A 72,089-nucleotide genomic window follows, 5' to 3' on the forward strand; every position below is an offset into this window, starting at 1 on the left:
ATCGCAAAATTTATATCGCAGGTGCGGAAAAACTATAGAAGGTATTGACATATTTTTCCACATTTGTATTCCCTATTATGTTGTCAATAAATCCCCATGTGATGATGAGAAACTTCTAAAATTTGTTTAACAAAATTTTTAAAAATTTGAAGTTGGAGTTTTGAAACTGCCGTTAAAAAATATTTTTTTTTTGGTTATACCTGCGAATAGAATAACTGTATCCTATGAAGATAAAAACTCATATAGAAGTAAATATGGATATAATTTAAGTAAGAATAAACTTTTGTTTTAATATTTCTCAAAATATGTTCATTTTGTTCCTACATTTCTTGTTCTAATGGCCTGGCGATTTTTTAATAACTTTAAAATTTTTTAACCAATTTTTGTCTTTTATATCTTATTAGAACGACAATTTCGATTCTTTTAAATTAAGTTGTAAAAGTCATTATTTAATGGCAAAATTTTTTAAAAAACTGAAAAAATGCATTTTTCCCCTTGTTGGGTTGTCCTTCTTAGAATCAGTTAAACATTTTTTGGTGGAATTTTAGGTCATTACGAAAGTTTTCAGCGGGTACCGTTTCAACATTTTAAACATTTAATTCTAAGGAAAACTCTAATGACCATGTAACGGCAGATTGTTGCCAATTTTAATAAATATTAGTAATTCCATGATCAAAAACGCGACATTCGTATGTTTTAAAAGCTAACAAAATTAATGAAATCTTAAGTTTTTTTCTTGTAACCAATTTTTGATACCATTTTTATAGAACTCCGTTTAGTGAAAAAGTTTTGTTGTACAGTAAACATGGGTTCAAAAACACCCCAAAATAGATCTAGTTTTCAAATTCACCATGAAAAATAACATAATTTCTTCACGGAAGAACATTACAACTATGGTGCCAAAGAAAGGCAACATCTCTGATATTTCCTGCCAGGAACAATGGGAAAAAATATGGTGGTTGTTATCCATTATGACATGTAATGTCCAAGTTTGGGAGAAAATATTGTTGGTTATTTGATGTTAATATATAATTTGAGGAGCCCAAGAACAAAAGGTAGATTTTTGAAAATTTAAAAATTTTGGGAAATTAATTTTTTCTAAAAGATTTCAACCCAAATATTTTTTATAACCAAAAAATCAATTTGTAAAAAATTCGAAAAAGTACCTTTTGTTCTGTGGCTCCTCATTTAGTATTTTGTTAGGGGCCAGTTATTGTAACCACCAGTTTCTACCAAAACAATGGCAATTATAGCTTAATATGACCTAGTGTTTTGATTAATGGCAGTGCTTTGTGAAAAAGCCAAAATAAAATTAAATGTTGTTTGTACATATATTTTTAGCTCAACATCATTCATTAGCAATAGAAAGCCTTAACGTAACAACTGTCTATTAAACTATTAAAAAATCCATAATAATAACAATGAAAATTATCAAAGTAATTACATAGATAACTGGCATTTATTAGAGAGCCAGTCATACAAACGGACAGACAGAGGAAATATTAATAATTTAGAAGGAAGTTATTTTATAATGCAATAATGGGGTTTATTAGACTCTAATATAACTTAGTATGAGTAGAATTAAATCGAAAATTAATTAAAACTAAAAAAATAGAATGTTCTTTAATAACACTCCTAGGCCTAGGCGAGGACATACTAACATACTACGTTTTCAAAAATTTTGAAACACCCTCAAAATTTCGAATTATTTTGCAAAAACTATTTTAGGGTAGGTCGTAGTACTTTAGTAGCTCTAACTTACACATTTTTAGACCGATTTCAAAATTTATCTTTCCTTTTATGTGGGCATACATTGTATATTCCAAAAAACTGTTTAAGTTTTATAAAAAGTAAAAATTTTTTTTTTTTATTTTCTTCGTAATTTTTCAAATTCTATAATAGTTATTTTAATTTTTTTCTATGAAAACCAAATTTGTTTTGCACAGTGTTTTAAAGGCAATTTTATATAGAGAAAAACGTGACATTACTTATTATTATCGGTTTATATTTGCAAAAGTTTTTAAACTTTTTCGAAAAAAGTTTAAAAAAAATTTACCTTGTAAATTAAAAATTTTACAAATATTCTTTTTTGCATAGTTTTTTTTTATTTATATACGCTGGGGGAGAAAGTACTAAAAAGGTATTAATGAAAAGTTGAATAACTTTTACAGTTTTCATTCGATTTGAAAAATTAAAACCATGTCTTGTTAAGAACAAACATTTTTTATACGTTGATATAGATTTTTATAAGCTTTCATATCAAAATAATCAATGAAAAGCGACTAAAATCAAAAACAGTTGATAAATTTTGTTTTGTTTTTAGATGTTCTTAATAAAAACATTACTTATAAGTTACAAATGTATCAATAAATGCATTTAGTTTTAAAGCGTAATCAGTTTTCTTTCCAAACACGTTAAAAAATTTAAAATCGGACAAAAATTTACTGAGTTACAGGTCGATAAATTGACGAACATCACTGAAAACGGTTTTTTAGAATAACTTCTGAATTTGAGGGTGTTTCTGAAATTTTTTGACACAATTTGTAATGTACTCAGCAAAACCTATAACCCACGCTAGGTTGTTTTCCAAGTTTCGTAGATCCGTGTAATTAAAATGCTTCTGAGAGCCTTTTAGTTCTATTTCATATAACTTTTATAGTTTTGAATATTGAATAAATACATAGAAGGGAAGGAGAAAGAAATCTCAATGAACAAAATTAAACAATATTACACTCCTTTCACACATATGGGTGATACAATAACAAAATATGTGGCTATACATTCTCATGAATTCTCAGCAGTTAAACAATTCTTATAGACAGTAATTGTCACTAGTGTCTGATCACTTGGCTGATTCCAATTTATATATACAACTGTCACTTAAGTGTCTCTAAGTAATCTGGCTTGTAATCACTTGAAACTTTTATTTTGTACTGCTCTCTTTTGTGAGTAATTACAAATTGGTTGTATACAAATTGTGTTGATATAATTCTCATACAGTTTATTTTCTTTTTGCTTAAGTATACAGACATTCCACGTAACCTACGGTGAATTCATGTGTAGTATTGAGTGTATGACTTAAAAATGCGGTATTTACAACAGATGTCGTATCTTCTGAACGCGGGTTTTGTTTTCAATAAATTATATGTCATTTTGAAGGGTACATATCAGTCATTTATTCATAGTTTAAACGTGCTAGAGATAGTTCATTGGGAGGTACTCCAGCAGCAATTTCAAAACGTTTGCGAGCAGCAAAACTCATCCAAAAGCAAAATTGCCGATTGTAAGAACTCCCGAATTTTTCTTACATTCCTATTAACCGTATTGCAGAATTACCTTAGCCGATAGTAAGAACTCCCGAATTTTTCTTACATTCGTATTTTAGTAGTCGTAATCAAATTCAAGAACTACCGAATTCTTCTTGACTTCGTTGTAGCTTAGCCGATTGTAAGAACTACCGAAATTTTCGTGCATTCGTAGTTTGCATTCTTAGTCGAATTCAAGAACTCTCGAATTATTCCTGAGTTCGTTGTAGTTTAGCCGACTGTAAGAACTTCCGAAATTTTCTTACATTCGTAGTCTGAATTCGTAGCCGAGAACTCCCGAATTCTTCTTGGCTTCGTTGTAGTTAAGCCGATTGGAGATATTAGACTGCTAAATAACCCGAACTATTTTTAATATTCCACTGCATACTCTTGTTTGTTTTCTCTTTGCGGAGCGCCGAGGTTCAACCGTTTTTCACCGTCCGGTAACTATCACCCCAACGCTTCACCAGCCACCGACTCTGCCATTCAATCATCGTATAAGTTTCAAAGCATTTGAATTGCTGAATAACTTCGTAGATTTAATTAGCTATTAAGTAGATTAAGATCCCGTTAATAAAAAATAAAAAATATTCGTATTTTTATTTCAAATGAAGCAGGCCTCTGAATCGAACCTGAACAGATTGAGTCATTTCTCAGCTGGAGAATTAAACTGCATTACAAGGACGATTTTTCATGTCCGAAATGATGATTAAACGCTATTAAAGAAAATCATTTTTGCACCGAACCATTACTTGAGATGAAAAATGGGTATATTATGATCGCGTTATCATAATAAGAGATCGAATCTACACTAAAGTCAAATATCCACGTTGCTTAGGTAATTATCTGTATTTGGTAGGAGCGAAAGGGTTTTATATATTATGAGCTGCTGAAATCTGGAAAGACCATCAAGCGGCCAGACATGAACCATGCCCCGTCCGACTACTATTTGCAACGATCGATGCAGAAAGCTCTCTCTTCATTTGAGAACGGAGTATCCGATATTGGTCTGATTCGTTCTTGGCCTCAAAAGATGTGCAGTTCTTTTGGCTCCGAATCCATATGTTTCTAGAAAGATGGGAAAAAGACATAACTAACAATGGCCAATACTTTGAATAAATTTATATTGTACAAATGTTTAAAAATATAAGCTAAAATCCCGCATTTTTAGGTCATACACCTAATAGTTATTTTACCCACCAGCAAGGTAACTGACTCTATATAACCGGTATGTGAATCCAATACGTTGGACCATGCACGTGTTTATATAACTAGTGACGTAGTTAGTCTAAATTATATGTAAAATGACTAGTTCCGGACCGAACTGCTGGGTAGGAGATTTAAGCTTTTGGCTCTCATTTACCTATCTAGTTGTCATCTACGGTTTTAACCTTTTATAAAATAAAATTATCTTTACTTTTTACACTTTATACACATTTGACATTTTATTTCTCCAATTAAATAATTAAAATTCATTATTGTACAATATTTGATTTTAACATTAAATTTTCCAGTTACTTTTCTTGATTAAAACTACACATGTTTCTTACTCATAATCTGCTCTATCGGGGGCTCTATTACATCCACATTAATTTAGAAATGTATGTGAAAATGTAAATCCAAATGATGATCCAAGTGGTCATCGACATCAACGTCTGGCAATTCCAAAAATTTAACATAAGCTAAAAATGTGGTCCAACACATGCTGAAGAATGATGTGAAAATGACTTGATTCTGGACTGGCACAAATGCAAAATTGATCGTTTGCACACACGGCCAATAAATTATACCAATTCTGTATGCATCTAAGAATTTACTGCTGACCTGGATTTGGTAAAATGAGAGAAGAAAAAAAAGAAAATTAATTAATATAAGAAACAATAAACTTTAATAAGGTAAAGAAAATATAAAAAATATAAAAAATATATTTATTATATGAAATTTATAATCTATGTATGTCTGATGTAGATAAAACAAAAGAAACATTAATTATTATAATTATCATTAATTCATGTTACAAAATTATACTTTGGGGAAACATTTATTTTGTACTTGATGGTTTTTTTTGCATTTTGTTTTAATTTATGGTTGTCATGTCAAAATGAATATACTGTGTTCGAAAGAGTGTATGTACATTGTTTCAATTATAATAACGTCGTTATAAATTTTAATTCATTTACGTAGGCTGTTTGATAATTGCTGGTATAACTAATGAAATGAGAAAGTCAAAACTCAAGTTCAAGGCGAATTAGAGTGGAGCGTTTAGTGTTTCATAAAAATATGGGAACACATTTAAACAAAGATTTAAAAGTTGAAAATCTATATTCCAAAGATTAAAATTTAGGAACCACAGTTCGAGTAAAATCATCGTCAGCGATGAAGCTGATTTTCACCTTGATGACTTTATTAATCAAATTTGCTTCATTTTGGATTTTGAAACACCATGAGTGGTTCGCAAAAGAATTCATACACAACGAGTCGTAGCTTGGTGCGTATTTTTGGTTGGAGGCATCATGTTGGATATCGCGACATAATAAAAGAGTTCTTTCTGCCTAAGTTTAATGATATTGATGTGGAGAGCATAAGGATTCAACAAGATGACAGTGTCTGTTTCAATATACAGACCATGAAACTGTTTAGATACTGTATAAGACATTTCCTTGCGGTGTATTCACTGATCTTGGTGATCAGAAGTGGCCTTTTAGATCGTGTAATTTAACAATAAATTATTGTGGGGTTATTTAAAGTAAAAATCTATGCCAAAAAGCCGAAATTAATCAGTCAGATCGACAAAATTCAACTACTTTATGCGTCCTTTGCAATAAGAGATCCGAATTTCAAGAACTTTCCATTCCCCGAAAAAAATTAATAATTTCGAGGAATTTGTTAATACTAAATTTTGTTTTTACTAACTAAATCAAATTCCTCTAAAATTTTGCAAATAATCGGTCAAACTTCAATAATAAAGGATTAAAGATCGAAATTCGTTTCGAAAAACAACCTTTTCCAAGTCAGAATACATAAATGGGGGATTTCATGTCAAGTGGTAAATTCTCAGCGAGTTGTTAGGTTTTTCCTAATTAATTTGCCACGTAAAAAACATAATGTAGACATGTTATATATCAATGGATAGAAAATTGTATCTACTTTCCAATAATGTATATAACTTTTGACAGTGAACAAATTCATGGAATACTTTTTTGAAAAATATGACAAAAAATGCTTTTTAATGAGTTTTGATATAGATACAATATTTCAAATATTGAAATAAAATTTTTATTTATGAATATTTTGTAATAAAATTTTACACTTACATACATATATAGATATTTTATTGAAAATGGAAACAAATTTTTAAATTTGTAATCAGGAATCCCGCAATTCCCAAAAAAGTATTGAAAATTTCCAAAAATGGGTTTTTTCGTTTTTTGGCTATAACATCCATACTAGGAGTGTGGTTATCGGAATCCTTTACAAGACTATTAAGAACATATTGGGCCATCTAAAATAGATTATTATAATTTGATATCGACTATGCGATTTGAGAATTTTTAGCTCTAAAGTTGAAATTTACATAAAAAATAGGCATTTTTTAATGCACCTGGTCCCCTCGGTACAAAAAATTATAATTTTATTTTTCATCTAAAGTATTTGATGTAAAGTTAGCTTTCTAAAAAGTACAAATTCATTATACATCCTCTTACAATTTTTTTAGATAACTTAAAAAAAATAAAAGTACTTTGTTCCCAAAAAAATAGCGAAAAATCGCCTTTTTTTATTTTTTTAAATTCAAATGCATGTAATTTTGGACTCAGTCATGATTTTTAACTAATCCTATAAAAAAAAGTGGAGAAAATCGGGAATTACTTGGAACTGCGGTCATTAAAAAACTGGTGGGTAAAAATGTTGAAAATTTAATTTTCAAATGCGAATATCTCATAAATCGGAACACAAACGAAGAAACATGATCATTTTTAAAATTGAACATACCCGAGGTGTCCTAATTTAGGGACCCCTGGTCCCGCTCGTGGTGGCGTCATGTGGTCCAAATTCAAAACTTAAACTCGACAACACTTCCTCTTAGAAGTTACAGCTTTATTTCCATATTTTTTTTCTCATACCACTGTGCGATGTCCGTCCGTCTGGCTGGTTGGTTGGTTGGCTGGCTGTCCATGTAAACCTTGTGCGCAGAGTACAGGTCGCAATTTTGAAGATATTTCGATCAAATTTGGTACATATTATATTTTCGGCCCAAGGACCAAGCCTATTGAAACTGGCTGAAATCGGTACATTATTTCACCTAGCCTCCATACAAATGTCCTTCCGGAATTGGACTTTATCGGTCATAAATGATTAATTTATATATGTATCTCCACAAATTCCGCTACAAATTAGTTTTATATATACAAAATTCATGTCAGCAAATTGTGTTACGATCGGTCCATAATTAGTCAGAGCTCCCATATAGACCCACTTCCGAAAATCAGTTTAACGTACATAAATCGCTTAAAAATGTTGTTATACACACAAAATTCAACATAGTTAACTTCAATATAGACATAAATCACACGACCTAATTTCACTGTGAGTGGTCCATAATTGGCCATAGCTCCCATATAAGGCCCACTTCCGAGAATCACACAAATATATAAATTATTGAAATTTAAAAAAAAAGTTTTTGCTCTTTTACTTAGTGTAGGGTATTATATGACCAACCATACTTTCTTACTTGTTTTAGTACTTAGGTAGCCATAATGCATCAAATATACATATATAGTGGTTATTCAAGCCTTCTTTTGTTGTTGACCTGCGTAATATAATTCTTTTAAATCGTTCTCTCTAGATCTCCTGCAAAATTTCTCACGCTACCTATTAATTTACATGAAGGCAACACATGTAAAAATTTTGAATTTGTTATTGTATTTAATTTTATTTAAATTTTCGTTAATACCCATGTTTATAAAAACTATACATAGTATATTGCAATATTTTTGCATAACAATTTACGTGTGTGATTAAAAATGTTAATGACATGTAATTTTTAATGAAAATAAATTGGACATAATGAGCCAGTTATATGGTAAGCCAATCAATATTTGATATAATAAGACAACAACAGGTACAATATTTTTACAAAATAACAAAAAAGAATGGAAATAAGCCATATTTTGCCACACATCAAGGTATTTCGAAGAAAAGAACAATGTGTAGATCATAAGATAAGGGACTAAGTGAACAAGTTACCGAAAAGTTTCGTATGTAAATCAATGGTCTGCACTCTTAGCCATCAGGGACTGAATATGATAGTTTATTTAGCTGTAATCTACACTGTTGTCAACGAATTTCAAAAAAACTAGCAAATATGAAATAAAAATCACAATAAATAGCTGTCTATTGCAACAGAGAAAGAAAGTGTATTTTCTCTTTATGCCCATCACTGATGTTAAAACATATTTGAAATGATTGGGCATGATATGGACATGTTGAAACTGTACTTATCACGCTTTACACGTATCTACTAGTTTTATATCTTTGTGAACTTTTATTCATATCCTCTTTAAATCTAAAATATTTCTTACAATTCGATATTCGAATTATTTGTAATTAATGTCAGCAAGATATTTAAAATATAACTACAACGTTCCATAAATTTAAAAACAAAATATCTACCCACTTCAATGGATCACAATTACAGTATAAGACTAAATATTTCGTAAAAACATTCATCAATGTCATTTTCCCTTACCTCCAACAACTGTCGCTCCTGCACTCACTCCTCTTGACTGTCATAATTAAAATTTTATATTCTCATTAATTGCATACGAAAAATGTGAAAAAACATCAAATCAACTTTTCATTTTGTTTTTATCAGTTTGGCAATTAAAATCATTCACAAAGTCATCATTATTATATTTTTTCTTAATGTTTGTGCTACGGATATTTAAAAAAAATTTACTTAAACACATACAACATACACACTCTCGAACTTACGTTAATGACAGCAGAATTTCACATCAATTTTCCGAACAAACAAAAAAAAAAAACTCATTGAAAAGTGATAATTGAAACCTGTTGTGAGAATTCTCAATTTTAAGCAAAATAATAATAAGATGAAGAAAAAAACACTTTAAATAACATCAACAAGACAAGTTACAACAACAACATCTACATCAGGGAAAGAAAGATATGGCTACAGGGAATCAGTGATGGGAGGGTACATTTTTACATTTTTTTAAGGGTACTGAATGTTGCCAGGAAATACTTAGAAAATGTCAAAGTTGTATACAACTTGTAGAACTTGTAAAAAGCCAAGTCGTAATCCGGGCTTTTCATTTAATTCATTTATCTTCCTAGCTTCCTCAAAATTGAAAGATAATATCAAAACAATAGTACAATTTAAACTAAATCCGGAAAAGAATAGAGAGAATTAAATCCGAACAATACATCCGACTCAACTGCATCGCTATTCCTTTCTGATTTATAACTTCTTTTTAACCGGACACTGTTTATTTGGCCACCATGCTAGGAGACATGTCCTACCCTATAACGACTTCTGTGGACGTTGTCAAAATAAAGAGGAGGATGAAACCATTTTTCATCTTCTTTGACACTGTCCGGCATTAGGACATCTACGCATCAGGTTTCTGGGACATCGTTCCTTAAATAGTCTTTCTAAGCTCTCGGAAGTTCATGAAGTTAGAGTGCATCAATGCCTTTATTTGGAATATCAATTGGTTAATCAATGCAGGAATTGCCACGTAGTGACCTAATACCCGTCAATTGACTGGTGTATAATATTTTCTTCACCTACTTGCACTTTACTTATTCTACTCCTTTATTCTATCTGACTTTCCCCTTCTCTTTTCATTTGGACCCAAGTGAGCTGCTCTCTTTACTGTCTCTACAATGCGGCTGCCTTTTAACCTAACCTAAAACTTCTTCCTGAATAAAATAGTCATCACTAACTGTCAAAAATAGTAAACAAATAATTGACTTAAGACCTCGAAATATATGTATAACCAATCGTAAAAAGCGGATTGAAAATTTCAATTCAACACCCGAAACAATCCAAATTGATACCATAGACAGATGTTAGTATCAAACTGTTCGAAAAAATACTTCAATTAGTTGCGAAAGTTTAAAAGCAAAAGTTCAAGTAGCACCGACCATTGCCACGCCCTGTTTTTGTGAAAGAATCATGCCTCAAGAATGTTACAGGAAGTTCATTAAGTGAAGTATTCTCTTCATTTGGCAGTATTCAAACATCTTTCAAGAAGCCAAATATCCATGCAATTTAAATCCATGAAATCTTTTGAAATCAGTTTATATGTTGAGACCAATGGACATGATTAAATTAAATAAATTATGCTCTAAATGGTATTTTATCTTCAACAGTAAAATAAATTGTGTCACCATAGGTTACTGAGTTAATTTGAGTTGAAGAATGTAGGAAAGATATAAGTAGTTTTAAATGAAATCGGTGGTTTATTTCGGAGAGGTTGAAAATTTTTAATTTTTCATAGATATCGAAATATTATTTATCCTTAGAAAAAAGTTCATCTGAATGCAAATAAAGATATTTAGAAGATTATATTGGAGAATAACGAATTTATAACAGGTCCCTATTTATTTTGAAGTATTTTGTATGATATTTATATATTGATTGAGTTGTACTTTGAAAAACAGTTCAGAGGAGTCCTAAGATATTAGTAAATGGTTCTTTTTTAAAGGTATCCAAATTTTACTTTTGAAGCAGAGCATTAGTATTCACGGAAATTGAGTTCCACTTTATACATTTTAAATGCAAAAACTTGCTTTTGTTTTTCCAGATACTTTAGTCAATAAGTAAATGAAATTCAATGTTCACTACTAGATCTTTAAATAAATTAATCATGTTTAATAAACTGTTTGAAATTATTTCTTGGACTGACTGAACCTCTTCATGAAGGAGCTGAAAAGTCAATTTACTTATTTAATTTTTGAGATCTAAGTGCGAATATACGGATATTTGCCGATAGTAAATCTACGAAAAAAAGTCTTGCTTTGGTATTTACAAGGCATCTGGATTGGTTCAGGAATACTGTGTGTTAATGAGTTGACGAGACATTCTAACAGCAGATATTCTGGATATAGGTCATGCTTGTGTAAATGTGATTATCAGCTGCAAGACGAGGAAATCGTCTGGTTGCACAGAAAAAACTATTTCTTAAACAGTTTCAATTCAAATATATATCACATATACTGGTTTCAATTATTTTATAATTGAATCAAGTATTCATGTGCTCAAAAACAAAATTTTCTGATATTTTCTATTGAATTTTGAGTTTTGAATTTGATTATTTTGACAATTGAATATACAATTTTCGTTATTGGTTGAATTTCAAATACAAAAATTATTGAATAGATAATTTTCGTAATTGAAAACACAGTTTTGATATTTTTTCTGTTTCAATTACGAAAATTATCTATTCAATAATTTTTGTATTTGAAATTCAACCAATAACGAAAATTGTATATTCAATTGTCAAAATAATCAAAATTCAATAGAAAATATCAAGAAATTTTGTTTTTGAGCAAATGAATACTTGATTTAATTATGAAATAATAGAAACCAGTTCAATATGGGATAAATGTTTGAATTGAAATATAATTTTTTCTGTGTGGTTGATTTTCTGCTTTCATGCTGCAAGTCGTGCTCACACCAGTTGGTTTACTCTTACTATATGCTTAACAGCGGAACTTATATAATCATATATGACTGTTTTAAGACGACATAGATGGTGGTTAGGTCCAGTGTTGTGCGCACCCATCAAGACATGAGATGATATTGAATCTACCATTAAATTACTACTACAGAAGTTATCATAAATCGGAGTAGCACCTTTACAATGCTCTCTCGGGAATAATGACCGCGACTCTGGGTAGATAGTTTAGCATGACCCGAAGAATGTCAGTGGAGGAAGAAAGTTCGGAAGAAAAAGTCAGGAGCATGCTAACATAATGATTGGTATATTATCCTTTTCAAGTGTCACAAGTAAGCCGTTTAAGCTGGTTGGCTGCCTTTATAAACTAGCCAGAATAAATTTTACTGATAGTCAGTATCATACCACGATGGAACGAAATGTTTCCTCTTACGCTCAAAAAACATTGGAGATATTACGAATTGATTCCCGAAGTTAGTGAAATAGTGTTTGTGGGAATATTTTATAACATTAGCTTACAATTGAGTGAAATTCAGTGTTCACGTCGTCGTATGGGTAGCGATGATAATGTTGCTGCTGTGCTCAAATGAGTACAACTCAATATAGGATCATCCATCCGGTCAACTGTGCTGTAGATCCATGACTACCGACTTTTTGTCTCTTTTTTGGCCTCTGATATAAATGATGTTATGCGGTCAAACCAGAAACGATCCATATCGCTAAAGGGATCACAGTCCAATCCCTTTGTGAGATAGAACCAGAAACCGTCAACAAGTACTGGGAAAATTGTGTTCAGAGGCCGAGCTACTGCGGATTCATCCCAGGCAGAAGCATGGGAATATAATGTTCAATTGGCTAAGCTACCCTGACAGTCTGATATTGGAGGAATCGTACATAAATTTAATAAAACTTTAAAAGGTATTTTATTCCTCATTCCCAAATAAAGACCCCACAAAAACCCAACTCTGTCCGCAACTGAGCAGTATCTGTTGTATGTGTATTCATTTGTATGTGCTCCAATTTAAATTGCAAACGGCGTCAACAAGCACCAACACATTGAATCGACAACAACATTAAAAAGCTTCTTTAACAATATTGTTATTTTACTCGTACAAGTAGTAGCAGCAACAAAAAAAATCCAAAACAGATTCTAGCAAGAACGAATGTCCGTCCGCCCGGTCTCTTCCTACAACCAACTAACGCAGCAAACAATTGAAGCTGAAGAAGACGATTGACGCGTCAAGTATTAAGAAGAAGGCATAAAACAACAACAACATCGTCAATTATACTACTTGTATGCTTTGCTTTGCTCTGCGTTGTCTTGCCTTGCCTGTCTGATTGTTGAATGGATGACTAGCTAAAACGGCTGTTAAAGTGACGCGCTAACTCACTGCCTGACTCACTGGTTGGTTGGCAGGCTGGCTGGTTGGCTGTATGTCTGCCTGATTGTTTATTTGTCTGGTTAGATAGATGTACTTGTCGTCATATGTTTTGGAATGGGTCTTTCTTGACAATTGTTGTATGTTTGCCTGCTTCGTTATTTGCTTGAATATGAGTAGTTTATGCCTGTTGGTGAGGTAATGGTGTGTTTTTTCTGATGCTGCTGATGCCTCTACTGCTGTAGCTGATGTTAAGGAGGAGGAGGACGACGACGATGTTGATGGTGATATTGTTTTGCTTGATGATGGCGATGACGCTTACAATAACAATGACATTTTAGTGGCAAAATGCGTGGCACAGTGATTGGAACTGGAATAATTGTATGATTTTTTAAAGGAAACTTCAAGATTTTACAACTAGATAATTATCTAGTCCTTGTATTTCTGAATACTTTTAAAGTAAAGAAATGTTAAATAGTAGCAAATAGTACTTTCAGTCTAACTATTTTAAAGCAATTTTTTTTCAATATTTTGAAATATCTACCTCTAAAATTACAAAAAATACCTTTCTTATAAGTTGTAAGTATTTTAGGAAGATTTCTTAATTCAAATTTGACAAAAAAAATTTATTACGATTTCATACAAAATATCACATGTTTATAAAAATTAAGGAATTTTAAGCTGCATAATTTATAATAAAATAAGTTTTTCAGGTTCTTATTAAAAAGTACCAAAAACTCTTATCAAATAGCACCAAAAATAGAATTTTAAGCTGCATACTTTATAATAAAATAAGTTTTTCGGGTTCTTATTAAAAAAGTAACAAAAATCCTACTTTTTCTAAAAGTACTAAAAATACTCAAATAGTAACAAAAATAGTTTTTTTTAGTAGTGCTAACTATTTGAGAAAAACTTTTTCATAATATTTTAAAATACCTGTAAAATTCCTGTTTGAATAGTACCAAAAATAGTACTTTCTTAGATAAATTATACCAATAGTAGTTTTTTGTATTATTTTATAGGTACTTTTTAAAAAGTACCAAAAAAGTACTTTTTGAAAAAATTTATTTTTATTAAGATTTTATACACCAAAAATCGTAATTGAATTAAAAAAAAACTTTAAACGATTTCTTAAACAAAATAATCAGCCAAATTATGGAAAAAAATTCCAGGGAGTTTTTTCATTTATCCTATTCAAATTCCATGTTAAAAAATAGAAATGGGAAAAACTCCTGGGGAATTTTTTTTTATAAATGGGCTGTATACTTTGTCATTTTCCACTTTATTTTCCTTTAAATATATGAATTTCTTAGAAAAATTGATCTTGAAATATGTGATCTTGGTTCCGGTAGAGATCGTGTCAGATGACTACTCATTCATACGAGTTTACATCTAAATAAATTTACTCTGAGTCTTTCAAGACGAGAAATATTCTATAATGGTGGTATACAAAGCTCTTCAAAAAAAAATCACAATGTTAGATTGTATTTTCGAAACCAGATATTTTTAATAACATTATAATATCATGGTTTTCACTTTATATTTCTGTTGTAATCTGACTTAATTGTTAATTATTATGAACTTCGTTGATATTCGTGTTGTGTACAGGTAATTAACCGATTATAAACCGGCACTGGTGGCTACTAGTGGCGATCACTGCTACAGTGTTATTAAAGCTCAGTAATATTAAGGAATCATTTTTATAAAACACGGATTATTTTTAGAAAAACTTTTAATGTCAGCTCACTTTACAGAAAATAATTTTTAGAGCTGAAATCATTATTTCCGATGCTTGAATTTAGTACTTATTTCGTTTGGAGTGGGAAAGGATCTTCGAACATAATTTCAAATTCTTTTCAAATCAATTACCATCCACTAAAATACTTTCGAAAACCAATAAAGACATTTTCAAAGATAAATATTGTCAAAGGTCAAAGTTTATCGAAGTCTGCAAACCGACTGATGGGTATAATTTACATATCGCTGGCTTAACATGCAAAGGCTCTAAGTCCATATTTTAAAATTTTACAGGAGAGACAAAAAACATTAAAACTTTTTTTTGCTTAAACATTTTTGAATTCTGTAAAGGCTATTTTTTTTGGTATTTTTCTTTGTTTTCGATATGCGTAAAAGCAAAATGATAACATAAGTATTTGCCGAGATAAAATGTTTTTTGGACTTAGAGCTTTTTCTATTGCTTGGTTTGTATTTTTTCTATGGACTTACGTCTTTTTCTTAGAACTTGTCTTTCATTTGAAAAAAAATTGTTTAAGAATGATATATAAGATTCGGCACAGCCAAATATAGCTCTCCTACTTGTTTATCACTAACAATTTTAAAAAATTTAAAAAACTTGAAATAAAAAAACAATTTAGAAAACATTTTTTTTTTAAATTGTATACCTAAAAATATTTAAAATTTGTATTTTAAAGTACAATTTGTTGAAGGATATATAAGATTCGACACTTTTTTAGGCCCAAGGACGAAGCCTATTGAAACTAGCTAAAATCGGTCCATTATTTCCCCTAGCTCCCATACAAATGTCCTCCCGAAATACTTTATACTATGGAAATCATGTCACCTAATTTCATGGCGATCGGTCTATAATTAGTCATAGCTCCCATATAGGGCCCGCTTCCAAAAATCACTTTAACGACATAAATCTCTTAAAAATGTTGGTATACACATAAAATTCAACGTAAATAACTTTGATGGCGATCGGTCCATAATTAGTCATAGCTCCTAAATAAGACCCTTTTCCGAAAATTACTTTTTTAAATTTTAAAAATGGTTTGGCATGACCGACCATTTTTTCTTACTTGTTTTAATACATGTCATTGAACAATTTGACAGAAATGGTTAAACTGTACTTTTTATAGGGACTTAGAGCTTTTTCTTGTGATAAATTGGACTAAGCGCTTTTGCCCATCACTACAAAACAACAACAAAAATCGAGATAACTGTAATTTGCATGTTAAGCCAGCGATATTTGGAAAATATTTCATTTAGATTGGAAAAAAATGTTTTATGAGATTTACATTTCTGGCCTTAACATATTTTAAATTTTGACTCATGAATTGCGTAGTGCCCTATAGGAAAAGTGCTTCCAAAGCAGCAAAAAATTAATGGAAAATATCATCTGAAGTAATGACATAAATTTAAGGTTAAAATGAGGATTTATTTTCTTTATTGAAATCATTTTCAAAGAGCTTGGAAATAATAATAATATCTGAATAAGTGAGTTAAATAAAGGGTTAACATTGGATGGATGTTCTCCTAAGTATATTGATTCATATCACTGAATCGGAAGTTTCAACATTTTAATATCTTGGTGAATATCATCACTTCATAACCACTGTATAGACAGCACTTAATCAAACATACCCGTACTACAGGCATACACTACACTTACAATGTGTGTAAAACATTTATGGATGTGAATTTTTGAATTGAGGCACTCACTCAATGTAGGAAATGTTGAACGTTTAAGTGTGTTTAAGAAATGAAAACAACAAAAAAATAACATACAAACACGGAATATTACATACTTGAGCTAAAAATTACAAAAATGAGAACACAGCAAAATGAAAATTACTTAAGAAAAAAATAATTCAAACACGGTATGAATTTAAATGTCTAACAAAATATTTCAATATTCAACAATTTGGAGCTTGTATTATATTACGTGTCTCAGTCAGTCTCAGCACTCATTTTATTTAAAAGATTTGATGTCTTTAAGAACAAGCTCAGTATTATTACACTTAAGCAAAACATACAAGAACAATGTTTATTTAATAAAAACAAATTATATTGGGTGGTATTTTTATTCACATAAATTACACATAAGTAAATACTTAAGGCAATTAAAACACTTACCTCTCGTCTAGCTTCCTCCACGGTTTTACCCTCCATAAGACTCATGGTAAATAGAAATGTACTAATTGCCATTGGATCGTAGGCAACCTGTTCTGTTATCGCTTTACACATGGAGGACCTAATGTCGGTGCGTGGCCACATAATGCTGGCTAAACGCATCCAGGCATAAATTGTGGGACCCATAAAGCAAAAGCCAAATAAACTGAATCTGTATTAAAATTAAAAACAAAGGATTTTTTTTTAATTTTTAGCTAAATTGTAATTATTGTAATTTCCTCTTACTTTAAACATTTCTTATAATCATAGGTTTTGAAATTGCGTTTCTCTATCAGTGTTTGTTCGGCCAAAGAACCACAGGGATATAGTAGACCATAGGAAATCATGCCACGTATAATTTTATATTTGTGGCTAAATTCGATAAATCTTTTCATCAGCATTTTGTCAGGATTTTTTTGGTATTGTGCTGGTTATGGAAAATAGTTTGGAAAATTTAGCAGCTAGTGGAGATGTTCGAATGAAAGGAATTGTTGCTAATACTGAGACTATAAAGAAAGAGAAAAGTTTATAAAAATTATAATTTATCTTCATTGCTAGAGTGCTTAAAATAAAACATTATTAAAGTTATATAATAGAACTTTTGATATTTAAAATTATAAGATTGAATAGTTTATTTGGAATATTTATCAAATTTGAAAATACAAAAAATACCATTTGAAAAAGACGTATCCATAATTCTTATCTAATCCACAAATACATAATAACTGACATACTTTTCAAGGGTAACTTCATAAAAATATCAAATAATACTTGGGTTAAAAGTTTTAAGGAAAAACGTGTGTTAAGGTTTTTTCGATCTCACTCCTTAAGGTCTCTTAGTGCTTTAGAAGAATCTGTTTTCGGTCCCCTAATCAGGTTCTTTGCATGTACGAATTAACGAACTCAACCTTCTAATATCTATCCTCGATATAGGTCGTGCTTAAGTAAAGTGCTGAATGTCGCTGTCCTACTTCCCTATAAAGCTGTGCAAAGGCAGATGAGTTGTGTCACCGTTACCTCCTCACCTTTATGATGACAACTCTCCCAAATTCATTGGATTCAATCTCCTCGTTTTCGAATCTATTAAATATTGCCCGGTATCGGCTATCAGAACCTGTAGGAAACTCCAAGAAACCGGACTTATGACAATTAAATAGGGGTCAAGCTTCGATATCGAGCACGTAATCGAACATCTGGTCTGAGGAGACCAAAGTTCACACTGTACAAGTGACTTACAGAATGAAAGCGAAACACCAACCAAATAGTCGGTTTCCTCATCTTGCGGAGGTGAATCAATTTTGACCAGTTCAAACGCAACACCCAGATACACCCAGCAATCATATCACAATCTTGAAGTCGTGTTAAATCTAGAGAGAGAGAGTTTTAATTCCTAATTTACTGTCGGTAAAAACAAGAATAATCTCTCCGCATATCCTATAGTACCCCAACCAGTGATGTCCGTAATCTTAGCCTGGCTAACGATGGATTTATCCGAAAATGAGGAAGCCGTCTCATCCCACTGGATCCGTATATATTTCGAATGTATTTCCTATTGATGGTGACTCGTCCGTGACTGAAACAGAAAATCTTCTGGGCAATAGTTAATATTCGCAGGGATATTAGATATACATCCCAAACGATGAATGGAATTTAAGGCCAAGTGTTTGGCCATGAGATTGGCCAGCATCCTGTGCATTACAACAAGCAAAGCTCGCAATTCAGTACTTTGTAGTGCACATGTGATCATCAGTTGGCAGGATCCTTTCGATGATTGGGCTGTATATGAATTATCCAAGTACCATTATCCAAACCATCGCATCGTACATTAGTATGGGCTTAATCACCATTTCGTATTCCTTGAATCGATATCCCAGGTTCTCCCTATGCCCATTCTGCATGCATATATGGTTATGGCTGTCTTCTATGAAATCTCTTGGATGTTCAGATTCCAGGACAGTTTGGAGTTCAGAATGATTCCCAGATACTTTTCACTGTCGGAGAGCCCAAGCTTCACTCCATGGAAATGTAGTGGGAAACCTTAGGAAAGGGGTACGGATTCCGTTTTTCAAGAATACACTTAATGTAAAATGTAAATGCTAATTATTCTTAATGATGTTTGTAGGCATTTCTAGAGAGTCGCCAGATGTTTCCCAGAAGTAGCCACTCAACGATATTACGCATCATAGACCAAGTTGCGTGAGCAAAACGTTAATGTAAAGACTCCAGAGAAGTGGCGATAAAACGCCTACTTGAGGAGAGCCCCGATTAATCGGCTAGTTTTTCCAAAAACCATTAAAATCAACTTCGGTTTCACATTGTTCAAGGCCTCTTCAAAGTCAACTAAAAGCAACTAAAGCATTTCTCGTGCTCGAGTCTCAACTGATGTCCTTCATGTAGGTATGCTGGGACACAGGAAGCAGCGGGAAATGTAACTGAATTATTTAACTTAAAAAAATAGTATTTTAATGTAAAATGTACTGTTGTTCCAGAATTTAAACACCAAATAGTTGAATTTAATATTATTTTTAGTGATTTTATATTAAAATATAATTGTTAGCTCGTTTTGACAGTATCGACAGCGCGTTTTTGGTTAAAAATAGTTGACAACGCTGACAGGAAGTGCGCCGGATCAAACGACGATCGCACATTCAAGTCGATTATCATTTTCATAGTTTTCAGGAGGAAATACGACATGTTAAAACCATCTAGGGTTAACAATTAGTTGATCATAATTTTATGAATTCTGCGCCGCTATTAAAAGTTTGATGAATTGACAACTAAGCTAAGGACAATTCCGTTAACTTCCTGCTCTCCAACGTTAGCAAATTACTTGTTGCTGTCGCAAACCGTACAATCCATTAAACCCAAAAGATTTTTTAAGGGGTTTAAAACTGCTGATCCAGCCAATAACTTCATTCTTGAAAACACATTTAATTAGCATGCAAATCCAGTTTACATCGGGATGATTTCACATAAAAAGCCAAGCATCTAGAATACCAAACTCTCTCCGAGTTGTGATGTACTCTCTAGTTTAGGTGATCAAAATTAGTAAGTTTAATACTATTGCAGTCCATGTTGTATAATGAATTGTTCCAAATAAGTTTGCTAATACTTGTGACGTGTAAGAAGTTGTAGATTTTTTCGGAAGTTTTTAAAAATTACTTTCAAAAAACGATTTAGTTTCTTGCTTCGCTTGTTTTTAAATAATGTCAATGTGATTCGATATAAGCACTTATATGTCAATGTATTCGGTGGGATTAATTATTTTTTATACATTAAGTAGAATAGTACCTCGCTGAAGAATCTTTAATTACATGTACTTTAAGCCTTAAACTCCACAACATTTCTGAAGTCTTTATAAGTACATTTAGAAGTTATATTTGGAAGCTGTAAAAAAAGCTTTACATTTTCCAAAACAGTAAGTAGAAACTGAGCGCTGTATAAGTTGAACAGCTGTAGCCATCCTATTATAGCTCTACATATTTAAAAGTATAAAAACAAACTTAACCTTAAAACGACTTAAATGAACTTCCTTAATTATTTAACCAAACATTTATGCAGCCAAATACATATTTGTAAGTATTTCATACAATTTCATACTGTTTGCATTTTTCGCTTTGTGTTTGAATAGATTTCCTATAAAAGACAAAACTTCACCGACAAACTGATTGTAGAAACTGTTAAACTAACGACCCCTTGTGCAGTTGAGTTGAAATTTTTTTTCTGAAGTGTTTTCTTTTTCTGCTGCTATTTAACCACTTGATGTAGTTTTTTTTTTTATTTTTAACGAAAAAAGATAATTTAGTAGCCACAGAATGTAATAATGTGTCTGTCCTTCCGTTAGTTTTTGTACAAAGTATTTATTTGCTTAAAGTTGGAAGTTTCTTTTACGATTTTTTTTTGTTGGTTGATGTTACAACAAGTTTGCCATCCATTAGGGAGAAACATTGGGAAGTTATTAAATTAGGTGTCACGTTTGTAACATGTTTATGTAAAAACTTGAAATTCAAATCTCATGATTCTTGCTAAGAATGATTGATTTATAAGAGAAGCACTAAACATATCCTCAGTAAAACAGAGAATATTCAGAAACTGGTCCAGAGAAGGCTGTTTGGCATTTAAGAGAATACTGGAAATAAGATCAAATCAACTTTGAAGGGGAATCCCACAAACTGTGATACAAAGGGCAAGATAATTCTGATGGCTGCTAGCAAAAACATTCACAGCCTATTTCGTAATATCGACTGAAAGATTTCGTTCGCATTCTAATCGAAAGAAAACTGTTTCATTAACATAAATCTAAGGTTAGGTTAGAAACTCAAATCATTTTTCTTTCGCTAATAATACAATCGAAATCTTTCATTCGATATATTAAAACAGGCCATTGAACGTATGCTAACTACATCCTTTAACCAATTGCTGAAGTGCTCACAAAATTCGTTCTCACCCCGCTGAAATCCAATTTATTTACTTTAAATACAAAACGAAAGATAAAATAAACAGTAACACCAACTAAAAAGGGGTGCAGTCTTGAAATATATGTGCGGTCGTGCAGTAAATGTTTCATGTTTTACGTGAGTTCCTCTTTAATGTAAAAACAAACTCGTATTTCCCAAAATGTGAAAAAAAAACACCAAAACAAATACAAAACGAAAAAAGATATTTAACCGACAAGAGGGGAGATTAAACTGCCAAGATATTCCCGTTCATTGATTGTTGTTATCACTATATTTTCGTTAAATTTTCTTTGGTGTGCTGCAGTCCTCCCCTTCATATTTTGCTATCGAAACGAAACGGTTCAATGTTTTTATAAAGGATTTATCTTATTGACTTCATCGTCGTCGTCATCATCAATGGCAACGGCTACATTTTGTTAATTTGTAGAGTGGAGGGTAAATTCGACGTATGTTACCGTATGGCTTCAACATTCGTACCCTTCTTATTATTTATACTTGGTTTTTTTTTATTGGATTTTTTCCCTTTCCTTTAGCTTTTATACACTTGCCACTTAAAATAGAAAATTGGTAAAAAAAACGAGGAAAACATTTAAAGACATCGCGTTACTCTTTCATTTAATTTACAATGTTATTATTACTATTTGTCAGCAGTGTAACTAACAATTTTCAATGTTATAAGGCGGTATTCGTATTAACCCTAGAAAGAGCAGGTGGGTTATAAATGGGAATATGCATATTAAGGCGTATGAGTAAACGAAATTGTTTGAGGGGATATTTAGGAAGGGCGCTTTGTGTGATGATTTAAATAAATGTTGTTTCCAGAATTTTATATTTTAATCCAGACACATAAAAGAAGCTTTCTGTTCGAACCAAATTTGTCCGAACTAGAGGATTACAAAACATATGTTTAAAATAGACCAATCATTTCGTCGAACTTGATAAAACGTTGATAATAACTAGAATTCATTTATTGTAAATTCAAGAAAGTAAGTCCAATAAGCCAAAAAGCACTTGCTTGGACCGACCTGGACCTGAGAACTTGAAGATGAATTCTGGCATAAACATGGTGTTTCACCACTTTGAACGTCTGTTCTGTATTTTTCAAAAAAGAGGCGATCTCGTATTTCTTCCGTAGTCTCTTGTGTCTCATACAATCAACTGATTATTTCTGGTATTTATGCGTAGATTTTTCATTTCCAAACTTTTTAGTTGCAGGCTCTTATGCATATATCCACACCGGACGAGCTATAAACATTCGTTTAGATCACGCCATCGGTTTGCTATGTGGATGAATAATTTGAAGTTACAACATACCAAATTCATTAATTTGTTATTTAAAATTAATTTCCTCACACTGCATTTGAGAAAAATAATCCATGATTTATTGTAAGTAAATTTTACTATTTTTTTAACGGTTTTTTAGGCACAAATGGCGGTTTGCCTACATTTCTGATTACTAAATCGAGATGGTAACAAATGAAAGTAGAAAATCCATCAATTTAAAATTTTTTTGCCCAAAAATACACTAATTTGCTCGCATTGTCTTTTTTGAGAAAGATCCTCGATTGAAGAATATAAACCTCAACTTCAGGAACCTTGAGCTTCCAATCTATATATGAGGAGGATATTCTATCTAGTGCAAGGTGTCTAAATATCCATCAATTTGTTATTTTATGTACTTCATGGAGTCACCCGATATTAACTGTTATTTCTCTAAGGATTCTTGATAAACCAGTGGTCGTACAGAAGGAAAGCAGATATATTAACTTATATATTTTTGAATCTTATTTTCTAGCCTTCGTTATCTTTGGGTAGAATTATTCGCCATTGGTGGTTGTTTTTTACTCATTTTATTAATCAATTCTAAAGAAAAAGTAACGATTTTCCTTGCGAATTTTCAAAGTTGAAACGTTTTGAAATTGTCAAAGAAACAGTCGGTTATTTGCTTCATTCACTTTTGTGAGCAAATAAGCAGGATTTTTATCGTCTTGGAAGACTCCAGCTCAAGAAGTTTGTGTCTCCATCTGCCATATATACATTTTCTAATGCAACTTGATAGAATTGTTTCAACATTTCTTTGGACAATCAAGAAAAAATACTTTTGAGAGAACAATGCTCCTTTTAATATATAGATGTAATGTCCCATCATGTCTCAAGTTCCTTGTCGATCTTTGCGATATCAGTTCCTGCAAAGCTTTAAAGTTTTTTTTTGTCACAGCAACGTATTTTTGTCGAACTCCATCCCTATGCGAACGATAACCAAAATAGAGTTCGGAAAATCAGAAAAACACTGTGATATAGGATGGTGCTGAATCACCAAAACTGGTGCGAATATATCGTCATTCTAGTATTGAAAAATGGTAGAGTCATATAGATCAAAAAATCTGGGAAAGAGAAATGAATACCCTGTCAATCAAGACAAACCAGTATTTCATACAGTACGAAATACGCAAGTGCGGCCACAAGACGTGTGTGGAGTTTAGAGATCAATGCTCAAAATATCGAGTAAAACAAAGGGTTCCTGAGTGGTAAGTTGTCGACAACGTCAGAAACGCCACACTCTTCCAAAACATCCTATCATTCATAAAGCTTAACTTCTTGAAGAAAAGGATTGTGAATTATCTGTATGGTGTCCATGTTTGTGGAGTAAATAAAAACAAGGAGTTCCTACTTGCGTTGCTACTCCTATTTGACTATTACTGTTCGAAATTCTTTGCTTCTTCAAAAGGATGTCATGTGCTCATGACTGCAGCATTATAGCTTAGTTAACCGTTTGTTAACTAAGTGGTTTTATTTAATTTCACGTTTTCTTCACTGCAAGTAACCTGATATTACCAGCGATGCCATCATCCTTCTCACGGTCTGGATTATGGATTTACAACTCGGTGTTGCTCTCATAGACGATGAAATCCAAATTTCGTATGTCAAGCACCAAAAATGTTAAGGCTCAGCAATTACGATAAATATACAAACCATTGATAAATATAGAAACCTTGTTTAATTTCTATACTAGACGAGAAATATTCGAATCCGGAAAAGGTGTTAAGGACATGCAGCATAGAAATTACCTCTGAATAATATATAAACGAGGAAACGAAGGTTCTCCCGATCATGGAACACAAAGGCAGTTTTAAGCATGGTCACATAACTCCATTTATACGATAACTTGAACTTAGTCCAGGTCATGAAACACAGAGTTTCCTTCGGGTCATATCAGAAAGAAACATCGTATGTAAAAGGGGAATATACAGTGTTATGTTCAATTCCTCCTCAATATCCAACAGTTAGATTCTGTTAAGATCATGATAGGAAGAAACTTCTTATATTACAAGGAGAATATATAGAGTTTTGCGTAGAATCCATTAGATCGCAGCTCGTATAGGGGAGCATTGAACTGTATTTATAGAGATGTTATGTTATAGATGGAGGCAGTCTAAAACAGATATATAAATGAAGCTCATGCGAAAAACAAGACTGATTCTGATTAAACCTTGTTTAATACCTACAAGACTTTTGGCAGTTTACCATCCGATAAATAGTCGAAGCTGACATGGAACACAAATTCAGTCTTAACGACGGTCACATAACTCCATTAACACGAGAACTTGAACATTGTTCCGGTCATGGAACACAATGTCATGTTGAAAAACTAATATCTCCTCAATATAGTTAGAGTCGCTTGTTTAGGATAAAATGCGGCGATTATGTGACAAGCGACTATGCGATCAATGCTGGTGTACCTCAGGGAAGTGTTCTAGGACCAACCCTGTACTTATTATACACCTCAAACTTGCCCGAGTCCGAAGAATTAACCATTTCCACCTTTGCAGATGACACAGCAATTCTTAGTTCTCATGTGGACTTAAATGTAGCATCTAGAAACCTTGATAATTATCTCAGGCACGTGGAGACATTGCTAAAAAATTGGAGAATACAAGTGAATCAAAAGCAAGCACATAACGTTTTCACTTAGGAGAGGAAATTGTCCACCAGTGACACTAAAGTTACATAGATAGACGTCTTACTTGGTGTCGGTACATAGAAGACAAGCAGCTCCACATAAAACTAAAAGCTTCTAATTTACACTGGCTAATTCACCACCAATCGAAATTAAGTACATAAGAAACGAGAACATCCACAGAGACTTAGATGTACCCTTGGTCAAGGATGAATTCAGAAAAACTCGTGAAGCTTATTTATTTAAGTTTCAGTGCAGAATATCCTTAAAAATCATAGTAAAAAAATCTTTACAATTCAGTTCCTTTCTATTGGAGCTGAATTAGTTAATTGTTTGTAATGAACGCGGCCAGCACTGGTATGATAAAAAATTATAAGTACGTCATGACATAACTGCATCGCTTTTGACGTATCCCAAAAACACACGGATACTACTTCCCTAATACTATTTATAGCATTTCCGTTTTAATTTCGATTATAGAAAAAAAACATTAAGTCCTTGCAGGGTTAATTTCATTCAAAATACAATATTTCATTCCACTCCCTAACGTCATCCACTATTTTGCCAGCATGGCAGCCTGACTGTCTGGCGGCCAGCCTGCCTCTCCGTTGTTTGACTGCCGCTGACTTGTGCTCACTCGTATTGTTGTTGCCTTGTGGTAATTTCATGCATTTAAAAACACATTTTGTAATTTTCATTTAAATGCCAACGTTTGTTCGTTCATTTGCTGGCTGTTGGTTGGTTCCTTCGCTCGTTGGCTCAAGTGTCATTATTGTTTGTCTTTGATTTGTTTTTGTTGTAACCATTTTTGTGAAAACGTACGTCTGCCGTCCATAAAAATGGAAAAAAGGGTGTATTTTCCACGTATAGTTTTTCTTTGTATGGAAAATTAGCCTCAGGTCGTTTAATATTTATTTTTTTTTCTTGTTTCATTCTTCTGTTTTAGGTGTTTGCTGATGACGTTGTCGTTGTGTTGTAAGCAGGATGTTTAATATTACCTACAACCAAACATATACAGAATTTATGTAATTTTATTGTAGCGTACTGTATGTTGGCGTAGTGGTTGTTTAGTTGGATGGCTGTATTGTTCAAGTTGTAGTTGCAAACGTAGCAGTCGTGCTGTTATAGCTGTTACTTTTTTCCTTAATTACTTTTACGTACATTAATTTTTCGTTTTTGGGATTATTGCTGTTGTACTTGTAGTTGCTGCAATTGTTTTTGGAAATGTATGAAATTTTTTTGGCAGCTGTTGAAATTCAAAGAAATAAATTTATATAGACCTTTAATAGCTATTGTAACATAGAAATTCTAATATTGTGTTTTTGGGTTTATTTTATTTTTTTGTTTTTGGCATTTCGTTTTGGATTTTAAGCTTTATGGTTGTATGTAAGTATGTCCGCCTTAAACCTTTTAGTAGTCATGTGTTACGGATACTTAACGTTTAAACATCCGCAGTCTTAAATAAAATACTACATGCAACCAACACAGCACACTTAGTCATTCATACAACTGTCGATAAGGGTTTCTCAAAGCCAAAAATTTATGTACAAACATGTTTGGAATATTTAAATAACCCGCTTGTACTCCGAAAAGCAACACAAAATAATATAAATAAAACATTTGAAAGTTCATAATAATAATAACAAATGTTGTGCGGAAGTTGTTAAACAATTTAGTGCAATTAATATTCAGAATTATTTATGCGTTTCTGTTGCCTGAAAACACTTAGATGGCAAGATAAGCTGGAATAGAGTTGTCGTTCGAGGACAAGTGTATAAGTACATCATAGGCATTCATATTTTTCAAAATTATAATATTTGAAATTTCCTTTATTGCTGGGTATTTGGAAAGTTAATGCAATTGTCAAATACTTTACTTAAATGTCGGTTGCATCAAATGACAAGCGAATCTATTGATAAACAAAGTATTCAACAAAAATTCCATGACACAAGTTTGCCATTAGCAAGCTATTGTAAGGGAAATATGTACATGTTGCTAGAAAATCATGTGTAAATAAAAAGTTTCAAGTAAGTTGTTCATGTTGTGTACTACATACATCTATTAAATATTTGCCCAATTCACAATTGGTGACGTAGTGTTGTAGCATTGTATGTCATAAATATTTTTCAAGCAAATTTTTCGAAACAAAACATTAATAAGAAAAATACAACATACAACGATACAACGCTACGACACCAATTGTGAATTGGCAATTGTATAATCTCGAAATTGTAAAATTGTAAACGAAATTTATGTTTTCATTTCGATAACATGTTTTCCATGGCCATGCACAATTTCTTTTGCTTTTCAAAATTTCCTAATTCGCTTTAGTTTGATTCAAAGTTTATATTTGTAGCCAATGCCCAAAAATATTAGTCGAACACCCACCTTAAATTATACCGATCGACTTTCTGAATCGATTAAACGATGTCCGTCCGTCCGTATGGCTGACTTGTGCGCAAAGTCTCAATTTCGATCAAATTTGGTACATATATTTGTTTCAGTCGAAGGACGAAGCCTATTGAAACTAGCTGAAATTGGGCCTTTATTTCACCTAGCCCGCATACCAATGTCCTCCCGAAATTGAACTTTATCGTTCACAACTGTTTAATTTATAAAGCTATCTACTAGGGTATTCAATCCATTAACCGTTAATCTGTTAACCGACTAATTTTGGTCGGTTAACTGTTCGAATAATTTAAAATTTACGATTTTCAAATAATAAATAAACCGATTAATTTGTGTCGATTAAGCGATTAACCGAAATTTATTTTTTTTACACTTTATACAGAAATATAGTTTTAAATACACAAATTTTATTTCTTAACTCGTGAACATTCCCTTCTAGCAATAGTTTGTTGAAGTATAGTAGGAAATCTGAAACTAAGGAATTTAGAAATTACCATTTTTGTAGAATGTTAATAGACAAAACCGAAGACATTACTGAAACGAGTCTTTTATCAGAACTTAGTGAAACTACTAAAGTATTCAAAATGTAAAAAATCCAAAAAGGACTCCAATGGTATGATGGAGGGATTTATATGCTTAGAAAACACTAAAAGAAGAACTGATTAATTGGATATTCTTTATCATGCCTTACTTTCGATTTCTTCAACATTAACAATCAGTGAGACAGTTTTTTCAAGTCAAGTTTTATCACAACTTTTTCTTTTTTTAAAAGGTTATTTCAGAAAATCTCCATAAAATCCTAAAAAAACTTACATGTGTATACATTAGACCGTCTCAGTTTTTATATTTTTTTCGAAATTCCTTCATGAACATCGATTTTCTTAATCTACTCTAAAAGCCAAGAATTTTGGTGTATAACGCTTAAATATGGATGAACGGGAAGTAGTCTCTCAAATCGTTTTTTCGTTTTTTTAGGCAAAATGCATTTTTTCCAAAAAATTAAAAAATCTTCTTCTAACTCAAGCAATTCTTAACAGATTTGAACCTAATTACATTCAATAGAAAGCTAATTAAATTTCCTAAATGTTTCTTAAAGCAAATTGCCATTTTGTTCGATGATTTTTTATTCATAGCATTACAAATTCAGATTTTCAAATAAGAACTTAACATTTTTTTTTAAATTTTGCTTACCTTTTCTTATATAAAAATTGAACGAGGTAAAATTTTTATATTCTGTAAATGAAGTATGGTAGGAAATTTTAAAATGAAGACTTTGATGTAAATAACAGTAGCATTCGGTTAAGAAAAACTGCAGTTTTAGTTAAAATTATGAAATTACTAAAGTTGACTATTTGTAAATTTGCATCAGTTTCATAAATACATTAATATAAAGTAAGAAGAGATTAAAGTTGGTTTCTTATTTTTTAAAATTTGTTAAAATTGTACTTTGGTTGCAGTTTGGATGCATTTTGGGAAAATGCTAAAAAGACTTGAATCACACAGTGGGGCAGAATCAAAATTTTTTGGAAATAAATCTGACATTTCTAAACGGCTGGTCCGATCGGGATAAAATTTGACATGAATGTAGCCAAGGAGTATTCGAGTTTAATGTTTCAAAATGCTACAAATGCTCTAGGGACGGCGCTATGGGGCTCAAAGTAGGTTACCATCGACTTGTAAAATTTTTAAACACGTTCCATTTCTTGTTTCCCATCTGATTTTTGGAAAGTGATTGGCTAGGTCTTGAAAAACGTGTTTACGTGTGCTATTTATCTCTTATAATTTCCGAAGTATAGGCATTTCAAAATTGAAATTTTAAAATTTTGCCATACTTTGGTCCGCTTTTTTAAAAATATAGGTCGTACTTTTGGACCGAATGGACTCGATTTTTTTTGTTAATTAGACAACTAAATCGCCAATAATATACAAAGGATGCTAGAGCAATATCAATTATGGATCCAAAAATAAACGATTTTCAATTTAAAAATTAAAAAAATAGTAGATTTTTGCTGTTTTTTGTTAAAAAAAAATTCTTTTAGAACATATAACAATTGTTTGTGTTTCCGTAAAGTATGTTTACGGAGAACATTTTGATATTAAAAACATGTCCTATTTTTCGACTATGCTGTCCCTACGCCCTTCGGAATTTGACCTATTTTTTATCAAAATTTCAAATTTGGACCTCATGTTCTATAATCTCAAAGCTGGGATCAAAACACGGAAAGCAGCCCCGGAAACCTCGATGTGTTCCCTATTTAACCGTAAAGTATTTTCCCAGCCCCGATGGAAATGTGGGGGGCCCTATTGGCAAAATTGTAAAAAATACCATTTTTGGGATTTTCGCTCCAATTTTTAGGAACTGTGGGATTCCCTTTAACCGTCCTTCAAAAATATTACACTTTTAAAGTGGATGCCATTTCGTCCAACAAAAGTACAATTTTATCAAATTTGAAAAAATAAAAAACCAACATCAATCTCTTCTTACTTTATTATGAAATTTAAGCAAATTTACAAATAAACAACTTTAGTCATTTCATCATTTCAACTAAAACTGCAGTTTTTCTTAACAGAATGCTACTGTTATTTACATAAAAATCTTCATTTTAAAATTTCCTACCATACTGCATTCCCAGAATATAAAAATTGTTCCTCGTTCAATTTTTATAAAAGAAAATGTAAGCAAAAATTAAAAAAAATGATAAGTTTGTATTTCAAAATCTGAATTTGTAATGCTATGAATAAAAAACCATCGAACAAAATGGCAATGTTACTTTAAGAAACATTTAGGAAATTTAATTAGCTTTCTAATGCATGTAATTAGGTTCAAATCCGTTATGAACTGCTTAAATTAGAGGCCAATTACTAAAGCAAGATTTTTTAATTTTTTGGAAAAAATGAATTTTGCCTAAAAAAACGAAAAAGCGATTTGAGAGACCACTTCCCGTTCATCCATATTTAAGTGTTATACACCAAAATTCTTGGTTTTTAGAGTAGATTAAGAAAATCGATGTTCACGAAGGAATTTCGAAAAAAAATTAAAAGTGAGACGGTCTAGTATACATATATTTATTTATTGTTTTGTTGAATTGTTATGTTTTGTGTTTATAATCCGGTTAACCGAAAAACCGGTTTTTCTTCGAAATCTCGGTTTTTTGCGAACCGGTTAATTTAAAATGTTGAGTTTCGGTTAACCGGTTTATCCGGTTTTTATCACTCGGTTAACCGGTTTTTAAAATTTAGGTTTAAAATTAAGAAATCTCATGGTTTTGTTCATTTTTTATATTCATTGTACAAACATTATTGGTCTGATTTGAAACCTAAACTGCTGATTTACAATATAAACCTATTTAGATTGATAGTTTTAAGAATTACAATGATTCTAAATAGTAGAGGACGATGAGTTTACTTAAAAACTTTTTCAGAATAAATTGCACATAATCAAACTATAAAAATTAAATTCGGCAGAATTCTAGAAGTTAAGCAAAATCTTAATAATGATTCATTATAAACTTAGTGATGATTTTACCAAACGTCAAGTGGAATTTGATGTGCATACCTTCTTTCAATCAATTTGACTTCATTAGTGTGTTTTGTTCTTAAAATTTTATTTTATTATTCATTTCGTTAGCTTAGTCTACAAAGTCCTTTTCAGAAATAACAACGTTCCAAAATCCATAATTTGAAATATTTTGAAATCTGATAATGGAGTTTTATTAATTATTTGGTATGATTTATAATGACAAATAATCACAGCTAAGAAGAAGTGTGTTTGCATCTTATAGGTCCTTTTTTGGGACTTGCTACATTTTCTGTTCCATATCAGAAAAATTTAATGAATAAACCAATAATTAAAATAATAATAATTTATACTCAATTCCATTTGACTGAGATAATAATTTTGAAATTTTTACAAAATAAAATGGACTTAGCACTTTTGTATATTCATAGGTATTTAATATTAACCATTCCTGACTACTAAAAACTACAAATTTTAAAGCTGTATATACTTTATTGGACATTTTATGTTTTCTACATATATATGACGGTTAACCGGTTTAACCGGTTTTTTCGATGTCGGTTAACCGAAAAACCGGTTTTCTAAAAACGCCCAATTTTCGGTTAACCGACAAACCGGTTTTTTATAAACACTAGTTTTGTTTGTTTTTGTTTTTTTTATTAACAAAATGCGTATTTTCCTTTTTATTTTCAAATTAAAATATAAATTATTCGGTTAGTCGAATAATTTAAAATTAACCGATTAAATCTAAACGCCGATTAATTATTTGCTCGACTAACCAATTAAACCAGAAACCAGATTAATTGAATACCTTAGTATCTACACAAATTTCGCTCCAAATAAATTTTATATATACGGAAGTCATGTCACGTAATTTTATGATGATCGGTACAAAGTATTCATAGCTCCCATATAAGGCCCGCTTCCGAATATCACTTTAACGCACATAAATCTCTTAAAGATTATGACATCCACATAGAATTCAACAGAAATAAATGGTCGGGCTGGCCCGAACTGTCGAACTGAGGAAATGAGGCTGACCTTGATAACCCAGTACTGCTGGTATACAATTTGCCAATGAACATTTAAACTGGTAGACTTATAAATTTAATACTGTTCCCTTTTCTGATGAATCCAAATACAATTAAAGAGCCAGTGATGGAAGAAGATTTGCAAGACGTTCGAAGGAGAGAAGACTAAACTTCAAGTACACCAATAAGACAGTCAAGTTTGGCGGAGGTAATATTATGATGTGGAGCAATATCAGATGTGGTAATAAGAGAATGATGGCATGTAATAAAAAAACAAATTATATCCAAAAAATATGGAGTCAATAAAACGACCAGAATTTTTTTTTTTTTTTGGAAAATTAAACCATTTTTAGTTATCTTTGTGTTAATAAGTAATGAAATACTAATTGAATATTTGGAAAAGTTTACATTGCATTATCAACCACTATAAAATGGTCCATCATCTTTATCCCAAAAACGTTTGCAGTATTTCTTAATTCGTGATGCTAACTAAACTATGCCTCTTAGTCATCGTAAATAATGAAGTAGTACCCTTCAAATTTAGTTATCTACCAATGTCCTATGCCAAAGAGAGAGCCTTGTGGAGACAGTAAAGTAGTTCAAAATCTAGTAAGCTCGTCGATATTCCCCATGTTAAAATGCTCAATAATATCGTTGAAGATTAAATTTTGGTATCATTCAAAACGTGGGTTCCAGAGCTGTGTTAAACATGAAAACTACGTTGAATCCAAATCAGTATATAATTAATCACCGGAATATCTGCTTGAAAAACTCTAAATTAACCCAGCAGTGAAGTTATCAGTGCAACACTAAATGGGAACTTAATCTGGTAATAAATGAAGAATGAGGAATATGTGTCTTTAACGATCACATACAATAATTTTGAGGCAATTTGCAAAATTCTTTTAATCATTTCCCTTTATTTTGCCACGGATGTCTCGAACATTGATTTCCCATAAAATACCTGGTTCAGGCCTAAAAAGTTTTAGGAAATAACTGGATGCAAAACTCTTACATGAAAATTCGTACTCGATTGTGTTTAACATGAAGAATTGGTTTCGACACCTCTTAAACAATGGGATATTTAACCCTCCGTTACTCGCAACTGCTCTAGTTGATACAGTCAAAATTTTTTTAAACACCCTTAGTTTTAAGCTATTTTTTGATAAAAATATATTTATACTGCAATTGTATCTGTATTATTCTTTTAAATACTTTGAATTTAATATTAAGGGTACTCATTTAAACGCTTATGTTTGCCATTTGTTCAATTGTGCAAATTTGCGCGACGTGTTTCATGAACCCACATTATCAATGTTGTGCAAGTTTATACATTAAATTTCTCTCTATTTGATATAAATGTCAAATAAAAATAAATTCAACAAAAGCCTTAACAAATTTTTCAAATTGTATAAATTTTAATTTTAAAAATGTTGAATGAAAGTTAAATCTTTGGAACAAACGGTGATATACAGAGTTTGCAAGATTTTGTTTATATTCTAGCTGTTGGTTAATGTTTTCATACACAATGCCATTTAATACAATCATTCTGTTCCAAAGTTACACAATTTTCACATGCACAACATTTTTATATTTTATTTGATTTTTATTTCTTATTAATAAAAGTAAACAAAAGCAGCTGATTCATCAAATGCACAATAAATTCAAGTTTGCGAGTCTAAATTGTCGCGCAAACTTATCGGGGTTGTGCAAACGAATTTCCATACATTTTTTGACAGTTCATTTGCGAGAGTGTAAAAATGCACAGATTGCACAGTTTGCGAGGCATTTAAGCGTTTACATGAGGACCCTTATTGTTTTTATGTTTTCGAAATAAAAAGTGAAGAGATTATTTTCAAACGAGCCTTTCTTTTATTGATATCAATTTGATAAATTGCGACTAGTCTCGATTGAAAATGATTGCGACTAACAGAGGGTTAAAGCTCTTAAAATTTTTGAGACAAAATCAACAATTATCCACGTATGTAATTCGATTATCTCTCCCAACTAACATTTATACAACTTGGTAGACCTGTTACAGAACAATTTTTGTTATCTAAATTTATAATAGTGGAGATGTAAAATTAATATTTAATCTTTTATAGCCAATCCTTTTTGGAAACGATGTAAACTCTTCAGGCATATAGATTTTATCTATGTATGTAACAAAATACCCCTTGAATTTGAACGAAAAGGTATTGCGATCAGCTATTAGTAGTTGTGAGATCGCCATATTCAAAATCAAAATGACCCGCTACATCTGGTTTCAAACTCGACGAAAATTTTCTGCATTAGAGTAGGTGATCTATTTTGTCACCACTATCTTCAAACCTTTCTCTTTTCGAGAACTACAACATCAATATCAGAATAAAAATAAGCTGTTTGGTTTGGGAGACTTTGAGCTTTGAAAGATCTAAATCCAAGTAATTTAGTGACAAGAAGTCATTCAAAGCTTTCTCTTTCCATTTAATTCTTCCTCATACCGTACATTAAGATTTGTATGGATAATATCCTGTATGGTGTATTTAAGACAATCTGTTCTATAAGACGAATTTTGGTATATTTTTCGCATAATAGGTGACTATTATAAGCGAGTGATCAGAAGATAAATCAAAAGATATTTCATGCAGTTGGTGTGAAACGTGCTAGGGATTTGAATTTAATGTTCTTTATATAGAATACTGATTTGTCTTCTCGGTTTCAAAACTCCACAAATATATGTAAACCTGTGATATCTGTCGAATATTTAGCGCTTGTTTTCTATAAGAGGCAGGGTGAGCGCTAGTTTGCTCTCCAATTTCTGCAAATTTGTTTTAGCACTTACCCTCTCCCTTACAGAAGACTTGATTTTTGTATGGTGAATTCCAACTTATATATTTGGATCTGTTTAAATCTACCGTTTAAGCCGTTTTACTGCTGCATCTAATAAGCACAAATGAAAATAGTTAAATGCTTTGCAAATTGATTTAATTTTGAGACTCTTTTCCATATCTGACAATAGCTGTTATTTTGACAGTTGTCACTTGACAATACACTGCAAATCCCAGTTGCATTAACAACTGTTATTTAAAAGGGGTTGGATGGTTAGTTGTGAAGTAAATTGTAACTCATAGTGAATTTTAAGTAAAAAACATTTTGGTACTTTGTTGTCTAGAGTCAAAATTCAGAACCGAGGTATACCAGTTAAATTTAGTAAAATCATATTTGTATTTCTTGCAGTGGAAAAACTTTAACATACTATAGAGTACTCTTACAACAATTTCTTTTATCTTCAAATATATCCATTGAAACTAAAAAAGCAAGAAAATCGAAAAACTTTTGTAGTTTTAACAAAACACTTTTTTTCCATCGTCATCGTTGTCTTGGCTGCTTTCAAATGCATGTCGAAAACATTTGTCACATCGCAATCGAAATATGTACAAAGAGTGGAAACTCCATTATTATCAGTATCATCATAATCATGTGTCTTCACATAGAAACATTTATAAACAATTTTGTTTATGGAATATACAACATTTGTAAAAAAAAAATTGTATTTGTAAACATTCAAGTACATTCAAAGTTTCATAAAGACTGTCTTTTGATAGATTGAACGTAATAAGTGATTTGTACTCCCCTATTCTGGCTATGAAATGCAAACATCATATCACATGTGTTGGTTGTTTCGTATATTTTTTTTTTTGGTTTGGATTTGGTCTGATTGATTGGTTTGATTGGATTGTCACAAAAAAAAAAAGAGAAATAATGAACAAAAATTGTAAAGAACAAATATTTATAAAAACGAAATAGATGTTTTTTTAGACAGTAAATGTTTATGGTGTCACATATATTATAAATATAAGGTCTTTAGTATAGAATACGTAAGATTGCTATAGGCGGCTATGCCGAATATAATATACACTTCATCTTAGTTTGTATTCTTTAAAAGACAAAAACATTTTGGAAATGCATTTGAAATTCTTGTCATCTGATATGTATTAAATTATTTTTTAAACTTAGCATCCAGTTAAATTTTGTCACAGCCTTTTATGAAGAGATTAAGATGATTTTCAGTACAAAAAATCCTGAACGTATATATTGATACCAGATCCGAGAAATATCTGAGGTATTCAGCCATCTCACGGATGTAATTATATATACTTCCTTATCTATAAATATCCAGGATATATACTTTTTACAGAGTCACAATTTGTCAAAAGTTTCCACCACCATTTTGTATTAATGTGGATGAATTTGGATCATGCAGGATTAAATTTCCTCCTTTAATGGACATGTGGTTATGGACGTGTTAGCATATACCTTTTACTTGAAATAACCCAATCAAAAGAACTAAAATGGTGTTAAATTAAAAGATCTATAGTAGATGCCAAATTTTGACTACCGAACAGTCCAGGAAAAAAGCAATAAAGGAGTTGTTTCATAGGCTATATGTTCAAAACCATATGTCCACATAAATATCATCTAATTTAAATAGACAGAACTCTTTTATCATATCGCCATATCAAGCACAAATCACTGCCTGTCCAGCCTTATTTTATAAAACAAATATGGTTCAATGAAGCCTCCACCTCATAAAAAGAGAACTTTGTTGTTGTAACAGCTCTGCTGTAGACGAAATTTTTTCCCTGAAATTTCTTGATATAGGTGTCGTTGAGTTGTCAATCTTTGGCCGAGTGAGAATGAGAATTGGTTCGTTCCGAAGCGAAACTCCAATTGTAGATAAGCCTTTATTGTTGTTCTTACAGCTCTGCTCTTGAGGAAAGTTCTTCCCTGGTAAAAAAAACTTCCGGTTGATACAGCTGTCGTTGAGTTGACAGTCTTTGGCTGAGTTCGTTCAGAAGCGAATACCCAATTGTTGTGGAATCTGTGAGACTTGAATGTTGTTGTTCGTCGGAAGTTCTTCCCTGGAGAAAACGGGGAATACAGTTGTCGCTGCGTTGACAATATTTGGCCGAGTTAGACTCGGTTCGTTCCGGAGCGAAGATGCAATAGTCATGAGAACTTTGACAAATTGAACTTTGACAACATCAAATATGAAAAATTTGACAATAAAAAAGACATCGAATCAAACGAACTTCATCGTTTACGATGATTTTACCTACGGAGTGGCCGCCATAGTCTCATTATTTTTTTAAATATTGTTCAACAATGAAAATACTAATCCTAAACAGTCAGCTGTCAATTGAAGTCTTGAATTTTGAAACATCCTTGATTTATTTATTGAAAATTAAAGACACCTTTAATGGACAAATAGGCGGGATGCTGAATCGGTTCTACCAAGCTTTGATTGCTTTTGGCTCTGTGCGAGAGTCTTGCAATTTGAATTTATCCTTTACAAAATGTACATCCACTGCCCTGTGAATGTTCTCATTTAATATGTCCCATCATGGCCCTAAAAATTTTGTGTACGATCTATATTGGTATTGCTAGATCTCTAGCGACTGCGGTCGACCGTCTTGATATACAAATAGGCCTCATATTGGAAGGTAGGCAGATCGGCTCCACAAAGTCTTGATTGCGTTTGGCTCTGCCAGATAAGTCTTTCAAGCACGTAGTGCCTTTGTAGTTTAAAAATCTCTTTTACACGGCCTTTCATGAACTGATAATTTAATAATGGTATTTCCAATTCCCTGCAGATGTTCTCATCTCTATGTACCATTGTGCATCCATCATGGTCCTAAGAATTTTCATTTGGGACCTATGTATAAGATCAATACTCTTATTGCTGGCTGTTCTCCACAATTGGATTGAATATGTTCAAAATGGTTTTAAAACGGCTTCATAGAGGATTACTTTATAGTCGTGGCTTAATCTTGGGTAATTAACCAGGTTCTTAGTTTCACATGAAGTCTATTGGTTTCCTTATGAAGATACCAAGTAAGTCATACTGAATCTAAATGAATGCCAACATAATTATATATATACATAGATATATATTGATTCCTATGGTTCCAATTTGGAACAAAGGGCCATAACAAAATTCTTTCATCGGGATCTGCCCTGTGCCTTAATCTTATCTCAGCCCAACTTTTTCCTGTTTCTCTAATTTCTTGGTGTAGTCAATAGCCTTCTTTGATATATCATCATGATGACTTCTCAAAATATGGCCAACCCAGCCATGGTGTTTCGATTGTTCTTTGCCAGAAGTCTCTGTTGGAAACTTCGTTCGAGGACTCACACCCATTAGCAGGGCTTAGTTTTTATACTCGTATGTATTTGTGGTGACTTCCAACTCTTTGTAATCATCACGTGAGTCGCCTGTGGTGGATATGATATTTCCTAAGTAGCAAAACGATTACACATCCTCGAGCTTTATGTTGTTGACTTTGAACTGGGGAAGATTAGTTGTATTGATGCGTAGAACCTTAGTTTCGAAGATCAACATCAGATGCCAGGTGATATATCTGAGCCAATTTGGCTGATATGTAGGTAATGTTATGTGCGTGCAGGCAAATATCATCAGCTTAGTCAATATCTTCCACTCGACCATTCATACCCCATGTAATGCCTCTTCTAATCCAGTGCATACCCCAATTGGATTGCTTAACATACATTCATGCAGTACTCGGCTTCTTGAGTTGCCATACAGAGCCCTGATAAAGTCGATTAACTCAAGTGAAATTCTCTTGCATCGAAGTGCGTGCCAAACTGTCAAATGCTTGGACAAAGTCGATAAATATCAGATATAGTGGAGATTACCATTTCACCGACTGCTCCACTATGATCCGTAGGTTATGCTCGAAGCAAGATCGATGTGGTCATAATTGGATTGATATTAAAATATATTTTAGGGTGACAGGTTAAAATCATGTGTAAATTTAGGTCAGTTAACACTTGGAAGCTGATTTGAGTGCGTTTTGTTTAGTTTTAATGCTAGCTTTTTTTGCATTTTATTGATCATTTATTTCTTTACAAAGATGCATCTAAAACGCGCCTGTTTCAAAATACATGGACAAATAATTTTCTCCTTAAAAGCTTCTACAAGAGGCTCAATTATTTACAAGGTTGTTGTATAAAAGCAAGTATTTTAAAATTACAAAACGCAGATACTATTTATATTTCCAGCTGCAGAAATATGAAAGTAGTTTCTATATAATATAATTAAAATGCAAACCTAGGGAATACAAAAAGAAAAAAAAATCATTGTAAATTTATAAAACAAACACTATTTGAATTGCATTGAAAAAGGGTGAGCCCACACATGTGCTTTGTATCTACACCTCTATTTATTTATCAATCCATCTTAAGGCGTTACAATACTCAATCAATTAATGGATTTTTATTTTATTGTTTTTTATTCCAATAAGTATGTATGTATTTTTACCATATACTATATATTTTGACACCTAAGAAAATACCAAGAACAATGAACAGCACAAACCTACCACCACCACCACCAATCAATTCAAGGCGAAATACACTTCCACTTCTACAAAGAAGAGAACAACAAAAATAAAATATAAAAAAACACTCCCTCGGAAATATATCAAAAGACTGGAGCAGTGGTGTAACAAATCTTAATTGTACTTTGATGTTACACGCCACATTTACTAAGAGTAAAATGTATAAAAAAAAATAAAGAAAATTTCATTACAACAGGGACTTCAATCCATTACAAAACGAACAGCGTTAATTAAAATTGTAGCAGGGGCAAATTTACGAAATGAAAGGGGTGAACATTTTGCTTTCATTTCAATTTCATAAACCGTTTTTCTTAGCAGGATGGCAATGACGTTAATGATGATGATGAAAAATAGACACGCTAACTGGAAATCATTCATAATCATTAAAATTTTAGTTTATTTTCCCTTCTTCAATTTATTTTTTTTTATTTTTGAAAACTTTCGTTATAGGAAAAAGCTTTTGTAAATGAATTTTTTATTTAATTTAAAGTACTCCAATGAAATTGTTTGTAAAAGGAAGAACTAATTTGTATGTAGCATGTTGAGGAGAAACATAAATTTTCAATTTAAATTTTAAGCACGTTAAATAGTTTGACTGCTGCAGAAGTTTGGAGGAAAGAAGATTCAACCATAGATAAATACACATAGACCAGAAACTCTCAAACTGTCAAAGACCTAACTCAGTTGAAAAAAATCTAAGGGGTAAGAATGTACTATTAAAAAAAAACACATTCGTTTGATTTTTTGTTTCTAGTTTCCGCTCTATGTGTATTTTTCTATGATATCTGCAAAAAGAACTATTGATTTCATTGCGAAAAATTAGTTTTTTTGCTCAATTTTTTGATTTGAATTTTTTTTCAATATTTGGTCAATTCACAAGGTCTCTTATCAGTCATATTGTCATAATATCCTAATATATCATGACTCGGCGGCTCGGCTTAACCGACTCTTAGGCATTCGGCGCAGGTGTCTGCTGGTTGGTTACGATAACACAATAATACAAAGTAGTATTATTTTAGGACGTTTTTTGCTTTAAAAGCAATGAAAACCATTGTGAAATATTAGGACATTATGACAATATGACATGATAAGAGACCTTGTGAATTGACCAATTGTCTCTTGATATTAAAAACTCATATTTAAAAGTGCTTAACAATTTTTAAACAAATATATAAAATCATATACTTTTTAAATAGTGTGAGGGAGAAGTAGATAAATACTTTCGAATTTCGATCATTCCTAGTTACAAATATACCGTAGAACGAATCATGTGATACTTTCAAATTATTTTCAGTAGTTTATGTGACAGGACAAATGAACAATTTGTACCTTTGGATTCAGAATGATTCTCTGTTAATACAAAAACATTAAACTAGTCACAATTTGATCAAATATTTAGGAAAATAAATTTAAAAAAAAAACGGATTTAAATTTAATAATAATAATTTGAAATTACTTTTGAGCATGATCATCATGCTTGTCTGTATTATGTCACATAATATTTTCAAATGCTACCCTCATTTTAATTACGCCAAATGTCTCTAAATTTAATTAAAATGTGATTAATCTAAAAATATATATATATTTTTTTTTCATTGCAAGTGTGAACGCAATCTAAAACACAATTTCATTGTTTGTTTTGGGTACGTTAACAAACAAACAAACAAACACACATGCTTTAAAGTGAGCTGTTTAAATATTTAAATAAAACTAAATATTTAGATAAATAAACAAACAAATAAATAAATAATCCAATATGAAATTACTATTGCAAACAATGTGAAAAAAAACTGGTTACTTTATTTAAACAACAGATAAGAAAGAATAAATAAATAAATAAAAAAAAACTAAAATAAATTTTGTAAATAAATTCAACAAACAATAATGAGTACGACAATGATTATATGACAATGTACGAGTAATCGCATGAATAACAGAATGTACAGAAAGATAGATAGATGGATGGATGGATAGTACTTGTACTTTGGTTGATGGTTTTTTCTTCATTATTTTTTTTTGTGTGTAAAATATTTTATAAAAAGCAAATATTTACATTTAATATACATCCATACATATTTATAATCACATACAGTTAAATATACCCAGTAGTTCTTGGTTTTTCTGTTACACAATTTTAACCCTAATCGCTTCATTGTAGGTCTTTATGTTGATAAATTTTAGCTTCAATCATAGGTTGATTGATGATAAATTTTAGCATATATTTTAGCTCCAATCGTAGGTCTTTCTGTTGATTAATTTTAGTTTTAATCAAAGGGGTTTATGTTGATCAATTTTAGCTTCAATCATAGGTATTTATTTTTATCAATTTCAGCGTCAAACATAGGTATTTATTACGATCAATTTTAGCATTGATCGTAGAGGCTTATATTGATCAATTTCATCTTCAATCGTAGGTCTGTCTGTTGACCAATTTTAGCATTAATCGTAGGGGTTATGTTGATGAATTTTAGCATCAATCGTAGGTCTTTCCGTTGATCAATTTTAGCATTAATCGTATGGGTTTAGGTTGATCAATTTTAGCTTCAATCAAAGGTCTTTATTTTGATTAATTTTAGCATTGATCGTAGGGGCTTATGTTGATCAATTTCAGCTACAATCGTAGGTCTTTCTCTTGAACAATTTTAGGTCTTTATGTTGATAAATTTTAGTTTCAATCGTAGGTCTGTATGATGATCTATTTTAGCTTCAATCGTAGGTGTTCATGTTAATAAATATTAGCTTCAACCGTAGGTCTGTTGCTTGAATAATTTTAGCTTCAATCGTAGGTCTGTATGTTGATAAATTTTAGCATTAATCGTAAGGGTTTATGTTGATCAATATTAGCTTCAATCGTACGTCTGTATGTTGATTAAATTTAATATTAATCATAGGTCTTTCACTTGAAATTTTTTAACTTCAATCGAATTTCAATCGTGGGGTTTATGATGATCAATTTTAGCTTCAATCGTGGGTCTTTTTGTTGATCAATTTTATCTTTAATCGTAGGTATTTCTATTAAAAAATTTTAGCTTCAATCGTGGGTCTTTATGTTGATCAATTTTAGCATTAATCGTAGGGGGCTTATATTGATCAATTTTAGCTTCAATCGTAGGTCTGTATGTTGATCAATTTTAGCTTCAATCGTAGGTCTTTATGTTAATAAATTTTAGATTCAATCGTAGGTATTTCTCTTGAATAATTTTAGCTTCAATCGTAGGTCTTTATGTTAATAAAAATTAGCTTCAATCGTAGGTATTTAAATTGATCAATTTTAGCATTAATAGTAAAGGTTTATGTTGATCAATTTTAGTTTCAATCGTAAGTATTTATGTTAATAAATTTTGGCTTCAATATTAGGTGTTTCTCTTGAATAATTTTAGCTTTACTCGTAGGACTTTATGTTGATAAATTTTGGCATTAATCGTAGGGGTTTATATTGATAAATTTTAGCTTCAATTGTATGTTGATCAATTTTAGCTTTAATCGTAAGTATTTCTCTTGGTGCAATTTAGCATTAATCGTAAGGGTTTATGTCGATTAATTCTAGCTTCAATCGTAGGTCTGTATTTTGATCAATTTCAGCATTAATAGTAGGGGTTTGTTTATATTGATAAATTTTAGCTTCAATCACAGGACTTTATGTTGATTAATTTTAACATTAATCGTTGGTCTTTCTCTTGAAAATTTTTAGCTTCAATCGTAGGTTTATGTTGATGAATTTTAGATCCAATCGTCGGTCTTTATGTTTATTTTTAGCATTAATCGTAGGTCTTTCTGTTGGTCAATTTTAGCATTGATTCTAGGGTTCAAATTCTATTGATCGATTTTAGAATTAATCGTAGGGTACGCTGAATTCAGTGGTGCTAACCATTTCTATACCATACACCACCATAGTGGGGAGGCGTTTGTACAGATGTGTGTAACGCCCAAAAATATTGGTCTATTAAAGTATACCGATCGACTTAGAATCACTTTCTGAGTCGATTAAACGATGTCTGTCCGTCCGTCCGTCTGCCTGGCTGTCCATGTAAACCTTGTGCGCAGAGTACAGGTCGCAATTTTGAAGATATTTCGATCAAATTTAGTACATGTTATTTTTTCGGCCCAATGACGAAGCCTGTTGAAACTGGCTGAAATCGGTCCATTACTTCACATAGCCCCCATACAAATGTCCTCTCGAAATTGGACTTTATCGGTCATAAATGTTTAATTTATATATGTATCTACACAAATTTCGCTCCAAATAAGTTTTATGTATACAAAATTCATGTCACCAAATTTTGTTACGATCGGTCCATAATTAGTCATAGCTCCCATATAGACCCGCTTCCGAAAATCACTTTAACGTGCATAAATCTCTTAAAAATGTTGGTATATACACAAAATTCAACATAAATAACTTTCATATAGACATAAATCCAACGATCTAATTTTATGGTGATCGGTCCATAATTGGTCATAGCTCCCATATAAGGCCCACTTCCGAAAATTACTCACGAATAAATTAATTAATAATAAATTAATTAAATTATTGATATTTTAAAAGAAAAATATTTTTACTCATTTACTTGGTGTAGGGTATTATATGGTCGGGCTTAGCCGACCATACTTTCTTACTTGTTTGAGGTTAGATCTTATTTTCGAGATATACCGTTATTTCGAAAATGGAGGAGGTTGCACAAGATATATTCGCATAAGTCAATAACGGTTTCACAGTTCCGCAATAAAATTAACTTTAATAAAACTTAACACGTTATTAATCTTCGAAGTCGTTTGTAGAAATATAAATTTTTGTTGGGAAAAAAAATATTTTTGGATTTTAAAACGGCATCACTTCTTGACAGAAAGAAAGTGTAATTTTCGTGCACAGTTGAACCGATTGCTTGTAAACAAACTTCCATCTGACAACTCTCCAATAGATTACTTCTGGTGGGTAAAATAACAAAAGTTTAAAGTGATTACACTCTAGGTTACTTAGAGACACTAAACTGACAATTGACTTCACTCTGGGTTACATGGGATGTCAGCATAGTTAAGCAAAACTGTAGGAGAATTATATCAACACAGTTTTTGTGACTACACTCTAGATTACTTAGAGACACTTAAGTGCCAATTGACTTTACGATAGATTACCTGGGATGTACAAAGTAAACAATTTACTTTTCTCTGCACTACAAAGATCACATACGTGGCAAATGACCAAAAATATATAAATTGGAGTCAGCCAAGTGATCAGACATTATGGATAATTACGGTATATAATGGATACACTGACTACTTGCTTAACTGCTGGGATATTTACATACATACGTGTATTAAACATTCAAATATTATACCTTAGTTCTCTCTAAAACTCAACTAACGGAAGGACAGATATAAATTTCGTATGCACTTATTTTCAAAAGTTGCACAGTGTTTTATTTCGCAAAAAGGTAGTCCTATATTTTTTTTATTTCAGGTAAATTTAAATACTCATTTCAAAATTATAATTCAAATTTTGCTACCGTGATTATATAGTTTATTTATTTATTACATAGATATTTTGGCAATCTTCTCTTAAAATGTACCACAGTGCATTACGTACTAAGAAAAATATCTTTGAAATACAAATAAAAGAAACAGACATGACACATATGCCAAAATCCGGCACGAAATCTAATTAAACGTGAATTTTGTAGTTTACGTTTATTTATTTTTTTTTTTTCATTTGTAATTTTATTTTTCATCTTGTGATATTTCTACGAAATAATACTACGAGTTTTGAACACACAATCATTTTCTTTCATTCTTCTTCGGTATTGTATGCGAAAAAAATCAAAAAAAAAGAAAAAGAACAGCAACAGAAAAATGCAAATCTTGCCAAACTCAAAAGACAAGAGCAACAAAAATTTTAATAATATGACCGGGTTTTACTTCTTTTTATTTTTTGTACAATATTTGTAAAGTACTTGAAGTAGATTTCTTGAAAATGAAGCATTAACATACATACCCACAATATAACAGAGCACAGTGTGACGAAGTTGCTTAAGATGAGATCAAAAGGTTTAATTTATAATTGCTTGAGGTAGTACCATGAATAAAGCATTAGTTAGTAGAACTTCGACAATTTAATTTTGACCAAAATTAAACCGATTTACTTCAAATTATATATCAGTTATAAGATGAAAATCGATTATATAACGAATATACACACCATCAGTATAACGCGGGGTCCGATTTTTGGGCATTTTGTATAAAAACTTTTATGTGGTTCACTCGATTTATTTAGTTTTACTTTTTCAATTACTAGAAAATATCAGTGGTTAATTTCATGCATTTAAATGTTATCGAGAACAATCAAAGTTTTTCATATATTTCGATCCAAAAATTTTTTACGATTCAACCTATTTTTGGATACACAAGTTAGCTGTTAGCAATAACATTTTGTGGGAACTTTTGGTTTTCTACGTCTCCTAATATATTTATTGGTTCTGCGAGCAATATTTCAACATGATACAAACGGAATAACAAAGTAATGACCAAAAATAGCTCTTTATTAAATAATCCATCGTAATACCTTGTGATGCAGTTTTTTTTCCCATCCGCTTAGTCTGTCCAGGTTTCTCAAAGGTCTACTTCCTTTGAAATCTTCTTTACCACAGAGCTATCTTGTATCTTTGGAATATGTTTGTGAATGGGCGAAGCTCCTAATAGAGGATTCGACGAGATAAATGCTTCGGATCTCGGTCGGCTAATGACTTATTATTATAAAGTAAATGCAACGGATGCAATCCAAAGAGCTCTATAAGTTAGGACTAGCTACTGAGTATAATCCGATGATATAAATGCTTCGGCTCTAGGTCGGCTAACTACGAATTATTGGCTAAAACTAGCTAACGAGTACAATCTGACGAGATAAATGCTTCGGCTCTGAATATAAGACGGTAGTCTGAGTATAAGACTGTAGCCTAAGTTTAAGACTTTAGTCTGAGTAGAAGACGGAAGTCTGAGTATAAGAGTATAACACTAGTCCGAATATATAAGACTGTAGTCTGAGTATAAGACGGTAGTCTGAGTATAAAACGGTAGTCTGAGTATAAGACTGTAGCCTAAGTTTAAGACTTTAGTCTGAGTAGAAGACGGAAGTCTGAGTATAAGAGTATAACACTAGTCCGAATATATAAGACTGTAGTCTGAGTATAAGACGGTAGTCTGAGTATATGACTGTAGCCTAAGTTTAAGACTTTAGTCTGAGTAGAAGACTGAAGTCTGAGTATAAGAGTATAACACTAGTCCGAATATATAAGACTGTAGTCTGAGTATAAGACGGTAGTCTGAGTATTAGACTGTAGTCTGAGTATAATACGGTAGTCTGAGGATAATACTCTTGTCTGAGTATAAGACTGTAGTCTAAGTATAAGACTGTAGTCTGAGTATAAGACTGTAGTCTAAGTATAAGACTGTAGTCTAAGTATAAGACTGTAGTCAGATTATAAGACTGTAGTCTGATTATAAGACTGTAGTCTGATTATAAGACTGTAGTCTGATTATAAGACTGTTGTCAGAGTATAAGACTGTATTCAGAGTATAAGACTGTAGTCTGAGTATAAGACTGTAGTCTGAGTATAAGACTGTAGTCTGAGTATAAGACTGTAGTCTGAGTATAAGACTGTATTCTGAGTATAAGACTCTAGTGTGATAATAAGACTGAAGTCTGAGAAATGGATGTAAGGACCTATTCTTTTATCAGTTTGACCCAAACTGTAGTCTGAGTATAAGACTCTCGTCTGAGTATAAGAGTGTAGCGTAAGTATAAGGCTGTAGTCTAAGTATAATACTGTATCCTAAGTATAGGACTGTAGTCAGAGTATAAGACTCTAGTCTGATAATAAGACTGAAGTCTGAGTAATCGATGTATTGTACCTCTTCTGTTATCATTTTGACCCATAATATGAATTAATTAGTTTTAGATATGAATAATAATGTATCTAAGATAAATTTATTTTGAAAGGGCCCATTTCAAGGGCAGCAATTTCTTTGATAGATTGCAAATTAAATTTGAAAATGTTTAAGATTCAATAATAAATGTGAAATGAAATCATAGTTTTTTTTTATCATATAATGCTCAAATTCTGTTTAACCAATCAATCATTTTAAATGCAATATTTATAATTTAATAGCCAGACACCCACTGTGTTTCTTTTCATACCTTTTTAATTTCTATGAAATAAAAGTTTCTCTTTATATTCAATTCTACTTAAAAAACAAAACACTCTTGGTGCATTTCTGTCTAAACGACATTAAAGTATTTCCCAAACTTTGTAAATTTTTTTCGTGCTCATCTATTTAAAATATTCGGACTATTTTACGTTTCTGCTTTAGCACATAAAATGACACTGCTGTGCACAAGCAAGACATTTGTATGAATTACGACAGCAATTTTTGGGTTACATGCTCGTTCGTACATACAATAAATGTTGTCTAAATTTAGATTAATCTACTTTTTTTTTTCTTCTTAAAACACATTCTTAGCGAAATGGCACGTTTTTGTAAATGTCCTTCTAAATTGAACGAATCATTTTTTTATTTTTATTTCTGCCCTCTTTGTGAAATTCAACATAAAAGCATGTGATAAATGACAATTCATTGAATTTTTCTTATTTTTATTTTAGTTTTGCATTTATTTTATTTTTATTTTTTTGTGTTTTGCAATTCTATTGACATTAAAAGATTTTACGTCAATTGTAAAATTCTATGGTTTAATTCTTGAGAAAATTGTTTTGTAATTCATTTAAGTATTTTTAGAAAATTTGTATTTCGTGTGAACGATTTTAATGCTAAATTGGAAAAATATTTTAATAGGGCAATAAATAATTTTTTTAAAAAAAAAAGTTATATGACCAATGAGGTTTAATTTATGAAGGGTTAAGTGTCATAATGCGCTCACTTTTTGATATTTATGATCAGTGTACTCTGGCAAGCCATCACGAATAGATTGACGCTAGAAGATCAACTCTGTTTTATCAAAAAATTGTGTTCAGCGATGAGGCTTATTTTGTTTATAAACAAAATTTCAGCATATAGAGTGAGACCAATCCACAACAGACCCACAGACTCCATTACATCCAGAAAAATTTAGCGATAACGGGATTTCTAATGGAACTGTCAATTGGCCTTTCAAGTCGTGAGATTTGACACCTATCGATTATTTCATGTGTGACCACGTGAAGTCACTGGTTTATGCTTAAAAAACGCCCTTAAAATAACACCCTTTACATCACATTAATCTCTTTTCTTTTAATTCATTCAAATGTCATGAATTTTTGTAATTTTTTTTACCTTGAAATAAAATCCATTTAATTTTAATTGAATTTCATATATGTATTTAGTAATTCATTTAATTCCTTGAAAAGTATTAAATTTACATTTATGACTTAAAATGTTACACAAATCTGCCTAAAGATAATTTTTTTCCCATTTTTTTTTTGTTTCGTTTTTACTTAAGTAAATCGTTCATGAATCAGCATTTTGCAAAAATGCCTATAAAATATTTTGTTGTTTATTTAATAAATTTACAAAAAAGAAATGGAAACGATTAAAATAACAAAATACATATTTTAATAAGAATGATTTCACTTGAAATTGTATGAATGTAAATTTGTTTTGCAATAATTTTGTTTAAGGCCGTACATTTAATTACATATTTGCATTTGCATCCTATAATGTTTGCGGTTTTGATTTTAAGTATCAATATTTAATAAGTTCTGTGTAAATTTAATGACTGTTTATATTTGTAATACATTACACTAAAGTATTAAACAAGCCGTGATGTCAAACTTAAAAGTTGATAACTAAAATTAAAGTCTACTTTCGAAATAATATAAAGTTTCAAAATGTTTGTATTAGGATCAATGAATAAAAATAGTATTTTTGAAGGATATTCTCATATTTGTTGCTAATAATCCTCTTTTAATTAAGATATCAAGAAATATCCTCAAAACGGTAGTCTGAGTATAAGACGGTAGTCTGAGTATGAGATGGTAGTCTGAGTATAAGACGGTAGTCAGATTATAAGACGGTAGTCTGAGTATAAGACGGTAGTCGGAGTATAAGACGATAGTCTGAGTATAAGACGTTATTCTGAGTATAAGACGGTAGTCTGAGTATAAGATGGTAGTCTTAGCATAAGACGGTAGTCTTAGTATAAGATGGTAATCTGAGTATAAGACGGTAGTCTGAGTATAAGACGGTAGTCTGAGTATAAAAAGGTAGTCTGAATATAAGACGGAAATCTGAGTATAAGACGGAAGTCTTAGTATAAGATGGAAGTCTGAGTATAAGACGGTAGTCTGAGTATAAAAAGGTAGTCTGAGTATAAAAAGGTAGTCTGAGTATAAGACGGAAGTCTGAGTATAACACGGTAGTCTGAGTATAATACGGTAGTCTGAGTATAAGACGGTAGTCTGAGTATAATACGGTAGTCTGAGTATAAGACCGTAGTCTGAGTATAAGACCGTAGTCTGAGTATAAGACCGTAGTCTGACTATAAGACGGTAGTCTGAGTATAAGACGGTAGTCTGAGTATAAGACGGTAGTCTGAGTATAAGACGGTAGTCTGAGTATAATACGGTAGTCTGAGTATAAGACCGTAGTCTGAGTATAAGACGGTAGTCTGAGTATAAGACCGTAGTCTGAGTATAAGACGGTAGTCTGAGTATAAGACGGTAGTCTGAGTATAAGACGCTAGTCTGAGTATAAGACGGTAGTCTGAGTATAATACGGTAGTCTGAGTATAATACGGTAGTCTGAGTATAAGACCGTAGTCTGAGTATAAGACGGTAGTCTGAGTATAAGACGGTAGTCTGAGTATAATACGGTAGTCTGAGTATAATACGGTAGTCTGAGTATAAGACCGTAGTCTGAGTATAAGACGGTAGTCGGAGTATAAGACGGTAGTCTGAGTATAAGACGGTAGTCTGAGTATAAGACGGTAGTCTGAGTATAAGACGGTAGTCTGAGTATAAGACCGTAGTCTGAGTATAAGACGGTAGTCTGAGTATAAGACGGTAGTCTGAGTATAAGACGGTAGTCTGAGTATAAGACGGTAGTCTGAGTATAAGACCGTAGTCTGAGTATAAGACGGTAGTCTGAGTATAAGACGGTAGTCTGAGTATAAGACGGTAGTCTGAGTATAAGACGGTAGTCTGAGTATAAGACGGTAGTCTGAGTATAAGACGGTAGTCTGAGTATAATACGGTAGTCTGAGTATTATACGGTAGTCTGAGTATAAGACCGTAGTCTGAGTATAAGACGGTAGTCTGAGTATAAGACGGTAGTCTGAGTATAAGACGGTAGTCTGAGTATAAGACGGTAGTCTGAGTATAAGACGGTAGTCTGAGTATAATACGGTAGTCTGAGTATAAGACCGTAGTCTGAGTATAAGACCGTAGTCTGAGTATAAGACCGTAGTCTGACTATAAGACGGTAGTCTGAGTATAAGACGGTAGTCTGAGTATAAGACGGTAGTCTGAGTATAAGACGGTAGTCTGAGTATAATACGGTAGTCTGAGTATAAGACCGTAGTCTGAGTATAAGACGGTAGTCTGAGTATAAGACCGTAGTCTGAGTATAAGACGGTAGTCTGAGTATAAGACGGTAGTCTGAGTATAAGACGCTAGTCTGAGTATAAGACGGTAGTCTGAGTATAATACGGCAGTCTGAGTATAATACGGTAGTCTGAGTATAAGACCGTAGTCTGAGTATAAGACGGTTGTCTGAGTATAAGACGGTAGTCTGAGTATAATACGGTAGTCTGAGTATAATACGGTAGTCTGAGTATAAGACCGTAGTCTGAGTATAAGACGGTAGTCGGAGTATAAGACGGTAGTCTGAGTATAAGACGGTAGTCTGAGTATAAGACGGTAGTCTGAGTATAAGACGGTAGTCTGAGTATAAGACCGTAGTCTGAGTATAAGACGGTAGTCTGAGTATAAGACGGTAGTCTGAGTATAAGACGCTAGTCTGAGTATAAGACGGTAGTCTGAGTATAAGACGGTAGTCTGAGTATAAGACGGTAGTCTGAGTATAAGACGGTAGTCTGAGTATAATACGGTAGTCTGAGTATAATACGGTAGTCTGAGTATAAGACGGTAGTCTGAGTATAAGACGGTAGTCTGAGTATAAGACGGTAGTCTGAGTATAAGACGGTAGTCTGAGTATAAGACGGTAGTCTGAGTATAAGACGGTAGTCTGAGTATAAGACGGTAGTCTGAGTATAAGACCGTAGTCTGAGTATAAGACGGTAGTCTGAGTATAAGACGCTAGTCTGAGTATAAGACGGTAGTCTGAGTATAATACGGTAGTCTGAGTATAATACGGTAGTCTGAGTATAAGACCGTAGTCTGAGTATAAGACGGTAGTCTGAGTATAAGACGGTAGTCTGAGTATAATACGGTAGTCTGAGTATAATACGGTAGTCTGAGTATAAGACCGTAGTCTGAGTATAAGACGGTAGTCGGAGTATAAGACGGTAGTCTGAGTATAAGACGGTAGTCTGAGTATAAGACGGTAGTCTGAGTATAAGACGGTAGTCTGAGTATAAGACCGTAGTCTGAGTATAAGACGGTAGTCTGAGTATAAGACGGTAGTCTGAGTATAAGACGGTAGTCTGAGTATAAGACGGTAGTCTGAGTATAAGACCGTAGTCTGAGTATAAGACGGTAGTCTGAGTATAAGACGGTAGTCTGAGTATAAGACGGTAGTCTGAGTATAAGACGGTAGTCTGAGTATAAGACGGTAGTCTGAGTATAATACGGTAGTCTGAGTATTATACGGTAGTCTGAGTATAAGACCGTAGTCTGAGTATAAGACGGTAGTCTGAGTATAAGACGGTAGTCTGAGTATAAGACGGTAGTCTGAGTATAAGACGGTAGTCTGAGTATAAGACGGTAGTCTGAGTATAAGACGGTAGTCTGAGTATAATACGGTAGTCTGAGTATAAGACCGTAGTCTGAGTATAAGACCGTAGTCTGAGTATAAGACCGTAGTCTGACTATAAGACGGTAGTCTGAGTATAAGACGGTAGTCTGAGTATAAGACGGTAGTCTGAGTATAAGACGGTAGTCTGAGTATAATACGGTAGTCTGAGTATAAGACCGTAGTCTGAGTATAAGACGGTAGTCTGAGTATAAGACCGTAGTCTGAGTATAAGACGGTAGTCTGAGTATAAGACGGTAGTCTGAGTATAAGACGCTAGTCTGAGTATAAGACGGTAGTCTGAGTATAATACGGCAGTCTGAGTATAATACGGTAGTCTGAGTATAAGACCGTAGTCTGAGTATAAGACGGTTGTCTGAGTATAAGACGGTAGTCTGAGTATAATACGGTAGTCTGAGTATAATACGGTAGTCTGAGTATAAGACCGTAGTCTGAGTATAAGACGGTAGTCGGAGTATAAGACGGTAGTCTGAGTATAAGACGGTAGTCTGAGTATAAGACGGTAGTCTGAGTATAAGACGGTAGTCTGAGTATAAGACCGTAGTCTGAGTATAAGACGGTAGTCTGAGTATAAGACGGTAGTCTGAGTATAAGACGGTAGTCTGAGTATAAGACGGTAGTCTGAGTATAAGACCGTAGTCTGAGTATAAGACGGTAGTCTGAGTATAAGACGGTAGTCTGAGTATAAGACGGTAGTCTGAGTATAAGACGGTAGTCTGAGTATAAGACGGTAGTCTGAGTATAATACGGTAGTCTGAGTATAATACGGTAGTCTGAGTATAAGACCGTAGTCTGAGTATAAGACGGTAGTCTGAGTATAAGACGGTAGTCTGAGTATAAGACGGTAGTCTGAGTATAAGACGGTAGTCTGAGTATAAGACGGTAGTCTGAGTATAATACGGTACTCTGAGTATAATACGGTAGTCTGAGTATAAGACCATAGTCTGAGTATAAGACCGTAGTCTGAGTATAAGACGCTAGTCTGAGTATAAGACGGTAGTCTGAGTATAAGACGGTAGTCTGAGTATAAGACGGTAGTCTGAGTATAAGACGGTAGTCTGAGTATAAGACGGTAGTCAGAGTATAAGACGGTAGTCAGAGTATAAGACGGTGGTCTGAGTATAAGACGGTAGTCTGAGTATAAGACGGTAGTCTGAGTATAAGACGGTAGTCTGAGTATAAGACGGTAGTCTGAGTATAAGTCGGTAGTCTGAGTATAAGATGGTAGTCTGAGTATAAAACGGTAGTCTGAGTATAAGACGGTCTGATTATACGACGGAAGTCCAATTATAAGACGGTAGTCTGAGTATAAGACGGTAGTCTGAGTATAAAACGGTAGTCTGAGTATAAGACGGTAGTCTGAGTATAAGACGGTAGTCTGAGTATAAGACGGTAGTCTGAGTATAAGAAGGTAGTCTGAGTATAAGACGGTAGTCTGATTATAAGACGGTATTCTGAGTATAAAACGGTAGTCTGAGTATAAAACGATAGTCTAAGTATAAGACGGTAGTCTGAGTAAAAGACGGTTTCAACATTTTTACCCACTGTACTTAAGTTTTTTGATAACTGTGGTTACAAATATTTCCCGATTTTCTCAGTTTTAACTTTGTTTGACTAATAACAAATGTATGTGTGAAACAAAAAAATAATGGTTTAAAAATCATGGCTGACACTGAAGTTACATATGCATTTTAATTTAAAAAATTTTAAAAAGGTGATTTTTCGGAAATTTTTGTGGAAAAATTACTTTTTTCTTTTTAAGTTATTTAAAAAATTTCTAAGAAGGTGTATCAGGAATTTATACTTTTTAAAAAGCCAACTTTACATTAAATATTCTAAATGAAAACAAATTTCAAAATTTTTGATACCGAGAGGACCAGGTCCATCCAAAATAACGCCCATTTTTTATATAAAATTCAATATTAGGCCAAAATTCTCAAATCGCATAGTCGATATCAAAATAAGATAACCCATTTCAAATGGCCAGATATGTTCTTAATTACCTTGTAAAGTGTTCCGATAAGCCCGCCCCTGTTGTGGATATGATAGCCAAAAAATTAAAAAATCTCATTTTTGGGATTTTTCAAAACTTTTTTGGGAATTGCGGGATTCCTGAATACAGATTTCAAAATTTGTTTATATTTTTCCATTTTTAATAGATAAATCTACAGAACTGCAAAATTTCATTAAAAAATATTGATAAATAAAAATTTAATTTCAATTTGAAAAATTTGTATCTATGCAAAAACTCAATAATAAACATTTTTTGTCATATTTTTCAAAAAAGTATTTTTGAAAAACAAACAAAATCCCCTATCCATTGATATATAACATAACCTTATGTTTTTTACGTGGCAAATTTATTAGGACAATCTTAACAACTCGCAGAGAATTTACATAATATTTGGATCCGCTGTTATCAAAATACTGGAATAGGGTGAGTAAAAATGTTCAAAATTTTATTTTCAAATGCGAATATCTCCTAAGTTATAAGAGATAATTCATACATACATATGTAAATTTTTGGAAATCGAACATACCCGTGGTGTCTTACTTTGGGAACACGTGGCCTCACGCCTGTTGAGCACTCTTCTTTGAGCATATCAAAATTCATTTAAATTGGAAGTTACATATTTATTTCCCTCTTTTTTTCTATACCACTATTCCCTGCCCAGAGGGAGATTCTGCTTTAAATTTTAAACATTTTCAATTCCCTTTAGACTCAGAGACAATTCAACATATTTTATTTTCTAGAATTCTGATCTGTTTTTTTTTTCAACCATTACTGTTGATATAATCAACAAAGTCAATTAACGCAATAGAATTCTAAAATTGGCAACTAATTTGGCGGACACTTTTCTACACATATCGTGCCTAAAAAAACGGTAGGGGCTATTGAAAATTGTTACGTCCGAGCAATTACGACTTAAGTCTCATCGAGAGAGATACACATGCACTAGATATATTTAATACAAATAGATCTATTTTGATAAACAGTTGATGGCGCGTAATTTAAAAGCTCTGGTAGTTATAACAGCAAATTTTATAGGTCATGGCTAAATGTAAGTACGTAAGTATTAAAAGTGTGTATTTATAGCAAGTTCAGCCAAAAATGGCTTGTGTAATGCGCAGTTTTTGTCTAAACGTGTAAAATTATTTCAGCCAAAACTACATAACACACTTTGGCTAAGAACTTAAATACAATATAAAATAGATTGGTAAATTGCCTCAATAAGAAATCAATTTCGTAAGCACAATAATTTATCAAATACTCAAACCCCTAAGAAATTCTTGGAAGGAAGAACATAAATTAATAGATTTTGTCGTATTAATGAAAATCCAAATAAATCAAATTTATTTGTTATGACTCTAACGAATTCATCAGCAATTGTTGTAGAAGAAATAAAATGAAAAACACATTTTCAATCACTTCTAAACGAACGCTACGCACCAGTTCTTATGCGGTCACTTGTATTCATTCATTTACGAAATAAATCATGAACATGGCACGTGATTTAAATTTAGAAATGAATTAAATACAACTAAATTTTATTTTATTTGATTTGATTTTTTTTTCTTTATTAATGCACAGACAGCTGGTTTCATTTATTTATGTAGTTTTTGCAAATTTTTATGATTTTTTGTTAAATATTTTCATTTTTATAAATAAATTGTGCAATCATTTAAATTAAGGCACTTATAAATAATTTATGAACATGAGTTTTTAACTTTGAAGCACTTGAACAAAAAAAAAAATTCGCATATTTTTCAAAATTACCAGCCTACTCTGGGTAATTGAGCTAAAAACCAATTGAATTTATGTAGTTGTTTGCATTTATATTTTAAAAACTTTATATTTTTTAATTTAGTTTATTTTTTTTACATCACACTTACTTGTTTAATAAATTTCTTGCGTAATGTTTTCTGTTTAACATTAATTATAATTTTTTTTGGAGGTTTTTTTCTGGTTTAAAATTTTTATTATTTATTTTTCTAATTACAACTATTAATTTATGCTTTTTTTATGGATTTATTTTTATTTATTTGATTTAATTTTGTATATTTTTTCGTTGTTTGCTTCTTTTTTATAAACAAATAAAAAAGATGCAATTGTTGTTAAACATGCCGTCCGAAATTTTAAAATAAAACTAATTTGGTTGAAAATCTGTTTCAATGTCAATGGCACGAACAAATTTCGAAATTTTACATTGAGATTTTCAAAGAAAATGCATTCAAAAAGGAAAATGCAAAAACTAGAGTGACCATTAGATATTCAGAGATTTTTTTAATTGATTGTTATGAGAATATTTTTAAAAATGCAGGAAATATTTCTTTAGTTTAGTGGGTAAATGTAATAAGTCACTTTTAACAAATTTTACAAGAGACACAAAAATTCCCTTATTTGTTTTTTTTTAATGTTTAGGTTTAGAAACTTTTTATAGTGGAAATAATTCGGTAGCTCTTGAACGATTGGAGATATCTTAATAAAATTTCTCATAGTCATCAATGAGATGTTTTTGAGATGACTCATATTTACATGAGCTCTAGTTGAATTTGGGGCTAGTTGGACCTAATTAACGGGTCTACAAAATTTTTAAAAATCACCTACAATTTATGTCTTATATGTTTTTACACATACAATTTTTTGAAAATGAGTGAATTCACTTAATTGTGAATAAATTCGAAAATAATCCATCGATTTTTATGATCGATATCTTATCTTCTTCCTCTTACATGTGGCTTTGCGATAAAGCTGAACAATTTCTGCCGTTTTCGATTTTTCATGATTTTTTTAAAACAAAAAAATAGCTATTTTCACGTAAAAAATTTATTTATAATCTACACCACCATAGGGGGGAGTATAATGCGTATGTACAGATGTTTGCAACGCCCAAAAATATTAATCACGCTGCTTAAAGTATACAGATCGACTTGTAGTCACTTTTTGAGTCGATTAAACGATGTCCGTCCGTCCGTCTGTCCACGTAAACATTGTGCGCAAAGTACAGTTCGCAATTTTGAAGATTTTTCGATGAAATTTGGTACATATTATTTTTTTGGTCCAAGGACCAAGCCTATTGAAAATGGCTGAAATCGGGCTGTTATTTCACCTAGCCCGCATACAAATGTCCTCCCGATATTGGACTTTATCGGTTCTTAATATTTAATTTATGTAGGTATCTACACAAATTTCACTCCAAATAAGTTTTATATATACTAAATTCATGTTACCAAATTTTGTTACGATCGGTCCATAATTAGTCATAGCTCCCATATAGACCCGCTTCGGAAAATCACTTTAACGTGCATAAATCTCTTAAAAATATTAACACAATTCAACATAAATAACTTTCATATAGACATAAATCACACGACCTTATTTCATGGTGATCCATAACTGATCATAGCTCCCATATAAGACCCACTTCCGAAAATAAGCCACGAATATAAATTATTGATATTTTAAAAGAAAATTTTTTTTGGAAAAATATTTACTTAGTGTAGGGTATTTCTTACTAGTTTTGATTCAATTTGTTATTATAACTCCGAAACTAATGAGTCGATCAATCGAAAGAAGAACATTAACTACTGAATTTTATGTATATCAAACAAAAAAGTAAAATTTTGTGAAAATGAGCGAATTCACTTAATTGTGAATAAATTCGAAACTGATTCATCGATTTTTATGATCAATATCTCATTTTGTTCCTATTGCAGGTGGATTTGAGATAAAACAACAAATCTGAACAATTTCTGCAGTTTTCGATTTTTCATGATTTTTTAAAACAAAAAAATTTTATATTTTCACGTAAAAAATATATATTTTGCTTCAAATTGTTATTATAACTATGAAACTACTGAGCCAATAGAAACGTAATATAATATGAACATTTCTACATAGGATGGGAAAATTTTTTCATAATTCAATCAATCGAAAGAATAACATTAACTACTCAATTTTATGTATATCAAACAAAAAAGTAAAATTTTGTGAAAATGAGCGAATTCACTTAATTGTTAATAAATTTGAAAAAAAAACCATAGATTTTTATGACCGATATCTCATTTTGTTGTTATTATATGTGGGATTGCGATCAAATAATAAATCTGAACAATTTCTGCCGTTTTCGATTTTTCATGATTTTTTAAAACAAACAATTTTTTTATTTTCACGTAAAAAATATATTTTTTGCTTAATTTGTTATTATAACTCCGAAACTACTGAGCCGATTAAAACTCAATATATAAACAGATTAGAGGGTATGTAAATTTTGAACTTTTCTATGTTTACTTCAATAATATCGGACTTTCACTTTTTGAGTCATCATAAATTATGTGGAGAAATATCTAAAAAAATTCACAATTTTTTAAAAAAAAATTTAAAAAAATCCATCCATAGAATGAAAAATTTTACCATTTTTGTACTTAAATAACCATGATGTATCAAATCTATATAGTGGTTAGTGAAGCCTTTTTTGGCTTTTGGCCTGTGTTATTTGGTTAAAAAATTCGTGGTGTTATTTTATAGGATCATTTAGATTATAAAGGATCATTTAGAGTGTAAATTTTATACAGTAAAATGAAGCCAACAAAAAAAAACAACAGTTTAGGTTTAGTACAAATTGAGCACTGTACGAGAGAACAATTCCAATTTTTATTGTTGAAGTAAAATTATACCTAACGATGTAATATGGGCCAGAGTAAAAATATTTTGGAAATTAATTTGCCATTTCTAACCGGCGTATCCCACTGACATAAAATTTCACACATGTAAGGGATGTGCACTCGAGTTTAACTTTATACGATCGACCTCACAGACCCCTGATGAGCGGCACTTAGGGGTCTCAGAGTAAAGCACTTCACACATGCAACTTTTTTAAATGCTTGTAAATTGTTTGTGATTCGGTAAAAACCAAAAAAAAAAAAATAGCATCGTCAGGCCTATTATAAATCAAATAAGTAAGTATGGTTGGTAAAGCACGAATACCTTACACTAAGTAAATCAGCAAAATCATTTTTCTTTTAAAATATCAATAAATAATTTATATTCGTGAGTGATTTTCGGTCCGATCACCATGAAATTAGGTCGTGTTATTTATGTCTATATTAAAGTTATTTATGTTGAATTTTGTGTGTAAACCAACATTTTTAAGAGAGTTATGCACGTTAAAGTGATTTTCGGAAGCGGGAGCAATGACTAATTATGAACCGATCGCAACAAAATTTGGTGACATGAATTTCGAATATATATAACTTTTTTGGAGCGAAATTTGTGTAGATACATATATAAATTAAACATTTATGACCGATAAAGTCCAATTTCGGGACGACATTTGTGTGGGGACTAGGTGAAATAATGTACCGATTTCAGCCAGTTTCAAAGGCTTCGCCCTTGGGCCGTAAAAATTATATGTACCACATTTGATTGAAATATCTTCAAAATTGCTATATTTTGGAAACTTCCTAAATCTTATATGTATTCACACCTTTATATTTTCTGTTAAAAATTTTATCAAAACAATATATTTCATGTCAATATGTTAACGAACAAACCTTTTATTGAATATTTATGAATTCTCTAATCTAAAAATTTTACTGTAAACAATTTCTCAAAAATTAGCTCTTTTGTTTAGAAAATTTTCCTTTTGATTACATGAAAGCAATTTCAAATAAATTTTTTGTACGTATCTATACAAAATCCAATTTTAACGATTTCTAGTATAAAACTAATTTCACTCAACAAACGAATATCATTATACGGAAGTTATAAATGGAATGACAAACCCTTTCGAATCGTGGTGAAGTGCATGAAAATTAAATTTTTGAAGGTTATTACCAGGGCAAGATTTTCAAGCAATTGGCTTTTGAAGTAAGCATATTTCAAGTTTGTAAAAAAACAAGTAAGAGATCCATATTCGGCTGTGCCGAATCTTATATACCCTTCACCAAATTATACATAACAATACTTTTTTTTTTAAATATTTATATTTCAACAAAATTAAATTTTTTTTAATTGGTTTTAATTTTTTTTTTCAATTAGTTTTTAATTTTTTTTAAAAAAAGTTTTTTCAAAATTTTTTTTAACATTTTTTTTAATTTTTTAATAAAAAGTTTTTTGGAAAAATAATTTGACCACAAACAATTTTTTGATGAAAAAACAAATTCGGGTTAAAAAATATTTTTCCCGATTTTGACCCATTGTAGATCTAACTTACTTATAGCCTTATATATATCGTTGCAATGGACTTTCAAATATCTATCATTAGATATCCATCTTGTCTATATTAATGACTTAGTAATCCAGATATATATCAAAAATAGGGCTAAAATCGAGGTTGTCCCGGTTTTTTCCTTATATCTCAGCCATTTATGGGCAGATTTTGTCGATTTTAAAAGCAACCGAGCCGGAAGAATTCCCAACAGATGTACAGTGGTGGCCACCAGTTTAAGACAAATACTTGAATTTTTTTCATCAACTGAATTTTAAGTGCGATAGAGCCAAAATAAAAGGACCTCTAAGGGTATGAAATTTATTATTAATGTTTCCAGTTTCTGAAAAATGTTTGGAAAAATCGGTAAAACATATATGGACAAAGATATGTGGAAATACGTTGACCCACCTCAACGAACATCCGCTGTTAATAACATGATATGCGCGAAACTAATGTAACTAAAAATACGAAATTTGGTCCGAATATTTTATAATAATAAAAATATAATGATATAAATGTGAGAAAATATGTTTATTTAAAAAAAAAAATTGTTGGTCAAGTTGTAGAAAAATTTTATGTGTTCGTGGTGAATATGTATGAATTGACACAGTCAAATAAAACACACTTGTGTGTTAAAACAGTCCTAATGCATACATATTTGTGGAAATATTTGAAAAAATAATTGACAGTCACGTGGAATTTAGCAAACAATTTTTGTCTTAAATTCCTGGCCACCACTGTATGAATCATGTATTTAAGGTATTTGGGGGCAACGGAAAGTTGATTTCAACATACAGACGGACATGGCTATATCGACTTCGCTATTTATAACGATCCAGTATATATATAGTTTGTGGGGTCGCAAATGAAAAATGTAGAAATTACAAACGGAATGACAAACTTATTTATAACCTTGCACACATGGCGAAGGGTATAATTAATTTTTTTCTGAATCGTGCTGAAAGTATTGCAAACGTTATTAAAACGAATATTGAAACTTAAAGACGATCTAGCTATGTCCATCGGTTTGTCTGTCTTGAAAGGAAAAAATTATATTTGTCATACATTTTTTATAGAATTTTTTTACAACTTTTTTTTCGTTTTTTATATAATAAATAAAGATTATTTCATTTTTATCTTTGTAAAAAAATTTGAGACTGTTTGCTTTCTTATTTTAAATTTGGACTTATTCAAGTCATTGCTGTAATGTATTTACTTAGTTTTCTCTTAGAGAAGTCAGGTAAGACTTAATAAATGCTAGCTAAAAATTGTTTCGTTATATATTTGATTTTTGGCTTTTATTTTATACCTTAAAATTTTGTAACGTTTTTTTAAACAGTTGTTTATACATCACATGTAACAGTTTCAACGTTTTAAAAATAATTTTCAAAATATTTACAACATCAAAATTAATTCTTTCTACCTTAAGCTCTAAAATCATTATAAATGTTAAACTAGAAAATTACAGCCAATTATAAAAAAAAAATACTTAAAACAAAACAACAACTATAGATTACAAACTTTAAAAAATAAAAGATTCTTTAAAAACATGCAATTAGCTGAAAACTATAATAAAGTTAAATAATTGTATAGACACAGCCACAGCAGGTCATTAAATGATGATCTTGAACTATTATTCATTATTCATGGATACAAATACAAAACAGAAAATATAAAAAAATAAAAAAAAATAAAACTGCAAGCTGAAATACAACAATGAAAAGACTGAAATAATGAACAAAACACAGATATTGAACTCCCAACCCAAAAAAGATATACTACGTATCCACTACCTACAAACAATAAAAACCTAAAATACAAGTAACAGCCAGAAATATCTCTCAGCTTACAGTTTACCTGCCTACTTGGAGGTGATGGTGGTATTATGACTGCTGGTACTTAAATTACTGACTATTTTGGCCTCTGGCTTAAGAAGATAGATTCAGCAGAAAGCAAAAAAAAAATAAAATAAGAATTCCAAAAACTCAAAAGAACAGCATGATCGTTTTAGGTTTCCTTCAAATCTAAACACATTAAAATTGAACCATTAATTTTGATTTTACGAACAAAAATTTCAGTGTTTCATTTTCATCTTTCAAGAGAATCTAATTTAATGCTGGAAATTGAAAACAATTGACTAATATCTGTTAATTTTGCAAAGTTTAGTCTGGGTTTTGTAATGAATGAATGGCATAGATAGATAGATATTTATTAAAAATATCATGTTAAATTGTACAATACTTTTGATGTTCCTGGTAATAGGTTTCTTTAGGTGTGTTTTCTAGCTGCTATTATATTTAGCAAAGCTGAAATAACATCAGATTTATTTTATTTATTAATATTTTTCCCTTTCATTAAGAGCAATAGTGAGCTTCCTTTAAATTATTCTCATAGAAATACCATTTATAATGATCCGAAAATAAGGCTACAATCTCACAAGATGAAAGTTTAAGATAAAATCGTATTTTCAACAGACAGACGGACGGACGGACATAGCTGATAAGGTATACGAAGCCACGACTGCATTTGGCTCTGTGCTAGACGTCTAGCAAGCGGGTTCGGGTGGCTTTGTAACTTTTAATGTATTTCTCATGGACCTTTCTGAATTCATCTTTTACCAATGGTACTTCTAGAGATCTGTGGATGTTCTCATTTCTTATGTACCATGGTGCGGCCGACATGGTGCTAAGAATTTTTGATTGGGCCTTCTGTATAAGTTTAATACTGGTATTACTAGCAGTTACCTACAATTGGATTCCATATGTCCAAATAGGTTTTAAAATATTTTTTTTTCTTGGACCAGCACTCAGGGGATGACCCCTATTCATGCAAAGTATTGTGTTGGGACTAGGAAAATAGGTTATGGGAGGGAGGATAGAAGGGGTAGTGTTTGTGGACATTTGATATGAATTCTCCTATATTGAAAGTGACAGGAAAGACTCCACATACGGACAATACGGCTAAAGAACGAATTTTCCCTATAATGTGTTGTGCGATCCACTGCCCAGTCGACAACAAATTGATGTGCCCTTGCCGAAGAGCGTATGTTGCGTAAAAAACTACGGGTTTCGGAAACAAGTTCCCTAATTTCAGCAAAGCACATACCATTGTTATATCGGTAGAACAGTGAAACACAAACCACATTGCGACGATGTTCCAGTGAGTCAATAGAGCTGGATATCCTACTGTCGCCGATAAGCATCTTCGCCCCCTCCTGTATGCGGTCGAGTAACTCCAAAATAGACATCGAAGCACCGGCCCACATATGAGTGTTGCATTCCATTTGAGGTCGGATATAAGGAGATCAGATGGAGTGAAGTATTTCTTACACAGTTTTAGAAAACCAAGGCACTTGAATGCTTCTTTCGATACTCGAAAAATGTTTTTATCCAGCGGACATCGCACTGAATACTCATGCCTAGAACATCAAGAGCTTCTGATTCCTTAATATTTACACCACCCATAAAAACAGCAACATAATCTATTATGCGTTTGTGTGTTAACATACAACATTGAGTCTTGCGTACATTGAAATCGACTCTATTCGCACAACCTCATTCAGAGATTGTCACAAGAACTTGGTTGAGCGTATCATTCATGTTTTGTCTCCTACGGGCTTGGTCTAGAATTGAATTCATATGAATGGCAAATGTTGGGTCTGCAAAAGAGTAGATAGGGTTAGGGTTGAAGGTCGTTTATAAAGATACGAAATGGAGTAGGAGAAAGGACGGAGCTAATTAAGCAGCAATTTCAAAATGTTTGCAAGCAGCAGGATTCATCCAAAAGCTAGGAAATTGTATTCCATACCGAAATGATGCTTGAACGCAATTAAAAGATAATAATTTTTGCACCGAATAATGGAAAATAACACGATAACGCGAAGCGTAAGAATTCGTATGTGAAAACAAATATCCATGGCGCTAAGATAATGCTCTGTGTTTGGTCATATATATTATGAGCTGTTGAAATATGAGCAGACCATCACAGGCAACCTGTACCGAATGCAGCTCAAGTGAAGTGAACATTGGCCGAGAAACACACAGAATATGCGGCCAGATATGAAACCGTAATATTCCTTCATGACAACACCAGGCCATGTTGCAATACCTGTTAAAGAGTGTTTTGAAACAAGAGGTTGGGACGGCTAGTTTGAAGTTGCATCATGTTTCTCAACATTTCTATTTCTGGAGACTTCTAATTGTGGACAATGTTGTATACCGGCCGATTAACAGCAGTTAACAATACTGTGGACATTATTAACATAGCTGTGGAACATACAACATTGAATAAAAGCTTTGAGTTGATCATTGAATTTTCATGAAGCTAATAGAAGGAAGTAGGAGCTGTTAGAGTTAACATCAACTGCATTCTTGTATATTATAAAGTATAATTTAAGTGTGTGTGTGTATTTTTTTGAATTATAAACATATATTTGTTAAAAACACATAGTGACTATTTAAACTGTTGTTGTGTACATTTGAATAAATAAGGAGTTGTTACAAATTTTAAACTACTAAACTGCTTTTATTTGCAAACCAAAGTATCCGGTTTATTTAAAGGAAATAAACCACCGTTTTTAAAAGGTAAAAACGTAACAATATGTTCTGGGTCATTATTAAATTCTAAGATGATCTAGCTATGTCCGTCCGTCTGACTGTCTCTTAAAAATACGATAGGACAAATATTCTCTGTTTATAAGATTTGCTTCGTATTAAAAATGGGCAATATTTGTCCATGATTTCACCTAGCAGCCATACAATAGTCCCCACGCAATAGCAGTCTTAAATGCGGCAATCCTGATCAAATTTTGCACAAATTAGTTCAAAGTACTCGGAAATTATACTAAAAAGTATGGCGAAAATCGAGCAACAATATGCCCCGCAGAAAATAACATGAACATGAACAGGACAGTGAGTCTTATATTAATTATTATCTTGATGCAAGTTTTATATGAACCTAAATCTTTCTACTAACTTTTGTGAGGATCGGTCCTTGATTCGAATATAATATCTTTCTTGCTCGTTGTTTTGGTTTTGTTTGGTTTTATATTCGTTTCCACGTTTATCAACTAAAATCTCAATATCACTAAAGTAGTCAAGTATTTTAATAAGAAAAGGAACAGACCATTTGCCAATATCAATTTATCAATCGGAAGTGAAAGTTGTTGAATGTTAATAAGCATCTAAGAACAATTTATTTTAAATTTGTTGAACATTTACACACTTTAAACAAGTCATACTGGAAACTATTATTTCCACAGCCAATTCGAAATGAAATAATTTAATAATTTTCATAACATTATCAAGCCATTAGCTCCACATTAAATAAAAAATAATAATTCTTTATGGTTGTTAATAGAAAAAAAAGCCGTCATTATTTTTTTTTTAATATCTTTTTAAATTATTAAAATAATAGTTTTGCTGTTTGCCGTTCATTGCATTATAATGAAACGTTTGTTGTTGCGATTATTATTATTTTTTTTTTGTATAAATACGACAAGTTTTATTTATTATTATTTCTATTTATTTATTTGCAATTTGTTATGGCTGGAATACATTTAAAACATCATTAACTTGTAGGGTATCCAAATGGGGTGGGGCATTAATATGGTAAATAGTAATTTCATTTTAAATAGAAATTATCAAACAATTGCTATTTATTGTTGTTACTACTAGTTTAATGGTCTCTATTCAACAGCATTTATAATGATTATTTTTAATTCAATATTATGGCTGTTGTTTTTTTTTGTTTTTTTCTATACATATTAATATTATTTTTAATACTGCAGTTCCGGAGTAAAGTAGTAACAATGTTGGAGAAAATAAGTTAGACTTGTGTGGCATGTTGATATTAAGTGGAGATAAAATGAGTACATGGTGCCTTATTAGTCGTCAATAATTTTCTAGCATTTAGTCTAATCACTGGGTTAATGACTTTTGTAATAATTTTTTTTATTATTTTTTTTAATTTGTTTATTAAATAAATGTGACTTTAATTGAGTAGTTATATGAAGTTTATAAATCGGCTTTAATTAAACAAGAAACAAAATATTTAATAACTAACATTTTGCATACCGAATTTCCCAACTTAGGATCAGTGCGTCAAGGGTTAAGGTAGTTTTAAATTTCGAAACCGTTGTTAAACCTTTTTATAAATGGGGTAAACATTGTCCAATAGAACAAAGTTAGACCTCTTCACTAAAAATTATTTAAAATACAAAATAGATCTAATACACAATAATTGAAAAATAATTTACTTGAACATCTTCCATCTGGTGGATGTATTTTGAATACATATAAATTGGACTATATAATAAATAAGTCCACAGTAGAGTCTCCAAAAATCTGGCAAATTCAAAAAACCGGTTTAACCGAAAAGCGCGTTTTTAAAAACAACCGGTTTCGTCATTCTAAAAAGTCGGTTAACCAGTTATCGGAACCCTTTACAAAATAATTAAGAACATATTGGACCATTTAAAATGGGTTACTATATTTTGTTAGTGACTATGCGATTTGAGAATTTTTGTCCTAAAGTTGAATTTTACAGAAAAAATATGCGTTTTTTGAATGGACCTGGTCCCCTCGGTATCAAAAATTATTTTTTTTTTCATTTAAAATATTTGATGTAAATTTAACTTTTCAGAAAGTACAAGTTCATTACACATTCTTTTAGAAATTTATTAGATAACTTAAAAAGAATAAAAATACTTTTTTCTCAAAAACATAGCGAAAAATCGCCTTTTTTAATTTTTTTAAATTCAAATTCATGTAACTTTGGACTTAGTCATGATTTTTAAACCATTCGTTCTTTATTTGATATATAGATCTGTTCTTAATCCTATAAAAGAAAAATAGAGAAAATAGGTAATATTTGGAACCGCGGTCATAAAAAAACTCGAGTAGGGTGGGTAAAAATGTTGAAAATTTAATTTTAAAATGCGAATATCTCCTAAGCTTTAAGAGATAATTGATAGATCCTGGTGGATTCGTGAGGTCCAGATTCAAAACTTAAACTCGACAGCACTTCGCCTTTGCGCATGTGAAATTTCATTTAAATCGGACTAAGGGTTTAGAAGTTACAGATTTATTTCCCTCTTTTTTTTCTCATACCACTGTGCGTCATTTAATTTATGACAGGCATTGGATAGCTACTGCAGTGCGCTGCAGTGTGACTTGAGGAGAAAATGGAAAAAACCAATGGAAAAAATCAATTTTAATGGTAAAAAACCTTTTTTACTAAATTTCGTTGTGGCCGCACAAGCACGGAAGATGGCGAACGACCTGAATGCCCAGTTGAGGTCTCTACTCCCGAAACAATTTAAAAAATTCACGATATAAGATTAAAAGCGTGTGAATGAACCACTTGGATCAGTGGTTTCAATTTTGAATGATCACTAGGGTATGAAAAAGCGTTTTCTCATAATCGGGCGCACATATATGCAGTTTCCATGTACAATGAATTAGGCTACATATTGCTCCCTCATCCACCCTATTCTCCGGATTTAGCCCCGCATGACTATTTCTTCTTTTCAATCCTGAAGAAATGGCTCGACGGAAAGTAATTTGACCCCCACGATGAAATCATCTCACAAAAAATACATATTTTGATGACCTCGGCAAATCTTATTTCTTGGAGAAATATTGGACAAAGTCTATAGAGCTCCAAGGAGATTTTGTTGAAAAATAAATGATATTCAAAAACCTGTGTTTCATTCAAAAAGTCACGGATTTATTGTCATTCTGCAAAAATCTACTATTTTTTTAATTTTTACATTGCAAATCGTTTATTTTTGGATCCATAATTGATATTGGTTTGAAATCTTTTATATATTATAAGTAAATTAGTTGTCTAACGAACAAAAAGTATTTGAAATTCAAAAGTCCGCCCTATATTTTTAAAAAAGCGGACCAAAGAATGGCAAAATTTTAAAATTTCAATTTTGAAATTATAAGAGATAAATAGCACATGCAAAGCATTTCAAGACCTAGTCAAGCGCTTTCCATAAATATAAAAGTCTTTGAAATCTGAGGGGAAACAAAAAAAAAATGCACGTGTTTAAAATTTTACATGTCGATGGTACCCTACCCATAGCTGGAACATTTGTAGGGCCCATTTTAATAACTTAAATTCAAATAATCCTTGTCTATGCTCACGTTTGATTCTGCCCCACTGTGCAGAGTATCTATATTCTGGATCTTATGGATATGGAGCCATGTCCGTATGACTGTTGAAATCCACTTTCCGAATCCTCCTAATAACTTTCATACATGATTGATACTTCAATATATCCGCTAAAAAATCGATTCACAAATGGCTGAGATATAAAAAAGTAAACAAGAAGTATATTTTATAAAAAAAAAACTAATTTTTTCAAAGTACACTTTATGGTATGTGTCTAAAGTTATCTCGAATTGTTTCTTTTTTCTAAAACTAAAATAACGTATCATCAATATGAATGTTTATGAAAAAATAAATAAAAACAAGTAAGAGAGCTATATTCTGCCGAATCTTATATACCATACCCTTCACCAAATTATACTTTCAAATACAAATTTTAAATATTTTTATACCCTCCACCACCACAAGTGGTGAATGAGGGATATATGCAAGTTTGTCAATCCGTGTGTAACATTGAGAAATATTCATCTGAGACCCAACAAAGTATATATTTTCTTGATCCTTATGAAATTCTAATTCGATTGAGCCATGTTCTTCTGTCTGTCTGTCTGTGTGTCTGTGTAAAACACGCTCACGTCCAAAATACGCAAACAAAATTGGTAGACTTGCAAAAAATATGTTTATTGTTGTCCTAAGCAGTTTGGTATTGGAAATCAGCAAAATCGGTTCAGTAGAACCAGAACTATGAACCAAAATGTGAGACAACCTAAAAAAAATTTACAATTTTCACATATTTTTGGTTATTTGTGTAAATATATTGCAGATAACACCATAAAACTTTACACACGTAATTTTTATAATAAAAGGACTAACTCTGGTGAAAATTATAAGAATCGGTTCATGATTTCTCCTAATCCCCATACAAATTTCTTCCCGAAATATGGTTCTATGGTCTATAAATGCCTTCAGAATTGCAGTATCCATACAAAATTCAGCAAAAATAAGTTTCGTGCTAAAAGAAATCACAACATGACCTTAGCCCCCATATAAAGTTCACTTCCGAAAATCACTTAAATTATTATAAATATCTTATAAATATCGCTATTAAGTTGAAATTTGTCATAAATAATTCCCATATATACCAAAATCGCTATACCTAATTCTATGATGATAGGCCTATAATTATAGGCCGATCATATATATTAACCTAAAAAATATGTATGCAGGTGGAGGGTATTTAAGATTCGGCAAAGACGAATATACCGTTCTAACTTGTTTTTTTTAAATTGTTTTTGAATATTTAAAAAAAATATTTTTCTTTCCAAATTTAGTTTTTTAATTTTTTGAAAAAATATATTTTTTTTAATTTATTAGTGAAAAAAATTTATGACAAAATTTTTGTTGTCCAAATTACTATAGCCTTATATACATCGTTGCAATGGACTTTGAAATATCTATCATTAGATATCTATGTTGTCTATATTAATGACTTAGTAATCCAGATATATATCAAAAATATGCCAATAATCGAGGTTGTCCCGTTTTTTTGCTTATGCCTCAGTCATTTGTCACGTGGCCGACAACTTAGATACTTATTTAAACTTATTTTCATAAAGAGTGCGTAAAAAATTCAACATATTTATTAAAAAATATTAGAAAACTATCCAAAATAAGGTAAAATACTATTTATTAATTAATTACTCAGAACGTATACATTATTTTGTTTCAGAAAATCATGCACTTGATGATACGTTGTTTAGAATTTTGATTATAAATTGGTTATTTTTAATATTAAAAGTTTAACATTTTGTACACATACATATATATTAGAGTGACAGCCGATTTTTTTCTTTAGATTTCAAAGAGTGCCGGGTGGAATATTGTAACACTAGGCCTAAATGTTAAGTGCTGAAAATTTGAGCCAAATCGGGCAACGATTTCTGGACGCGCACCGTGGTCAAAGTTCAGATATATACAAAATTTTACTGTTAATATGGAATAAATAGGTGAAACTCGTTAACTTTTTGCACTGCTTTCTAGAAATATGTAGATTTATTTATATTAATGAATATTACATTAAAAAACGAGTTTAGGAAATTGACCCTGTACATCCTTTAAGTCAAAATGACCCAAAAACTGTATTATCGCCAAATTTCGGGAAAAATGCAAAATTTTCAGTTTTTTTAAAAATTTTGCTACTAAATAAATACTTTTGCAATTGAATGCAAAAGAATCGAAATGTGTACGTAATTATCGTCGTAATGAGATATAACTGACAAAATTTGGTTAAAAAATGATAAAGTTATTACAAATTCGTCAGACCATTAACGTGTCTCAAGCCACTTGAACAAGAAATTTAGGAAAAAATTAAAATATTTCAAGAAAAATTAAAATAAAAGCTAATTTTTATTTAAAACATATCCGTATTTGCTTGTGTATGAGTTTTTGTCTTCGTAGGATACCGCTAACCTATTCGCAGGTATAACCAAAAAAAAATACTTTTTTAACGGCTGTTTCGAATCTCCATTTATAAATTTTTAAAAATTTTGTTAAACAAATTTCAGAATTTTTCGATCATCACATTGGGATTTATTGAGATCATAATAGGGAATAAAAATATGAAAAAATTATGTCAATAGCTGCTACTGTTTTTCCGTACCTGCGATTTTGTCCATATTTTGGCGAATGAGGCCAATTTTTTTACTGTTAC

The 72,089-nt window shown here is 31.5% G+C and overlaps 1 protein-coding gene across 1 annotated transcript; it reads right to left on the minus strand.

Moving 5' to 3' along the window:
• Positions 1-4,734: 4,734 nt before the first annotated feature.
• Positions 4,735-57,206, minus strand: plh (pasang lhamu). Its single transcript, XM_065498368.1, has 4 exons — positions 56,943-57,206; positions 17,545-17,804; positions 17,263-17,470; positions 4,735-5,129 (listed from the first exon to the last, which is right to left on the minus strand). Exons 2-4 carry the CDS (start codon positions 17,697-17,699, stop codon positions 4,899-4,901), a joined length of 594 nt encoding a protein of 197 aa, XP_065354440.1. The 5' UTR covers positions 17,700-17,804; positions 56,943-57,206; the 3' UTR covers positions 4,735-4,898.
• Between the last annotated feature and the right edge of the window lie 14,883 nt (positions 57,207-72,089).

This window comes from Calliphora vicina, chromosome 1 (assembly GCF_958450345.1).
Source record: "Calliphora vicina chromosome 1, idCalVici1.1, whole genome shotgun sequence".
Taxonomy (NCBI): domain Eukaryota; kingdom Metazoa; phylum Arthropoda; class Insecta; order Diptera; family Calliphoridae; genus Calliphora; species Calliphora vicina.

Coding starts and splice junctions, on each gene's coding strand:
- plh (XM_065498368.1), bottom strand. CDS start 17,699: ATGCTGATGAAAAGATTTATCGAATTTAGCCACAAATATAAAATTATA. Junction 17,471..17,544: donor GATTATAAGAAATGTTTAAA/GTAAGAGGAAAT, acceptor ATTTTAATACAG/ATTCAGTTTATTTGGCTTTT. Junction 5,130..17,262: donor TGGAGGAAGCTAGACGAGAG/GTAAGTGTTTTA, acceptor TACCAAATCCAG/GTCAGCAGTAAATTCTTAGA.